The 72,089-nt window shown below is 34.2% G+C and overlaps 2 protein-coding genes across 3 annotated transcripts in view; one reads left to right on the top strand and one right to left on the bottom strand.

Annotated features, from left to right (window-relative positions):
* The first annotated feature begins 25,307 nt into the window (after positions 1 to 25,307).
* On the top strand, positions 25,308 to 49,602 carry LOC126978804 (hemicentin-1-like). Its single transcript, XM_050827885.1, has 17 exons — positions 25,308 to 25,492; positions 26,433 to 26,665; positions 30,179 to 30,298; positions 30,389 to 30,475; positions 31,982 to 32,110; positions 32,529 to 32,694; positions 32,831 to 33,006; positions 33,777 to 33,849; positions 35,436 to 35,596; positions 36,921 to 37,092; positions 37,913 to 38,161; positions 39,589 to 39,661; positions 41,913 to 42,121; positions 44,671 to 44,848; positions 46,790 to 46,884; positions 47,643 to 47,796; positions 49,324 to 49,602. Exons 1-17 carry the CDS (start codon positions 25,390 to 25,392, stop codon positions 49,457 to 49,459), a joined length of 2,514 nt encoding a protein of 837 aa, XP_050683842.1. The 5' UTR covers positions 25,308 to 25,389; the 3' UTR covers positions 49,460 to 49,602.
* Positions 49,603 to 64,603: 15,001 nt separating this feature from the next.
* Positions 64,604 to 72,089, bottom strand: part of LOC126978806 (hemicentin-1-like) — a 15,024-nt gene continuing 7,538 nt past the window's right edge. For both annotated transcript variants that reach the window (XM_050827887.1, XM_050827888.1), the window contains 5 exons: positions 71,379 to 71,539; positions 70,252 to 70,423; positions 68,940 to 69,188; positions 67,219 to 67,372; positions 64,604 to 65,616 (listed from right to left, as the gene is read on the bottom strand). In XM_050827887.1, the coding sequence (XP_050683844.1) occupies positions 65,481 to 65,616; positions 67,219 to 67,372; positions 68,940 to 69,188; positions 70,252 to 70,423; positions 71,379 to 71,539 (872 nt within the window). In that variant the 3' untranslated portion in view covers positions 64,604 to 65,480. The remainder of the gene's footprint in view (positions 65,617 to 67,218; positions 67,373 to 68,939; positions 69,189 to 70,251; positions 70,424 to 71,378; positions 71,540 to 72,089) is intronic.

The raw sequence follows: 72,089 nt of genomic DNA, 5'->3' as shown, positions 1-72,089 counted from the left end.
CTCCAGTTATTACCATGCACAACGAGTGCGGTGTCATCTGCACACACATATTTGCTGCTGTATGGTAATGTTTACTTTGCACAGATCGTTGACAAATTGCTTGAATGGAAGAGAAGAATTGGCTAGCGTAAAGTGTATTTTTAAATATTAAAATTTTCAAATTAATAGGTTTATTTTTATCAATTATCTTAAATAAGAGATCACCTGTGTTCATTAATAACTTCTTAATGCTAAAATAGTTATCATAAAGTAGATAAAGAAGGTAACTTGAATTTGTTGATTCTATTTTTAGAAACGTGATAAGTGTGTGGTGCAATTGTTAACAAAAATTAGAGTTATAAAGAGATATTTGTGTGAGTTTCTGATATTTGTGCAAGGAGTGTGTTTTACATGGTTTGTTGATGATAAAATAATAGATTTTTCTTAACATAGCACCGTATAACAGCAACGATCGTACGGGATTAATACTAAGTCATAGTTTTTGATCATGTCCGCGTCGGCACTGCTCAGATTTTATCAGAATTTGTGTGAGCCGTTGATCCTTACGAAGAAATATATGATTGTATAGTGGGAAATATTATAAAATAGTGTTAATAAATATGCTCACTAACACAGAAGAGAAAGAGAATCAACCGACTCCCGAGTTGCAAAAATCCATTAATAAATAAAATTTATAAGAGTGGCGGACACTCCTCTCAGATAGACTTTTTTCTATTGCGACGTAAACATCTAGGAAATTACAAAGTCTGCAAGGGGACCGGGAGAATCTCTCACCGTTCAGCATAGATAAGTCACAGTGCACAAGCTTAAAATTTATCAGCCGTAGACGTAAAGTTGGCAGTACAGCAAATAAAAAAATAACAAAGCTCCAGGGCCAGATGAAATACCAGCAAGTCTGGAAGTAGCTGAGAAATGATGGCAGCGATTGGATGAATTTGGCTACAACAACTATTTAACAAGCTGAATCGTGACGTAATAGCTATCTCATACCATTTTGCAAGGGGAAGGGAGATGTTAGAGAATATATATGTAACTATAATGCCATAAAACTAATTTCACACACACTAAAATTTGGAAAAGAGTGAAACGTAAGATTTGTGTTAGAGAAAAGATCCCCAAATGATATTCAAACGGATCGGATACTTCTCGAAAAGGCCAAATTTAATAAAACTTATCTACATATGGTTTTTATAGACCTTTAAAAGGCATTTGATAATGTCCCACGTGATCTCATCTAGGATTCACTGAAGCAACTACTAGTGCCAGAACATTACATTTATCTCAAAAAGTCATATACAAATCTGTACCACTCAGGTCCTGAGGCCAGCAGAAATAGGCTAAGCGCTTAAACTTGAAGTTCAAAATCCAAACAGAGTTCATCAGGAATCTACACTTAGCTCATTGCTTTTCAACACAACTATAGTACTATAGATTATCTTTCGAAGCACTGTCAAAGGGTTTTGCTTTGGAACATTTTGTATGCAGATGATGTGGTTCTGATCTCAGATCGTGTAAACGAGCTCCAGAATAAATTCACATGATGGTCGTGATTACAGTAAGTAATTGCATCCAACAAATACAATGATTTATTAACTATAACAGGTCCACCTGGCATCACAAGCAGCACCCGTTCACGAGTTGACGCATGGACGAGCCACCGTTTTCTTTGCACATATTTGAGAGAAAGAGACGATCCGGCACACGATGCCGCCGCAAGCAACGCCACTTCAGTGAGCATGAAGAACCATGTTATAGCTAACCTATTACCTACTCTACACATGATACCTTCAAAATGAATGAATACAAAGCAAGCCCGCTTTAACCTTTGATCTATTTATCCTAATAAAAGAATTAAAAGTTATTATTATTAAAAGTACTTAACGTTACTGTTAAAAATTCTTTTTAATAAATCCATATAAACAAATTTTTTTCCTGACTTGTGGAATATAGCAAGCATAGTTTCTATATACAAAAAGGCCCATAGAGATAAAATTTAAAACTATCGTCCATTTTCAATATTTATAAATATTTTCATTTTTCTGTGTTTTGGTCTGAAGGGCGCCGTAGCTAATGAAATTACTGTGCGCAGTTGTAGTGCCGCTCAGAATTTTTGGGGTATTTCAAGAATCCTGAGCGGCACTGCATTGTAATATGCAGGGCGTATCAATTACCATCAGCTGAACGTCCTGATCGTCTCGTCCCTTATTTTCATAAAAAAAATCCATAATTTTTGTACGATAAATTTTATCATCAAGATATAATAACAGACTTTTAAAATGTAGCAGCCTACATTAAACCTACTTCACTTTACAAACAACATAAGTAATTATATAGATAATGATAGTGAAATTGACACTATTTTCACTGATTTTAGTAGAACATTCGATAGAGTAAACCATGAGATACTATTAATTATTTTGAAACATTAATATGGATTTCGTGGCAATTTTTTGAATTGGTTGAAATTCATTAAATTATTTAAACTGCTAATGGCAATACTTTGTACAGATCGTAATAAACAAGTAACGGATCACATTTTCATTTAGTGGACTGTATAGAGAATAACGGTAAAAACAATCATGTAACAAGAAACAGTAGTAGTATTATTTTGTGATTCACTCTACTGTTTCGGCAATTATTTTTAATTATGAATGTTAATTTCACAGAAATATTTTCAGTTATTTAAATATCCGACGATCCCTATCTGCTGTTGAGTTAGACCGTTGAATCTTAAATCTGTTGCTGTATCATCTATATATATAAAAATGAATTGCTGTTCTTTAGTCTCGCTAAAACTCGAGAACGGCTGGACCGATTTGGCTAATTTTGGTCTTGAATTATTTGTGGAAGTACAGGGAAGGTTTAAAAGGTAAATAAATAGGAAAATGCTAGGAATAAAATAAAAACAACAAATTTTTTTTTCCTTTGGTGCGTACCCCGTCGAATTTATTGACGCAACGGTTTGACAGTTATGCTGTGAAACAATTTCATTACAACAACAGGGTGCATTTTTACGAAGCAATTCTTGATGTTATGAAATATTATTGACAAATTCATAAAAAAACATTATTTTATTTATTATACACAGAACAATCTTCTTAATCTTTAATATATATAAATCTCGTGTCACAATGTTTGTCCTCAATGGACTCCTAAACTAATGAACGGATTTCAATGGGGATTACTTCATGGAGTGCAGTTTAGTCCAACTTAAGAGATAGGATAGTTTTTATTTCGATTTGGGACCCATATTTTTTTTTATTTCCAATATTTGTTTTGTTTGGACATATTTTCTGTGAGAGTATTTTTGACGCGCGGTTTGACAGTTCTGCTGTGAAACAATTTCATTATAACAACAAGGAGCATATTACTATGTTATAATGAAAAATTATTGACAAATTCATCAAAAACGGTATTTTATTTATTATGTACAGAACAACGTCTGTCTGGTCAGCTAGTATAGGTATATAAATTACGTGTCACGTTGTTTGTCCGCGATGGACTCCGAAACTAACGAACGGATTTAAATGGGGATTACTTCATGGAGTGCAGTTTAGTCCAACTTGAGAGATAGGATAGTTTTTACTCCGACTTAGGACCCATAATTATTATTATTTTCTTTATTTGTTTTGTATGGACATATTTTCTGTGAGAGAATTTATTGACGCACGGTTTGACATTTCTGTTGTGAAACAATTTCATTATAACAACAAGGAGCATATGTTACGAAATAATTCTTATTGATGCTATGAAAAATTATTGACAAATACATTTAAAACAGTATTTTATTAGCTGACCCAGCAAACGTTCTATCGCAATACAATGTAATAAAAAAAAACAATAATTAAAAATATGGGCTATAAAAAATTGACGACGACCGATTCTCAGACCTACCAAATATATCGTACTTAAAATTTATCGTACATAAAGTCTATACTTTTAATAAAGTTGTAGGGATCAAATTTATATACAAAGAAAAAAAAAACATTAAAACCGATTCAGGGGATGTAAGAAAAGAAATAGAACAAGACCCGATTTTTTGAAGTTTTTTGTATCTCTGTCTTTTTTTTGTACGGGCTTATCTCTGAAACTATTGGAGCGATTGAATTGTAATTTTGTATGATAATACTTTTGATCCCGGAAAATTAAAGAACTCCCGTGGGACACTTAAAAACCTCTACTTACTTAAATAGCGTAGTACACAACAACTTATGCGCATTATTTTTAAAATTGGGCACCTTATATTGTTGGTCAATAACTTAGATACTTTTCATCTTGGAAAATTAAAGGGTTCCCGTGGGACAGTAAATAACCTTTACTTACTTATATAGCGTTGTACACAACAACTTATGCACATTATTTTATAACATTTGGCATGTGAATACCTTATATTTCCGGTCACCATATTACATACTTTACAGCCAGAAAAATTAAAGAGTTCCCATGGGTGAGTTAATAACTATTGTTACTTATACAGCGTAGTACACTACAACTAATGCACCAAATTTAGTAAAATTTTCCGTGTTGATACCTTAAATTGCCGGTCAACACTTTAAGTTCTAAAAATTCCAGAATATTAAAGAGTTCCCGTGGAATAGTTAAAAACTAAAGTAACTTGTATTGCTTAGTGCACAAAAACTTATGCACATAACTTAATAAAATTTGGCCTTTTGATAATTATAGTGCCGGTCTACATCTTGGATAACTTTCATCCGTAAAATTAACGATTTCCCGTGGGAAATATAATAAACTATAGTTTCAAAAAATTATTATTACAGATATTTAAATAATAATTACAGATTTTCAAAAAATTATGTTTCTGTATTTTTTTGAAGAATTAGTGATTTATTTTCATCTCTAAATATAAGGTCTATATTAAATCTAAATCCAAGATGGCGCCTATGAAATTTACCAACTTCTCTTCATGGGTGTCATTTTCATGGGTTTCGGGGTCAACTTGAATAACGAATATCGGGTCAAATTCGAAATCCAAGATGGCGCCTATGAATTTTACCAACTTCTCTTCATGGGTGTCATTTTCATGGTTTTCGGGGTCAACAATAACGAATATCGGGTCAAATCGAAATCCATGATGGCGCCTACGAAATCTACAAAATTTTCTTCATGGGTGTCATTTTACATCGCCAAAATTAGAATTCTTTCATAAACTTAAATAATATTATAAAAGGCCACATGCTAAATTAATTCTTCATTCCTGGTGTCCTCAGGGGGAAGCACTACTACGTCCAAAGCACCAGACAACACAAAAAATGGCGTGCGTACAAAGTACTCATGTTAGAAGTGAAACTTAATTGTGAAAACCAATTTTTAAATCTCGTTTATATTAATAATTATTACTCATTAAACATGCACGATACAAAGCTAGTAGGGAAGAACTTCTACATACTCGCGGCCGCGCGCTAAACCTGCATGATACAACGCTAGTAGTGAAATTGTTTTACTTCATAGCGGTACCGTCTGCTTCATGCTACATTTGAATTTTCTCACTCTATCTCAGTCAGACTCAATCTCCCTCCCCTCTTCTTGGATAAAAACGTCCTTTATTTTCGTGACACTTTATTCCGTTTCATCCGTAATAATTTTACCCTCATGCGGGCAAAGAAGTTTCACTTCAAAAATGATCTTAAATTCGTTCTCTGCACCCTCGATAACCTCGGATACGATACCATATTGCTGAAATCATAATTTTGCGCGGCGGCCATCTTGGGTTTCAAAAATGATCCCAAAATCGTTTTCTGCACCCTCGATAACCATATTGCTGAAATCATAATTTTTCGCGGCAGCCATCTTAAATTTAAAAAAAAACTGCGTTTACTGCACACGACGCTATGCGACAGAATTGCCATCTAATGTTCTAATATTTAGTTAAATACAAATATAAATATATTAATAGTAGTTACTAAACGAATACATCAAACAATTATCAAAAATACATAGGTATTAAAAAAAAACAAAATTCAAACTTGCTAAAGTATCAGATTCATTTGATTCCCGCAATTAACTTTAAGTTCATGTATGTGTTGAGCGGTGTTAGTGTAGTGGTGCGATTCGATACCTCTCTGTTTTGAGAACGCGGCCTTAAATCAATTGTGTGTGACGGACGTCATTTCCACCTGAGGCAAAGAGTGAGAGCGACAAGTCATTTAGGTCAGACATATTAAATAGGGACATCGATACATACTAAACTGATTCTTACATTCCTGTGAAAATCTCAGCCCTACCTTCTGGCTTTCTGCAGGTGGAGTGGTTATTAATTTAAAACGCCTGCAGTTCCTCTTAATTTGCATTTTCAATGACTATCAACAAATCGCAGGGCAACCCTAAAATAACCATGCAAACATTTAGGCATGCCACGTATCTCCTACGTGACTTGCTCACGCGTTTTTAAATCGCAAAATCTTCATAAATATGCAAATGCATATAAACATGCTGACTGAAATAAATAGTTTAACATAATTTAAGTGGTTATAGGAATATATTGCAGTAACCACCTATAACTTTTCATTACTATCAACCATCATACTCGTATATATACATCGGTACCTATCTTACTTACAAACTATAGCGCTTATAATAACTATTGGTGACATAATAAAAATTCTTAGTACAAACACAATATAGTTGTTCGAACACTTATAACTGGAGAACGGCTGGAATGATTTTCATGATTTTTAATTTGTTGGATTTGCCTCTGTCCCGAATCGCAGAATAATATAAAATCATTGAAAAATTTACGAAAAAAGAAAATAATTTGTTTCATTTAAAACAATTTTCACAATTTTCTAGAGGGTAATCTTTTTTTATTGATGTATTACCCCAAAAAATGAAAATGCTTTTTCATAGTATTGACGACCTGTATGTATTTATGTATGTTTGTATGTATGTTTATAAGAATTTATGTATGTTTAAGTAAGTATATTGTATTAAATATATCATTGTCTTGTAACCCATAACACTGGCTATATATGCTTAACTTGGGGCAAGATTACTCTAACCTCTAACCTATAACCGTAGAGAAGAATATTTTGAGAAAAATATTAATGCCCTATCATAGGGCATTAATATTTCATCACCTATAGAATATTTTTCTCAAAATATTCTATAATGCCCTCAGCTAAGGGTTGTTGGAACAAGATCGCAAGAGGGATGGATACAGTACTGGCACAAGTGATTGAAAAGATGGTTGGATCAGGACCTGCAGATTTAGAGGGATCTAATATAAATAGAAGATTTGTTATCATACGAACATCCATATTAAATATTGAGTTGGATCCTCAATAATGGGTACCACTTTCCGCCCGGCCACACTCCGGCAACACTCCTGTAATTCCTCTTGTGTTGCTATAGAATGTGGGCGGCGGTGATCACTTAACATCAGGTGACCCGGTGCGCTCGTTTATCGTTCTCATTCTTAAAAAACACTTATAAAAATGATCTATTATGCGAACATTTGAAATATAAAAAACAACTTGTTTTGATTGTATGCAAATGAAAATACAAGCAATACTAATCCACAGAAGTATAGTAAAATTAATTATATATTAAAAACGGGAAATATTCAAAACAGTGGGTATCAAAAATATTTTGTTATGGTAGAACAGCATACTGTTGTTAAATCATAATTTAACGACATAATATTTTGTTTGATCTTACGTACAGTGACAATGATGCACGCGGGTGAATATTTAGGCAAATAAGTTAGTGACAGCACCGTGACAGATTGCTCTTTGTTCCAACGACGTAGTTATTCAATGTTTAAGTATTCATGATCATTAAAATTTTGAACTTTTGACCTAATTTTACAGAACGGTCAAGGTCAAGTGCAATTAAAAACGGCACCGATTTCATTAATTTCTGTGTCGTCAGCAAATGGGATAGCAAGTACACATTTGCAGCTATATTTATTGAATGCTAGCTGCTGCCCGCGACGTCGTCCACGTACATCTTTCAAAACACCAAAATAACAATTCCTGCATCTAGCGTGATAAAAATAGCCTGTTTGTTGTCCCGATCTCTTATTATTTAATCATGCAAAATAAGAACTCTATTTTTTAGCATGGACATTCAGACAGACATTCTATAAAATAACTTTTGGGCTTCCGTATTGATTGTGGAAGAGAGTTTTCTTTAAAAAACATTTAGTGTACAGTTTTTACCATTTTTACGATTCTATTTTATGTATAAAATAATCGTTCAGGATAATTTCGATAGTGGATTAAAAAACTGTAAATTGAGATGTGTTCAATTTTTATTCTTACATCCCCTGAATCAGTTTTGAGCATTATTATTCTTTGTACAGAAATTTGAAACGACGTAGTTTTTTAATGTTCAAGTATTCATGATCATTAAAATTTTGAACTTTTCACCTAATTCTATAGAACGTTCAAGGTCAAGTTCAATTAAAAAAGTGCTCGTTTGTAGCTATATTTATTTAATACTAGCTGCTGCCCGCGGCGTCGTCCGCATACATGCTATAAAGCACCATAAATACTATCCCTGCATCTGGCGTGATAAAAGTAGCCTATATGTAGTCCCGATCTCTTATTATTTATTCTTGCAAAATAAGAAATCTATTTTGTAGTTTTTACGTTTAGCGAAGACATCCAGACAGACATTCTATAAAATACCTTTTTGGCTTCCGTATTGATTGTGGAAGGGAGTTTTCTTTAAAATATATTTAATATTATATTATAAGATATGATATTTAATCAACCATGACAATATAACATAAAAGAGTGTGTTTACTAGAAGAGTCCATACTTGACAGGAGTATAATAATACAATGGTTCCTAGGGGGACAACTCGTAACTGAATAATAGAAACACAACGCAGAGCTGCTCGAGTTATCGTAGATCACCTGGCGTTGTGAAATGACGTCACTTTTAGTGTGTCTTCTACCGCATCTATCACATAGTAAACGGTCGCAGGTATATTGTCAAAGCCATGATAAAATATAATTTCACTAATGAAATTATAACCAAACGGTACATTGTCAATGGACTTTATTGAAGTAAAACTTCTTTAAGGGTGACTTGGGGGTAACTCAGAATATTTTATACCATACAGAATATATTATACCGGAAGTACTAATGTTACTTTCGTCAGAAAAAAGGCAATTGAATCAATTTTTAACCATTATAATTTAATGGTTTAAAAAATTTTAAATTTCTAGTTGCTCAGTAATATTTTCTGAAAAATCTTCAAGTGTATTTGTTCATTTATGACTACTTTGCAATAAATAATAAATAAAAGTTCTCAGTCTGACGTTTGTGACATTCGTTAAATTTTCTTGGCAAAAGGTCTTAGCCCATAGAGCCATATTCATTAATATTCAATAACAACTTTATATTGATGTTTCTGTTAATTATTCCTAAAGTTAATTATAGTTAAGTTTTACTTCAATCGCGCGTAAAGATTACACGCACACACTTTTTTTCTTACAATTAAATGGCCTGATTATAGCGACATAGTAGTCCCAGTAGAAAAACTTCACGTGATATATCTTTACAGTTTATATTTTAACGTGATATATATAATAATTATTGAACAACACTTTATCACTGCACAGTTAATTCATCTATAAGTCACCTCGCGCCCCGTCAGCATCCGGGCGCGCAGGGGATCTTCGGGGCTAATTTGGCCCCTGTATCAAGTGTCTTTCGCTGGGCATGAATATGCCCAGGTCAACGGTAATTAAATACTGAGCAAGATCTTTATATACCCTACGCCATTCCCTCTCCTCTCCTCACCCCTCTCCTCTCCTCGCCTCACATTACACACCTACACTAGCCCCACCTCTCAGTCACCCGCTCTTCACTTCACTTTACTCGTTACAGTCTCGGCCATCCTGAAACAATTACATCGCAACAATTTCACAACGCTATTGCTTTCACTACAATTTCGTACGCTACGACAAGCTCGTAGTGAATCTGCAGGCACTACTCCAGAAAACTGTTTTATATCCTCGCATTCCTTTAAAACTTCGTATTTCATATCTGTCTTATCTATATATCTCATATTCCTATTTCATAGATACATCCATATTTTGTAAGCGATCTGATGCTATCTTAAGCTTCTCAATACCGTCTAAATTTGGAGGCAGTCTACTTCTTGACCATACATACTTTTGTTAAAATTTCTAGTACATTATAATATTAAAATTTATTCGAATGGCTTATTTATTCATGTATGAATGAGCAAAAGGATCCTTCAGCGGGCACGTTTGATAGGCACTGGCCTGATGTGTCATACCGCTTGATGTAAGTATATAAGGTATACTTCAGCAAAGGAGACTGCAGATGAACAGAATCAATTAGATCATCATGGAGGACGGTCCAAGCTCTCCAAAAAGAATTAAATACTCGAGTGATATGGAGAGTGTGGTAATCATCGGCGACAGCAGTAGTGACTCTTTTGACAATCTAGTGAGTAAATTCTCTATTTTAAATCTTAATTATTTTATTTTACATAAAATATAAAAAAAAATCAATCGGAATCACGAAAGTTAGTAAGTTAGTAACAAGTGGTATGACACAATGTAGATATTTTGTTGAAGTAATAGCGTCAGTTTTTAATCTTATATCTTTAAACGACCAATTCTTATATAATCTGAATCTCAGAAACGGCTCCAACGATTTTCATAGAATTTAATATACAGGGGATTTTGGGAGCGATAAATCGATCTAGCTAGGTTTCAATATTATTAAATGTAGTTTTATCCGTGTTTTATGAGAAACATGTACAGTAACATTAGAATACAAAGGTAAATTTCGCCACTATAATAGCTCAGATCAAGACATTTGATGATACGAAAAGCAGAAGACTCCGGTTCGAATCCAGATAACCTATTAGTTTTTCGTTTTGTTCAACTTTTGACACACACATTCTTAAAAATCCGAGCAAGGCTCGGTCGTCCGGATATTATTTGTAAAGGACGATATAAACTAATATTAATATATTTATAGTCTTAGTTTTTTTTAATTTATTTTTATTTCTAATATAGATGCAAATTTCGTGATAAGCGCGTGGTTGTGAAGTGTACAGTTTGGGCTTATTACAGTTTAGCAGTGATAAAAAGTTAAATTTCAAATAATGGTTCATATTAAAAAAAGTGGTGGTGCCGCGGGACACCAGGTAGGAACGAAGTTCCTTCGGCTTATGTAGAATCGACACAATTTGTAAAAAAAAATTGTGTTCAATTTCATGTAGGTTTTCTTGATTTTTCTCTTAAATATTGTAGATAAATTTTTATTTAAGTACAGGAAATTATTTAGGAAATTCAGTATTTTAGGAAATAATAATAAATTACGTAAAATAAAAAAAAAATCGTAATCCAGATTATCAATTAAAATAACAAAATATGTCTCTTTATTTTTGTTTGACAACATAAAATTACAGAGAAATAGAAATAATTACAAGAGAAAGGTATTATACACTACTCGCTTGTGTATACGACTGTCGCGCCTGCGCACGTCTCATTTAACGGTTTTATTCCACGGACTTTTTCTTACGGTTTTACTATCACATTTTTTTCAGTTCGGTCCCGCAGCAAAATCCCTATCTCCTCCAAGCCTGCCGTAAGGAACTTCGTTCCAAATACATAAATTTCATCACAATTATTAATCTATATCTTTGACGTTTTTGACATTCAAGCGTTCGAATTTAAAGAAAAAAAAGGCGAGGTTAAATACTTTGTAAATAAGGACTAATTTACATTCGGTCAATCAAGTAACATTTATATACATTCAGTGACAAAAGTATCGGGAATGTATAATTCGTTTTTCATTTTGGCGCGGAGTTTGAGTTGCATCTGTCATTCAGATAAATAAATATACAGTGCTGTTTTTAGTGAGAGCATATCTAGTGTATACTGTGAATTTCATGATTGACAAAAACACGGAACAAAGAGTGAATTTTCATGTTCGAAGAGACTGACAATGTTAAAGAAGGCTTACGGTGCGATTGTGATGTCGCTCGGCTAGTCCCAAAAGATTTGTACTCTCGATTTGAAGAGTCGCTGATGTTAGAACGAGTCGATTCCGGCCTAATATTCACGAAACATATTATTATAGAGAGCTGGTCCCAATTTTTGGCTAGGTATTTGAGGTACCTGAAAACTTGTTCCATACCTCTCCTATTATACTCCAACTCGGAGCTGCAGACCTAGCTGGTGAGTAGTAGTGCTACATCAACCCCTAAAGTATTAAAAATATTTTTTCCAAATATATGTTTGAGGCATTATACAATTCTTATATATTGTAGTTTTGTGTTTAAAGAATAATAGAAAAAATAAGCCAGATATTTAGTCAGGGTTTTTACATTGCCAGACGCGTGCAAAAATATTTGGAAAGTAAAATACCCATAAAAATGTATTTAAGGCAACTTGAAATTTTAATATTATTTTTAATGAATATATAATATTCTCAAAAATACAGATCATTTTGGTGAGACTTTCTAACTGCCAGGTGATCTATCAATTAATGTATAGGCACAGTATAGGTGCGATTTATTAGAGCTATATAGGCACGCCGTAGTTGATATTGTTTTTGATCAATAATTCTTTCCATCTATAAAAGATTATCATCGTACGCAAAGAAATGAACTATTGATTTCAATATTATTGGTCCCAGCCAAACTAGGCCGACAGATTTCATTGGAGAATAAAAAAATAAAAAACATTAAATTTAAGCAGAGTTTCGAGAATTTCTTAATTGAATATTGGGCTACAGATAAAGTCGTATCATTTATTGGTTAGACATTTATAAAGTTAATCTATGATTCTTCTTATTCATACCTGTAATAAACACGAAGAATCTGATACAAAGGTCTACCAGGTGTGTAAGTTCGATACATATGCAAAGACAAACGTTCAACTTAAAACTTCAGTTATAGACGTCTTAATAGTCAAGCTTGGTAACATGGATCATGTTTAGAGCGATGAGCTTAAAATTTTTATTGAATTAAATATACAAAAAAAAACTACTGATAATAAAATAAATATTTGTACACCCATAACATAAAATTTAATAAAATGTTTCCAATTTAATTTTGCTCAAAAACTTCTTGACTATATTATAGTGAAATAATCTAACCGAAATTAAATGTTCTATACTTTTTTAATTTATTGCGTAAAGAATTTAATGATATTTTTAAAGAAAAAAGGTGTGTATCAACAATCAATCGAAATTCGGTGACTGAGCTACAGTAATCATTCGTAGGAGTAGAACGCCTCTTTATGAACATTGAACTCTATGAGATGATGGAATTTGAGCAACGGTCCAATATTCAAAGAAAATGTGCGTAACTATTCAAAAATATTTAAACAAGTTTGTGAAGAGGCAAAACGTATCACAATACTCGCGACCAGATTGTTTCTTCAAATAATAAACTAAAAACGAGTTGGGTAATAATTAAAAGGGAAACAGGAAAAAATAAAAACAATTACTAACTATTTTAAAAAAGATGGAGTCGTTATGGAAAATAGTAGGAATAATCACCTAATAATAATTATACATATTAAGATTGTTTAATATACCTATATCATAATATAAATTACGTGTCACGTTGTTTGTCCGCGATGGACTCCTAAACCAATGAACGGATTTTAATGGGGATTACTCCATGGAGTGCAGTTTGGTCCAACTTGAGGGATAGGATAGTTTTTATTTCGATTTGGGACCCATAATTATTTTTATTTCCAATTACGAGATTTTTACGAAATCATTCTTGATGTTTTAAAATATTATTGGGAAATTCCTATAAAACAGTATTTATTATTTTTTTATTATCTACAGAACAACGTCTGTCGGGTCTACTAGTATGTATATATACATATATATATAATTTTTTGTATTAGTAGCATTACTTTTTGTTTATATAGAATCCACTGTAATTGCATTATATAGAACCATTTGTGGGCTTTGATTTGTGAGCATTAATTTTATCACGGTTTGAATGGCATTGCTTGCGGTGGCGCGTGTGACGGGTCGTCTCCTTCTCTCAAATATGTGCGAAGGGAACGATGGCTGATCCATTCGTAAAATCGTGAACGGGTGCTGCTTGTGGTGTTAGGTAGATGTGTTATAGTTAAATCATTGTATTTGTTGGATGCAATTACTTACAGTTATCACTACAATCATGTTCACTAAGCATCCTTATACTAGCAATGAGTTCAAGGACTAAAGGTTTATATAATTTATATTATTAAAACCCGACTCATATATATTGGATGCAGCACCTTACAAACTAATTTGTTATGTATATTAAAGCCATTGTGAAATACTCTATTTGATTGGAATGAGTGGCCGTTGAGTTTTTTATATGTTCTTCTCGCGAGCTCAACTTTTTACGAACATATTATGGTAAATTCAGTAATATATAAAAGAAATATTTATAGTTACTTTTCAAAAGTATAAGAACTCTAAAAGGTACATCAATGTAACAAAAATACACATGGAATTGGGTTAATCCTTACGTACGAGTGTACCTGGTTTTCATGCATTAACAGGATGCGATAACAATCCAAAAAATTTTCAAAGAGGCAAGATAAGACCATTGGGAGGCTGCTTTGCACAGGATGCCGGCTAGATTATGGGTACCACAACGGCGCCTATTTCTGTCGTGAAACAGTAATGTGTAAGCATTACTGTGTTTCAGTCTGAAGGGCGCCGTAGCTAGTGAAATTAATATGAAAATGAGACTTAACATCTTATGCCTCAGGGTGACGAGCGCAGTTGCAGTGCCGCTCAGAATTTTTGGGTTTTTCAAGAATCCTGAGTGGTACTGCATTGTAATGGGCAGGGCGTATCAATCACCATCAGTTGAACGTCCTGCTTGTCTCGTCCCTTATTGTCATAAAAAAATCATTTCTACTCCGAGATGTCTACTAGAAACCTCATAGCTATTGTAAGTCCCGTGACCCGTCGCAAGCAAGAATGCATACAGCTGTCGATAAACGTTCTTTCTCACCTACGCTTGCTATCGGCCTTCATATCCTATATAAATCGTCTGGCTTATTTTTTCTTATATTTTTTAAACAGAAAACTAAAACATATTTAAAGTACCTACATATTGCCTCTAACATATTTTTGGAAAAAAAAAATTTTAAACTTTAGAAGTTCATTTAGCTCCGCTACTCACCAGCCAGGTCTGTTGCTCAGAGTAAGGTAAATAATAAGAGAGGTATAGAACAAGTTTTCAGCTTGTCTCAAATACCTTCCCAAAAATTGGTGTCAGCTTTCAGACCAATCGTAATCCTTATTCAGCCGAGTCTTTTCTGTTTCCTAACCTCTATTACCACTTCGTGGCGTCCGTTTTCATTTCGTAGAAGTTAGACAGGAGAATTTGCTACGAGAACCAAACTTAATTCCGGAAAAACCATTTTAATAATTATTGACTTATTTTTTGGCGTACTCATTTGTGTAGGAGCATACTTTGAAGGCGATAAAATAAACTTGAATGAATAACTAACATTTCGTGTTTTATTTATCTTTTCCCGTACTTTAATTACAGAGTGGAATTATATAATATACAAATAATTAAGTTCGAATCATAACAATTTTGAATATATGAGTAAGTGTTTATCACAACTTGCAAAAAATGACTCCCCAATCTGTGCAATACATATTTTTAAGTATACCTCATCCATTATACATATGAATAAAATTTAAATGCGTGTCCGTGATATCAACTCAACAGCTATTTACTGAATGCATTTAAATGTTTTTGTTTAAGGGCGTTAAAGCAATCTGCATCGATGCCCTTTCGCCTGTAACTTGCAGTTAGCGTTATATAATTTTATTTATCACTTTATCTACACCCATGCTGTAAATCCTCCACTAAAGATTCTGAAACAGTTAGCTTATTGCCAACATTAAAACACCCAATGTTCTAATAACCATTACATCATCCAAACGAGTGTTGTAATGTTGTACTGAATTTCATAACATACACATACATAACATGTACAAACATACACTCCTATTTTTTTTTCAATCCCTTCATGCTTAGAGAGTTTTCCACCTTCGCACGACACGCCACAAGTTAGGATATCATCCCCACCATCTGGATTTGTGGCGGTCCTCCACAGTGCGATTTTCAAGGAGCTTTCTTCGTCGTACTACAAAGATATGGAATGAGCTTCCTTGTGCGGTGTTTCCGGGACGAAACGACATGGGTACCTTCAAAGAAAAGCGCATTCACCTTCCTTAAAGGCCGGCAACGCTCTTGTGATTTCTCTGGTGTTGCAAGAGAATGTGGTTGGCGGTGATCACTTAACACCAGGTTACCCGTACGTTCGTTTGTCCTCCTATTCCATAAAAAAAGACAGCCACATTCTCATTGCTCGATGCGTGGTATCTGTATGAATTTAAAAAAAATAAACATTTTCGTTTACGCCCGTTACACACTACCAGAAATAAATGGATTTATTCGAAGTTTAGAAAAGTAACAAAGTTTAGTTTAATGTTAAAAAATAAGCGTTGATCTCAAAAGTGCCTTGTCTTAGTTACTTTGTGTCATATATTTTCTAAAATGTTGATTATTTATAATTTACTTTATAAGTATATTGTAAAACTAAGAAAAATAAGGGCATTTTCCAATCCATTTGTTGTTTCAATCAAAAGAAGGAATACAACACCGACACAGACACGCACACACCGCCTTCGCAGGCGTAGGCGCGGTCAACCACCGCAAACCACTGGCACTCGTCGCTCTGACGACGTCCAGCGGCCCGCACCCTAGATACACCACACATTGTTTTGATACCCAACGAGACGTTAGTCCTCGTCCTGTAATCGCTTCACTACACTCACTCACACACGGACTGACTGACGGACGGACATACACCACTTACACAATCACAAACAGACACAAACACAAACATACATGCACACAAACATTTACACTACGTACATACATACAATCATAAACACATACATACACACTTACATACATTACACAAAACATCACCACACTCGCCGGCGAGTGTGTTCTTATCACCTTTTCATCTTTCATCTTCATTTCATCTTCATTTTAATTCTCTCTCCTTCCCACAAGCACACAGCCGGTCTGAGGTTCGAGTCTCCTTAGGAGACGCCCCGCGAATGTTGTTGCGTAGTCTTTGCGGCCTCCACGGCCCACGTCCTACTTCGCTGTGAAAGCCAGGGCTGTTAACAGCACAGAGGAGGTTTTAGTCGGTATGGGGTGTCCGCTTACGCGGACACTCGAATCCGACATATTACGCCCCGTTCCGGGGTGTAAATACGTTACCGTATTTCCTCCTCTCAAAAAAAAAAAAAAGAAGGAATATACAGGTTATTTCCATTTTAAAAAAGCCCATTAAAGTAGGCCACGCTTGAATTCGAGCAAAAAAGGGGCGCGTGGACTGTAGTGTTATACAAAGTCAGATTTAAGGGTCAAGTTGCCGACATGACCAACCCGGGCGTAGTCGTAGGTCGCCTCTCGTAAATGAGATAAATTCACAATACCATCCGTCATCATCATCACCATTATCATCATTGATGTTGTGTTGTGATGTATTTTATAGGTTGCGAGTCCATCAACATCAGTAGTAGCGACAGCTGGTTCTACGCTAGTTTTTACGCCACCTTCTACGCCGCAACAAGACTACCCAAGGCGAACGCTTCTTATGCAGAAAAGTGGAGGCAGATATGGGTTCACCTATCAAAGCTACGGATTACTCATCAAGCAGGTCTTTATTAAATATATATCTTTTCTTAATGCTTTTTCATGTGGGTATTCCTGAACATTCTATTCTGCAATTGACTATGACAGAGAAGAGTTAATTGGAGTAAATTAGCATTGGCTGCACCTTCATGTACGCCAGGCTTTAATGTTCAATGATCATATTAACAAACAAACAATGCCATGATTTAGGTCCAAGCTGATGAAGTAGCGGGCACAGCTAATACCGCCATCGCGCTAAGCTCGACTGGCGGTTTAACGATATACAGTTTCTTAGAAGAATTAATGATATTACATTGTGTTGGAACCACAAAATTTATGAAATGACTGTGTTGGACCAGGTTACGACTTTAAGTTAAAATATTCCATTTCTATTTCCTTACGTTATATACTTCAAATTAGTTGTAGAAATAATTGATTAGATTGTTAACAATCTGAACAATACTCTGTGATAATTTTGTTTTCACACAGGCATTAGAGGTAAATATCCTGACATTCGTGCATCGCGTTGAAGTAGGGAGCCCCGCGGAGTCAGTCGGCTTGAAGGAAGGTGACGAGATCGTCGCCATTAATGGCATGAGCATGGAGCACGCTACCCACAGCACTTTATTGCGCGTCCTCCGTGAGGCAGAGTTTCCGATGTTTATGGATGTGACCTCCGAAAACTCTGTCATAGACGAAGATCATATGATCAACCAAACCTACGTTTCCCGACGTGTAGGAGAAACTTTGCAGGAGTTATTTGCACTTGAAAAAAAAAGAATTCTGGAGTTTATCCGACATACTCGCTGTACAACGTCGTCGTATTCGTCCTCGTAAATGGTCCCTTCTCGTATCCGACATTGAAAAATGAAGAGAACGGAAGCTCGTACAGCCTTAAGCCAGGATATTTAGATACTTATGTTAAAATTGCCTCAACCCCAATCAGAGTAAATAAAATGTTGGCCTCAAGTTAACAGTAAACTACTTATGAATAGAAGAGAGCCCCTGAATTAATGTTATGTAACTAACAAAAACTCAAAGCAGCTCCAGAAAATAATAAAAAACCTCATCTAAGTAACAGTCCCACTGAGTGTATTTAATCATCTAATAAACAATGTTATGCAACATTTATTCTATATTTTGTAATACAGCAAAAGCTATCGGTGGCTATGAATTTTGTTACGGATCTCGGACACTCATGTCTTTTAAGACTGCCGACTGAATGTTCAGTGAAGAGCCGATGGCGCGCCAATAACCACAGTCCACTAAAAACACAGAAATAAACAGTCATGAGAATCGTGTGTCAGTACAGAGATACACTTAGGACTTTTCTACTTCGAGACTTTTCTTTAGAGATACGCCTAACTCCACACCTCCCCACTTATCCACTGACTTTGTAGCCTTATTTTATGTTGCAATAATAAAATTCGGAAACAGTTTGATTATTTAAAATATTTTTTCGAAATCCAATTATAAATGTCAGATCAACATAAATAACCATAAGCTGTCGCGTGGAAACAATATCATGAACCATTGTATGACTCTATACTTAGAGCTTAAAGTAAAATAAAAATTATATGTAATTTTAGAAGTTAGTTAAGTTTTGTAGAATTATTCTACTTTATTAGTTTTTACTTAATGGTCTATGGGTTTTTAATAATTTCTCTTTTTAAAATTAGTGTAGCAGGTTTATAGATTTAATTTTGTCTTGGCAATGAGTTTCTTGCTACTTCTTCTCATTAGCTCAACCCTTTACGAAGTAGCGGTAGATTCAATAGGAAAAACATTTTTTTGACATTCATGTATCATTTCCGTGACTTACTTTTTAACACTAGTTTGGTTTTATTGGTTTCATTTATTTCTTTGTACTTTTGGGCTGTATGTTGTTTTAATATACGATTTTCTTTTTAAAAATTATTTTCGTTTACGTTTCAATAAAAATTTTAAGAGTATAAAATTAATGTTTTTTATTAACTCTCAATGGTAATAATTATTAAGTATCGAGATGAATATTGGCTGAATTATTGACAAAGTAATTTGAGAAGCAGTACAGCAGGTGATCTTTCTAGGTTCGTTCGGGCCACGTTGCTAGTGTAAAATTAATTATCAAAGTCAAATAAACATTTTTTTAACTAGACTTACACTGAGCGCTTTTAAATCTAAATTTTGTAATTCATTGTTCGAACAGCATGTGACAAGAACATACAAGATATTTATTCATTCATTCTTTTAAATAAATTAGAGTATTTTACACTAGCTGTTATATACATACATAACAAATTAGTTTGTAAGATGCTGTATCCAATATAACAGGCGGCTTTTGTAAAGGGCAAAGGAACCCACCAGCTAATTCTAAACACCAACTGGTCGAAAAGGCCTTCGATTAGGGCTACGATACGGCCTATTATAAACTACAGTAAAGCCTTTGACTGTATTGTACGATCGGACCTAAGAAAGGTACTTAGTGAACTGGGAGTACCTAAACATCTCGTTGCCCTCATCCTCTCTCTATACCTGGACAATGAAGGAATAGTAAAGGTTGAGAACTGCATATCAGAGCTTTTTACTTTCGGTAAAGGGGTAAGACAGAGATGCACCCTGTCTCCAATTCTAAGAGTCTGAGAGTACGTAATCAGGCGGGCATGTGAAGGTTTGGAGGGTGAGTCACAATAGTTAGTACTAAAATAACAAACCTTCGCTAAGCAGATAACACCCTACTCCTTACTTCAAGTGAAACCGAGATGGTGAACCTCCTGGCCCGGACTGAGAACACCAGTTGGGTCTAATAATTAATCATAGCAAAACCAAAGTAATGATAGTGGATCCTACCAATAGCCTTAAACTAACTGGATAGCTGAACCTTGACATCGAGAGCGACTTCGTCTACCTAGGGTCGAACATTAATAACACAGGATCATCCGAAAAAGAGATATGGAGACGTAAATTGATGGCCAATAATGCAGTGTCCCAGTTGCATAAGATATGGAGTAACATCACGCGAAAAACTAAAACCAAATTGGTGACTGCTGGTTTTTTCCATATTAATTTATGGTGCGGAGATCTGGACACTGAAAAAGGCCGACAGAGACCGAATAGACGCATTTGAAATGTGGAGCTGAAGAAAAATGCTACAGATTCAATGGATCGCCTTTCGCACCAACGTTTCTATTCTGAGAGAGCAGAGAGTAAATTCAATACGATGCGATGGCAAACCACGCTCCTCACCAGTGCTACAATAAGGCGTCGCCCTTCAGACCGAAATTACCACCAAATTGAACCATGAGTATTTGATTTGGCTCCACGACAAAACGATTTTGTTCAATCACATATTTTATTCCTTAAAACAACACAGCAATTGTTTTTAAGAGTTTGAAAGCACTCCTTTAAACTACATTGCAAGAAGGAATTCCTTGCTTTACTCATCTCGCAAAAATCTTAATGTACTTATGATATTTTGAAGAACATAAATTATATGCTCGTTATTAAGTACGTGATATAAATATTTCATACATAAAACTATATTCAATGTTTAAACAATAAAGTTCTCTAGATTTTCTATTCAACTATATCGATTTTATTTGTAAGTGATGTGTACTCTTTAATTTAAAATGTAATTAAAATTATCTCAACTAGTAATCAAAATTAATTATTTTCGTGTTTTTTTCAGTACAGATTCAACCTTTCTTTTCAACCAACCATTTCTTTTGTTCCATTTCCAAATTCAACTTTTCTTAACCCATTACTTAAAATTGGAATAACAATCAACTCAAAACAAGTGACGGTGATTCTGAATGACTGAGTCTGTAAAGAATTGTTTTCTAATTGTTCGTCTATTTTTATCAACACATGCACTAAGGTTTCTTTGTTAAATGTTTCTATACACATAATATCATTTTTTTTCAATAAACATTCGAATCTCTCACTTTTAAATAACTATATTATAAAATGTTATTGTAAAGATAATAAGTAATATAATAATAATAATAAGGAGGCGGTTCTATCCGAATCCGACTATATTTTTTTTGTTTGTTACCTCAGGACTTTGAATTGAGAGAACCAATTTTGATGATAATTTTTTGTTTGAAAGCTGGTGCTTTCCTTTGCAATTACAGTTTTGGCAATAGCATCCATCAGATAACAGTCTGGTAAGAGTTTGAAATTTGCATTAAGTATCTGAGCGATAAATGGAGGAATAACTCAATGTCACTCCCACGGATTTCGATTATCCAGTTTTGATTGGAAAGGATTTACTTTAAGGGTAGTTTGATGAGAGTTTGGTGAGGTTCTGACTATGGGATCCAAGACAAAAAAACAAACAGAACTCTTCAATTCTTAGGAGCAAATTAACGATTCTAGGCCGAATCTTACATACGCTATCCGGATATTTGAGTCACCTACTGTAACGTCGTTATGGTCAAGAAATTGTTGTAGTCGAATATGATGATCAATGGAACTCTTTAACGACTTACAAATTTAGTAGGTCTATACATATTTGGACAAATTAATTAGTGTATTTCAGATTAACTAAAAATAAAAAATAATAATAAGAAAAAAAACAAGCGACTTCAAAAAAGTATAAAAAATTCGTATTTTTATATTCCGATTATTGTATTGAATGCAGGTTTGTTAGCTATTAACCTAAAAAATATATGATGTACATTACCATGCAAACTTCCACCGAAAATTGGTATGAACGAGATCTAGTAAGTAGTTTTTTTTTGAATACGTTATAAATCTTTACAACGAATTACAAGAACTTTTATATGATGTTACTTGCTGCTATCTAATCTTAATCTTTCATGGGCAATTCCGACCCGCACTAGGCCGCTTCTTTTTTTAATTTAAACAGTGTATCTCACAAGTAATACATAGTATATTAAGTTAGATTGCTTAGTGCGATGGCCAGGTCAATCTATTTATTTAAATAGATCATCAAAATCATCATAAAAATAGATCATCATTTAAATAGTTATCATCAATTAAAACATTAAAACTATCACACAAGTAACTTTATAATAATAAAAACTTCATTGTGCGGTATTTCCAGGTCGATACGACATTGGTACCTTCAAAACGTGCGTACACATTTGTATGTCCGGTAACTCTCCTGTGATTACTCTTAAGAGAATGTGGGTGGCGGTGATCACTTAACATTACGCTCGTTTATCCTTCTCTTTCAAGAAAAATATGAGAACGATCGACACAAAATGAATGTTTATAAAACCAAGAGAGAATGTACTTTACCTCCCTATATTCACGCAAACAACAACGAAATAACTCAGAACGTTATCTCCAGGATAGGCGGGTCACTAGAGTGACAAAGTTTGCTGACTTTTTTATCGCTAATCCTTAGCAACAAAACAAAGTTACAGTATCAATTATTAATTTGTTGAGACTGGCAGATTTCACATAATTTTTGTATCTTAAACAATTTACATTACATTTATTTATTTATTTAAAGCATCACAAAATCCACAGAACTTAAATTAGGTTATAATAATACTATTTTGTAGAACTTACATCTAATAAAGGATTTACAAATTACAATTAAACAACAATTTACATGCACAGAGTATGATCAGAATAATTTGAAAGTAAACACCACACGCTAATTTCACTATTACGTTAAAAACATCAGTCAAATGAAACCAGAAAAAACAAATAAAAATGCACACGCAATTTTAAAACACAAATAATAAAGTAAAAGGTAAGGTACCTTTATAGTATTCGTTTAATGCAGACTTTTGCCCCAACTGGAGATGGGCAGCTGGTCTTATTATTTCAGATGGAGGCTAATCTGCGTCTCCTTTCTCGCGTTGTTTGTCCGCGATGGACTCCTAAACTAATGAACAGATTTTAATGGGGCTTACTCCATGGAGTGCAGTTTGGTCCAACTTGAGAAATAGGATAGTTTTTATTTGAATTTTGGAGCCATAATTATTCTTATTTTCAATATTTATTTTGTATGGACATATTTTCTATGAGAGAATTTAATGACGCACAGTTTGACAGTTCCGCTGTGAAACAATTTCATTATAACAACAAATAGCATTTTTTACAATTTAATTCTTGATGTTTTGAAATATTATTGACAAATTCCTATAAAACAGTATTTATTTTATAATCTACAGGACAACGTCTGTCGGGGCAGCTAGTATTACGTATTTCTCAACTGAGCCTGCCATACCCCACATACGACGACCCATGTAGTAGTATATCAGTGGTAAGTGACCCTACTGATTGAGCTAGATGTCCCGGGTTCGAATCCCGGCAAGTGCAAACATTTATATTATGATGAGTATTGATGTTTGTTATGTTTTTTTTTATTAAATATTATTGTCCTGTACCCATAGTACAAGCTATATGCCTAGTTTGGGGCAAGATAATTCGTGTAAAGTGTTCATATAAGTTTTCCCCGCTTATAATTAAAGCAAGTAATTAGAAATCTTAAACTTTCGTGGTTATTCACGACTAAAGTCTCGTTAAGCGATTGATTATCCTACTGCGAACTGAACAGTCCGTGATGTTCAGTTCTTTTCACTGTGACGTTTTTTTATGAAAATAAGGCATGAGACGAGCAGGACATTCAGCTGATGGTAATTGATACGCCCTGCCCATTACACTGCAGTGCCGCTCAGGATTCTTGAAAAAGCCCCAAAAATTCTGAGCGTCACTACAATAGCGCTCGTCACCTTGAGACATAAGATGTTAAATCTCATTTGCCTAGTAATTGTACTTCTAGCATTATACCTTGGTACTGCTAATCTTTCTCTATTCAACAAATTTGCACTATCGATACCACCATTTCTAAAATGATGCGTACAAAAAGGCTAGCATAGTGCCTCAATTTGATTTACGGTAAGTGTTTGATTGTTGCATCTACCGTACTCATTTTTTTTACTAGCTTCGTGTAAGGCATTTAATATTTGACGTTTGAGTATTTTTTAGTTTTTGCATATAATGTTATAGATATATATTGTAAATTAACTTGAAAATATGAATTTGTTATACCCGATCTGTTTTTCTAAGGAGCACCCTTAGAGTTTGTTGCTTGTTCTTCTCTAAGGATATCTGCCTTCCGAACGAGCTGTATTAAAAATGACATAATTCAAATGTAATGTTATTTACCTATGAAATAAAAATTTGTGATTGATTGATCGATCAAAAAAACAAATATCAATTAAATCTCTAGGATTCGATAGAGAGATTTACATAATTTTAGATGATCGTTATTGTTTTAGCTTGTTTTGGTACATTATGTTTGTAGGCCAAGTGCCGCAAAAAATTCTTTTGCGCTCATTCTATCCTACATAATATATATAGTCCAATGTTCTGGAAAGCTCCAGGCAATAATTATCGAGATGAAAATACCACGAACGCAAAACAACAGATATTGAAACAAACAGTAATAAATATTGATAAATTAATGACATATTATTCTAATCAATCATGCGGTGGATATCAGTTGGTGTATTTCTGTTTAATTAGTTTCCATACATTGTTGCAATGTAAGAGATAGGGTATATATTGCACATCTCATTCGAGGGCTTTCATTAGCTAGATAGCAACCGACTAAAGTTCACAATGTCCAGATTACTGTTTATATTTCTGTTTTTAACAATCAATGCTGTGCACGTGCTCAGCAAAAAAAGTTTTGTTTTTGTTGTGGATACTACGATATCCATGACAGACGAGATTTCAATAATAAAATCCAACATCAATGCTACGGTTGATTCAATTAAAGACTACGATGTAGAATTCATCTTGCTTCCATTTGGAGACCCTGGTAAGTACTATATTTGATATATATATTCTTATAAATATTGAATGAGCTTTTTGTTAAGTTATTTAATTAAATTATTGCCATATTCGTAAGGAAAACGTAAATTCATTTGCTTTAAGTAAAATTCAATTATGTTGCCAATAAGTTACAAAAGTAATGACAATACAGATACTTAGTGTCGGTAAGTCAATATTTTTTTATGGAGAAATATGCATGTTTATTATTAGCGTGACTTCTGTTCTATTTTGGCATTACAAACAGTGTCGTGAATTAAATTATATTTTTATAGTTTGTATTAATGCATGTCTATTATCAACCAGAATCACCCATGGCCTGATGCCAACACGTACGACACGACACTAACATAAATAACATCTCCTGTATTTGTGACGTTGCACAAGAGTGCGCTCCTCAAGGAATTTTTTGTCTAAGTACAACCATACTAGGGATTTAAACTTGTTGTGCACCTTTTTTAAGTACCCAGGTAAATACGACTTGGAAAATAAATGCGGGATAGGTTATAAATCGATTTATATCCAACTTTAATTCGAACGTAATAATTAATACACTTTTGCCATGGTAGTCAATCGACTTATACGAAAGTACTATTCGAGAAGGTCTCGATTATATAAAATATTTCAAATGTATAATAAGTCGTCGCTGGCCAGTATCGTCAATCTATTTAACAGACAAACAAAAGAATATATTTATCTATATATATAATGTCATTGTTTGATCGTATCGACATGAAACTAACACCATTCGATGGAAAATGTATGCTAGATGGTTATGGCTATTTTCGAATTCCAACGTTCCTTCAATAATTTATTTACTTTAAGATTCGGAACGGCCAGTATACCTAAATAACTGAACGTTCATTTGCATAATAAAAGTGATGGTAATTGTTTATGTGATTATAATTATTATTTTAAATACTGAACAGATATCGGGCCACCAATTAATGAAACAGCCAGCGGTTTTATTGATATGGTCCATTTAATTGAAGAAAATGGAGGAAATGATTGTCCTGAAGAGTCACTTGGAGCTATTAAAATGGCTTTAGAATGGAGTCAACCGAATTCCTACATCTACGTCTTTACCGATGCTAGACCCAGAACTAAAGATATCGACCAAATCAACACAATCACAAATTTGTGCGAAACTCAAAAAAGTCAGGTAAGTTTTTAAGCCTGCATTTTTCGAGAAATGTACCTTGCCATAATTTCATATGAATATAAAAAAGTTTGGAATTAGCTAATAGGCGCGAAGCGCGGTGTGGCAGCTTGGCACTTCGGGAGATAAGCTGTACTAGTACTTCGTAAAGTGATGGGCTCAGGGTCTTTTAGTTTCATTGTTTTCTTACTGGCTTAGTACTACTAGTAGACCATCGCGGAAGCGTTTGAATATTGCTATATAGCGTACGTAGACCTTTGATGTGTGATAAAAAATAGAGAAAAAAAATACTTTGATGAAACTCATTGGAAAAAGAAGAAAATATAACAAAAATGAAAGGAACAAAAAAATACGGGCGATCTGAGGTCGGGAAGAGAAAAAGGGGGAAAAGATAAAAATAACAAACCTAAAACATGATTTTTGAAATTTTTTACATAATTTTTAAGCTTTGTTTTCACAAATTTTCATGAGTGTAAAAAAGTTGTGGATCATTTTATTATAAACATCTTTGCTATTTAATTTTTTTCACAGGATTTGCAGTTTCGCCGGAATTCGATATTAACCGTTTTTTACCCCCCCCCCCCCTTTTTCCACTCCCCGACATCAGATCACTTGTAATTTATGTTCTTGTATCTAGTATTCCAGTATTTAAACTCTCAATACGCTTGGTAAAATTCAAAATATTATATTTATTTCTTTCTAAAATACTCTCCTTTACATTTTAAACATTTTTTAAAACATTAGGACCACGGATCTGAAGGCATCGTGATTTCTACGTGCTAATTGAAGAAACCGCTCATAAAATCTTTTCGACTCAATTCCATTTTGCGTACGTAGAACTTTGATGTGTGATAAAAAATAAACAATTTCCCGCCAATTGTTTTTTTTTGTTACTAAGAAGGTTGCAACCTTTCAAAAAATATAATATTCAAAATTCAAAGAGTTTCGATTAGCTACATGTGAAAAACTTTTAGTGTGCCCAATGTACCAACCACGCTATGTTACTTGCGTATAATTTTGCTAATAATGAAACCATACAGAACTCAAACTGAATTATTAAACTATCGTATTGGTGTAGGCCGTGTTAATTTGTAGCAACTACATCTTACATTTTGCAAGAGACATTCTTTTCCAACCATTATTTTTAATGGTTATAGAGTAACAGCACTTCGAGGGCAGGACTGAGTGGATTGCGTCAACCGAATGTTATATTCGAACAACGGCGTTAATGTGAACATTAGCACCTGGGGTCTACTCTCTTTGTCGATAATGACCCTGGTCTATTTTGTTTTCGGACACGTCAAAGTTCTTCGGGACTATAGATAATATTCGTGAACAAATGGTGAACGATTGAAATAAATGTTATTTGGATCCGACTAATATGAAGAGTACAATTTCATGCCAACCATGGGTCGTAAGTAATGACCACCAAAAATATCTGTATTATAAACGCAATGTAAACATGTCAAATTAGTACTTCAGATTTTTTATTTGAAATCTTTAAAAAGTTTTCTAAAAAGAGTTCTCAATTACGCTAATATATTATCTTTTAAGGTGCTTTTAACACACCTCGCAATCGCGGTATCGCGAATCGCGGTACTCGTTCTATCAGAAAGTTTCAAGTAAATATAGGTTATATTCTTATTTGTTTTTTTCCCTAAAAATATTGCCGCTACATATAACCATACTCTTAAAGGTACATCTTTTCAAATACACATACGATGATGAAGCTATACCTTTTAATTTATATGACTAAGTAAATCCATTTAGTTAGCTGTAAGCTTTTTGTTATAATAAAATAAAATTAAATATTAACTATGTTCTTTTACTAATAACAAAAATGAAATTATTTTAAATTTCACTAAATATAGGAATACCACTACTGTTAGCAAGGAATAAGTAAGATAAAGTTCTACCTTTATCCTTTCTAACAATTGTACTAATGCCGCTCATGCCCTTTGACCTGCCTGTAACGCTTGAGGTGAAGAAGCAGCTGCTTAAGAGGGAACCCGCCTGCTTCTTTCAGATTGGAGTTCAGACAGTGGGAACTCGGTAATATCAATACCACCCCTTATACATTACTTATGTAAAACACAGCAGGCTTTAATTTATTTCAGTTTCCTACACACTCTAAGTCGGGTATTTTACTAATATTAAATTGTTTGCGCAAGCGGTGCCGGTTCCTTCTACGTCCTAAATGTTCTTCACGTAGAGCAGCCTCTATTAAAACCATTCCTTTAGCAATTTCAAGCAAATTTGCAACAAAATCAACACAAACGAAAGCCAAAAGGTTTCGTCAAGTTGACGTTAAAATTCCGAACAAACAAATGTCATATTCAAAATTTCGTTCGCAACGTAAATGAATTAGAGTAGGTTTAGAAATATATAATATAATAGAAATCGTCAAACAATGAAGTTTGGGACGAAACTTCGAAACGAATGGAAACTTCCAATCGAAACTTCGTTTTTCGTTGAACAAGAGTAGACCTACTGGATCTTAGAGCGTCATGTATCTCTAAAGCATTCCACCATTTAAAAAGCTTGTGATCCTTATTCGGCTATTATTCTTGTGGAATTTTGCGCGTTAAACGACCGATTGTCAATCAAATCAAATCAAAATCAGTTTATTCACGTAGGTCACGGAAATGACACTTATGAATGTCAAAAAAATAAAAATAAATCTTATTGAATCTACCGCTACTTCGTAAAGGGTTGAGCTAATGAGAAGAAGTAGCAAGAAACTCATTGCCACTCTTTTATATCAAGATTTACATTTAAATACATCGATTTAAAAATCATTTCAAATTACAATATAATATGTAAAATGATGCAACAGACACACTCAAACGTAAAATAGTCAATGTCTTACACGAGTAAGTCAAAAAAGTAAATGTAAATTAATACGGCCATCCACTTCTATGGAAAAAGTTTCAGATATATACAATATCAGACACTATGGCGATGCAAAGCGCTAGATGAAATAAGTCTATGGAGCTAATTCACATTTTGTGGCAAAACTAGATTAATTCCTAGCAGTTATTATAATTAGTGGCGTGGTCTTCTTGAGGACTAGCGATGATTATGTGTATTTTTCTTATGGAGGACAAACGAGGTCACCCGATGGTATGTGATCACCGCAGCCCATACTCTCTTGTAATAAATACCATGGGAATTACAAGAGCGTTGCCGACCTTTAAAAGCGTTGATTAAACGTACATATGAATTCGAAAACCATAAAAATGCATTGGTTCATGGCGTGCGGGGATCGAACCGGGGTCTTAGCGGTGAGATACAATTATACAACCTATTGTGACACCAACGCCTCTGCATGGTTAGTATTCACTTAAATACTAGTTAATTGAATTTATTGCTTGTCGTGGTAAGTGAGTCTATCTATAAATATAAACTTGTCTGCAGGTACAATTTTTTAAATCCATTACTTTTTTATCCTAACTAACTTCTGCAAATGAGAAGTCAAGTTACAGATTTTATTTTTAATTTTGATTGTCTTTCAAGGTGCTCATATTTTTAACTGGAAAATGTTCGCCGACAGAGACAATAGATGCTGTTTACTATGATGTAGCAAAAAATTGTAGGGGTTCAGTGGTGTTCTACGATCTCGGAAGTTTGCGTTATGTAAGTAGTTATTGAAGATGAGTTGTTTTGTAAATTAAATATTATAAAACATATTTGTTTAATATAACTAATATTACGATGGTATTTCAGGCATTTAAATACATTAAGGAAACCGTGAAAACACAGTGGAATCAGGTAGACGCTCAATACGATTTCTTAAGGGAAAAAAATATTTCAGTAAGTTTACTTTTAATAATTTTATTTTTAAATTGTATTGTAATACATTCATTTCAAACCATGGCTTTCATTCAACTCATATTCACTTTCATTCCATTCTTTCCCAGTGGCTAATTAAAACTTGTTAGCATGAAGTTCCTTTACGGATAATGATAAAATAACATATTAGCTTACAGAAGACACTTCACTTCGACACCAGATACTTTACCAGTGGAGGCTCCTTTGCACAGGATGCCCGCTAGGTTATGGGTACCACAACGGTGCCTATTTCTGCCGTGAAGCAGTAATGTGTAAACATTACTGTGACTTACATTTATTGCATTACTTGAAGGGCTCCGTAGCTAGTGAAATTACTGGGCAAATGAGACTTAACATCTTATGTCTCAAGGTGACGAGGGAATTGTTGTGCCGCTCAGAATTTTTGGGTTTTTCAAGAATCCTGAGCGGCATTACAATGTAATGGGCAGGGCATATCAATATCAATTTACCTCAGCTGAACGACATGCTCTTCTTGTCTCTTTTTCATAAAAAAGATAAGAATCATTTGTCGGGCACATTAACTCTCTTTCAAAACTATATACATACCAAACATATTATGTTGGACGCCTCCAACGTACATTGCTATGAAGACGACAGTACTGGTGACGTACGTATACACGGGCCATGCAGATCTCTCTCGGGAAATCGTCGATCAGTGTCGAGAGATACTTGTGTCCAATATCAAGTCCTCTATTGATAAGGCGAAATATGAACCTTGTTCATTTCACCCCCAGAAGAACCAGAACAAGTTTCCATATTTACCACGAAAAAGATCTTCAGGTTCAAACTCGTCCATCACCGCTCTTCGACAACAATTCTCTTAAAGCCTCACGTAGTATCGGTCTTTGAATCAGTCACCTGGAAGGCAAAGCTAAATTGGCTTCGAAGAAGCTGGGCGTCATAAGTATAGCAAGGCAAGATTCATGCCGGACCACATTCTAGCGCTCCACAAAGCGCAGGTCTGGCCACATATGGAGTATTGCTATCATCTTGAACATCCACGGCATCACGAACTAACCCGAGAGTTGAACGTAAAATGGTAACATTAAATGAATGCAAGGGTAGAACTACTTAACTCTAACCATAAACAAATAGCAAAAAAAAATTATTCACCTAAATATTTAAATCTTCCATAATATCTTTTCGGCTTGAACCTTATCAGCAACAGAGTCCATTAGTTCAATAATACAGGTGTATTCAATTTTGAATAATCATTCGGGTCGATTTCCGTCAAAAGTTGAAGAAATTAAAAAAAACTAAATATGCAGTTATTGGTAGCTTATCAATCCTCCAACTCCTTTCACGACTTTTCTCTAAGTTTCCTCTTTCCGACTTGGCCATGACCGCCCTTATCAATAAACCCGCCTGTTTAATGTTTTTGTTTGACAAATTATTTATACCTCTGTTTTTATATAGCTAAATAACATTTGATATTAACAAAACTGACTGTAATATGTTTTTTCACAGTTTGCTGTTGATATGTATACCACGGATATGATGATTAGCATAGCTGGAGAACATCCAGACATAGAAATAATAAATCATTTTGGAGAAAAGGTGGATGTTCAGCGAATCATCAACACTAGTACTGCATGTGTATGTATAGAACATATTGTAATTTTTTCTTTTAGGATTGCGTATAAAATAGATTGAAATGACATGGGCGTGGAGTTAACAGAACAAGCACGCAAAACCATATAATAGCATCTTACATTTAATTTTTTTGTGATAAAATTATTAAATAGTGTTTCGACTTTTGTAATATTTAAAGAATGTATGCAACAATCTTATAATATATTAAGACCTGCTTAATCAGCAGGTCACAATAGTATGAGAAATGAGGAAAAATAACAAAGAAAACACGATTCAAAAGGTCATTTACGATTTTACATCATTTTTCTCTCCACAATTAACAAATAAAAATATTATTATAATATGACAAACATATTCAAGTTCCCACACCTTAAGGACACATTATATAATTATTTTCTTAACTTGAGCCTGTCTGTTCCAGGTGGTAATAATGCAACAACTAACCGAAGGTGAATACAAAGCAGCAGTTACAGGAGGCGACTTTGGTATGGTGACGATATATACCCGTCGAACAATACACGTAGAATTTGGTTTTTCATCAAAAATACCAAGAAGCTTAGATGAGACATCAAAGGCACCGATACCAGGTATGTTGAGTACACTTAAATAATTATTAAATATAAAAAATTTAAGAAAACAAGAATATTTATTTTATAAATCAAACATGCCTCCTAGTAACTACTAATGTGTATAAAATTATTAACATATTTTGTTTTATTGCAGGAATAAAATGTTACATTTTGGTAATATTGGATGCTAACTTGGAATTGACTTCAATAAAACTTCAGATAGCTAAAACTGGAGAGGAGATACATTTGCAGTACCAGGCGTTGGATGAAACCCGAGGATATTATATTGCCAATAATATCTTTGAGCATGGGAAGACCTTTAAACTATCTGTAAGTACAATCAACATTCCAGAAATATAACAATATATATTTGGTAATAGAGTGAACCAGGTTCAGCAAGTTGAAGTACGCACGTACGGTGACGTCAAGCTGACGACTGACATAGCCAATGAGCGTAGGCGAGTTCCGAGTCCTTTTGTAATAATAGCATTGTGCAAATTCCTCCTTCAATTAGCTGGTCTATAATTACCGAGTGAACATGGCAACTTTCCCTTTTCCCGTAAGAGTTTTCTTGAATTTAATACACTCACATCATCGAAAATACACACTAAGGCCTACCTCAATACATAAAAAAAAACTCTATGAAAGGCTTTTAATACCTTCTAAAATAGCCAACACGATCTTCTTTTGATTTGAGTTTCATTAAAAACCAATCTAGGTCTTTTACAATGTACTTGTAGGCGTCTATATATCAATATAAACGTCTTGTTTTAGTTGTCATCATCTTCATTACATTGTATAGTAAACTGGCGTAATGTTAAGTTATATATACGTAAATGAAATGTTAGAAAATAATATCTATTAATCCCTAGTTCTCTAAGAATAATTAAGCTTGGACATCATTTGTACGCCTATTACTTTTCGACAAATCAAATCGCCAAGTCGCTCGCTTAAGAACCTCAAAAACGTACACTTAAAAACTGTAATATTTTCATGTGTAATTTTAAGCAATTACTTTATAAAATTTATATTATTGTCATATTGTAATTGTTAAAATTTATGTAATAGTTTGCATGAATGTAATATTATATGTGTTTTAGATAACTGCGAGACACAAAGAAAACAATTCGGTTATAGAAGGTGTTACTCCACCAGTGAAGCCTCAAGAACCAGGTTATCTTAAAACTTTATCTTTCAATTTATATAGATAACCTTCGTTTAACTGTATCTATATATATGTAAATTATTGATATTATTATAATTTTTAACTAACTTTACAGGGAGGGATTCTTTCATCGTTTCTCCCAGAAATAAATTCTTGTCTATGTCTTAATGTGTATCATCAACACGCTAGACGATACTATAATCTATAATAAGACATTATATTGACGTCACGTATCAATATAATATTTCTGTATTTATCATAGTTATAATGTACAATATGTTATCTTATTGTCTCTATAGTAAATGTATTTCTATTCTATTCTAATAGACATCACTTCACACTATACTATACTATAGTAGTTGCGCATGCGCAGAGGGAGGCTCACTTCACGGTATCGGAAAATTATGTCGCTGTATTGTATTGTTTATAAAATTCTTCTGTCTCATAATTTTCTGTGTAACGCGGCATTATTATCAATATATCAAAATTTAATATCATCCCCTTCGTAAAAGTATATTTGGGTTTTTGTTAACTTTGTATGGAATCCAACCTTTCGGGCTAGTCTTGTACGATAAGTTTAGGGTTTACTATTTCTGTTTTATAAAAAAAACCCTGCATTAGTTTGACGGATATTAGCTTGAAGTGGTCACATTAACTTACTTTGAAGTTATTTAGCAATTATCACTGCACCAAAACTTCCCTTTTTAATTTTGTTATATAAGAGGAAGCAAACAGCAAAGTTGCTCACACTAATGAGAAGTATAAGCCTTTTTCCTAAGGACATCTATAATATGGGTTTCCTCTGGGTCAAGAGATGCTTTGCTAATCTCTGAGTTAGAAGGTCCCTAAATCGTATCGGTTCAATCATCCTGCAGCTACAGATGAATCTACGAACGGTTGATAGCGCGACATCGACGCGAACACATTTTGAATTGAGTCCGGGAATGAAATTCAGAGAGATTCTACACATCTACGCAACACTTCCAAAAAGTGTTCAATGGCTTGATCGTGGTTGTTGAAGCTGTTCTTCGTCATGTTGCGTCATATTAATGACTTTTAAAAAATTGTTTCTTGCCTCTTCCTATAATACCTAGGTTTGAATTTCATTTCCCCTTTACAGGTAGGTAACGATATGGACCCCTATTTACCATCATCCTACAATATCCTACATATATGTCTTTTTCCAGTTGTAAAGTCTGTAAAGTGCTTTCATGCAGGTTATTTCAGACTACGTTCTCTCCATCTTATCATTTTTGGAAGCAAGCAAAATCATTATTTGGGATGAAGGCAGAATGGCCCAACACACTCATCGCAGGCACTCAATCGAACTATGAACGATCTGCTTAGTGACTGTGTAATGCTATATTTTGGAGTAAAACAATAAATTCATATAGCATCGCAAAGTTCACAGACTGAAAATTAATCATAATGCGGTAGGGAGCTGGTCGGGTCAGCAAGAGATATCAATCAGCTATTAGATAAAATTAGATTGATTCACAATCACCACTGATCTAATTAGATAGATAAAACAATTCAAATGTTTACAAATAATATCCTAAATTAGTAGTAGATAAAAGTTTCATATATTTTGTAGGTATGTTAACAGAATGGATGAAGCCGGAAGTACAAATCATTGGTCCAGAAATGAATTGGGCTGAATTCGGAGACAGTACCACCTTTGCGTGCAAGGTCACAGCTTTTCCAAAGCCGCGTATTATTTGGGAAGACGACATTGGCAATACTCTTCCTTCTCAAGTAAGTAAATGGTTATAGGAATACGCACGATTTCAGTTTGCAACTCGCGTCTTGACGTTACATTAATACTTGTAAATACAGAACAGGTAAAAGTGATTTTAAATATAAATAGCATAAATGAAGTCATCCGCAGGGCATTTGCCGCTCTTAATATACCAGCTGTTTAAGAGCCAAATGGTATTACCCGCCGCGATGGCAAGCATCCTGATGGAATGACGCTGGTGGCTTGGGCACGGGGAAGGGCGCTGGTGTGGGACGCTACTTGCGTCGACACTCTGGCTCCTTCTCATGTCCAAGTTACGTCAGTTGGTGCTGGGGCTGCTGCTTCGACTGCCGAAGACAGCAAGCGTCGCAAATATGTTGGTCTCAGTGAGTCATACATCTTTGTGCCGTTTGGTGTCGAGACACTTGGCCCGTGGGGCCAGAGGCGCGGAGAATGTTCAAAATACTATCTTCGCGCCTCAATAAGGCTACTGGAAACCCAAGTGCTGGCAGCTATTTCGGTCAACGGATCAGCCTTGCTATCCAACGGGGTAATGCTGCCAGTATTCTTGGTACGCTTCCACGTAATGATAGTTTTAATTTTATGTAGTCGTAGTATTGTAAATATAGTTATAAGATTTGTTTTGATTAAATAATGACCTTTATTTTAATAGCATAATATATATGGCAAGATAATTTGTGTCAAAATGTGCCAACATTATTATTATTATTCTTATGACTTAACTAACGATAACCTCAAAAACGTTATACAATAACTACGCCATGTTCTTCACATATTCAACAATTCAACTCACCCTCTGACCTACGTGCTCCTAAAGCTGCATTACATAATTTAGTTCAAAAACTTCTCATTTATTAGATACCTTACTCACGTCGTAATACTAAACATATTGGGGATATATACTATATGACTAGCCTTCGCCTGCGGTCTCAACCACGTGTTTAATTGAGTTAAAAATAGTCTATGCTCTTTTTCATGCTTCAGACTAGCTTTATCAATACTCTATTTCTTCACAAACGTGTCACCTCTAGCAAGCTCTGCGCACCCGCGACTCACTAATAATAAATGCTTCATTAATTAGGTTAATAATTAATTATTCGTCCAAAGAAGTGTGTGTTAAAACATTCATAATATGCATTAAATACTAAAAGCGAAAATTGTATAAAATGGAGAGTTTTAGTGATCTGGGGGGCGATTCACTACTGAATTCTATTTACTTAACATAACTTCGTGAATCATTGTTATATTTTGAATGTAAAATATTTTGAAATTTCAAAATACAATTTAAAATGTTCTTTATAATTTTTATTTTTATTTCAGTGTGTACTTGTAGAGATCCCATCTGTTTACCTGACCTATGCCAATGTTGCGAATGCTACGAGGAATGCCAACATAACCTGCATGGCGGAGAATGCTATGGGTGCCGATGCAATTTCACTTAAACTGTTTGTTAACAGAACGAATACCTTTAACGTTTTGAAATCGCCTTCAGGTATGTTCATTGATTTGTTTGTTACCAGCTGTTACCAGTGCTACCATATTAATTGATGTTCCAATGATGCCACATGCATATCATCATCATCATTTCAGCCAGAAGATGTCCACTGCTGGACGAAGGCCTTCCCCAAAGACCATGACGATCGGTCGTGCAGTGCCCTCATTCAACCTGCTCCGGCGATCTTCACCAGATCGTCGGTCCATCTTGAGGGGAAGGGGGGGGGCTACCAACACTACGTATTCCGATACGTGGTCGCCATTCGAGGACTTTACTGCCCCAACGGGCATTTGTTCGTCTGCCCTGCCCACTTCCACTTCAGTTACGCAACCATCTGGGCTTTGTCGGTAACTTTGGTTCTCCTACGGATCTCCTCATTCCTGATTCGATCTCGCCGGAGACAGGCATATATAAACGATTATACCAACGACGATTTATTATATTAATGGTCGTTGAGGTAGCATTCGTAAGAAACGTTTCTTCGTTTTTGCTCCTTCTTGCCTTATAAATCCGACTACTTCGAAAAGGTCTTTTCATTTTTCGAGTAAATATATCACCTTTGATACTCACAAATAATGCGGCTTTCTATTGGTAACATATTTTCAAATATGTACCAATAGAAAGCCGCGTTTTATTTGTGTGTTATTTTTATTCATAGTTAGTTAAGATTAGTATATTCATTCTAAATACCTTCTCCCATATCTAACAATTATACTAAAAAGAATTTCAAGTACATCTGAAAGTATCAGAGAAAGCGTGCCTAAACAAACGAAACTAAATGAAACTGTCAGTCTTATAATATTATAATAAATTTCAGATATTACAGTTGGGTACGGGGAGGAAGGAAAGTTATACTGTGAGGTAGACGCATATCCGACAGCGGAAATAACTTGGCTACATAACAATACCGCAGTTGTAGAAAATGATAATATCATGTTTGAGCCAGAAGAACATACGTTGGTGATACGGAATATGGATATTGAGAGCACAGGCGAATATATTTGTAAAATTGAAAACGAGGTTGAATCAAGATCACTTGGTGCGTCAGTGTTTATAACAGGATTAGGTACGTATAATGCAATTTTTTTTTCATGACAATAATAAGTAGCGTTAAAGATGCAGTGCCATGTTATATGATGCTCGTAGTTCTAATACCGGGTTCTCTGGTAACTAACAATGGCAAATTATGGGCAACAAACAAAAGAAAGAACAGTACGTATGTATCGAGGGCCAGTAAAAGAAACGGGAACCCCTTCGTTGAAATTCGTTCATTCAGGATGAAAGTTTTATATTATGAAACACATAGCTTTAATGACTCTCATCTCAGAGTCAATGAAGCTATGAAAAAAATTAGCCCAAAAGTCGTCAGTTAAAGATCAAAGACGATTAAAGTAAATACTAAACCAGCTAAATTTGATATACTATAATGAAATAAACGAAATGTTTAATCAATGTATTTATGAATAACATTATACTGATACCATACAAGTAATTGGTCACTTGGTGGTAACTGAACAGCCGAACAAAATTTCTGGCAAAAACTGAATGTCTCCTACATTACGTAGTACTCGTTTTTTTTAAGTATATATATTCACACGAAAATAAAATTGAATTCCTAATTTTGATTGTTCATTAATGTAAGTTCCTTCAAAATGAAACTGTAAATCAATGATGGGTTGTTAATGTTTGTGTCTAATTATATTTCAACTGCCGTCTCCGACCTTCACAATACACACATCCTCACATTTTGGGTTTGGTATTCATTAACCGTGGGGTTAGAAGGAAAATTTTACCACATGCAACAAACTATAGTAAATAATAATTTGAATATATAATATAATATACATTCGATTACGCCGTATCTAATCAAATAGTTGTAAGGGATAATTATATAAATTAATATTTGGAGTTATATTTCGGATGATTAACATTATATAATTTCGACATTACGTAAAATTTTAGTAATAATGATGTAATTCATAATTCCAGGTATTTTAATTCTTTCAAAAGTATTATTTTTAAATATGCGTTTTTCAAGTCAAGGATGAATAAATTGGCATAAAATAAATACGCACATGGCGACTTATTAACACTTTTACAGGTGGTCTGCCTGCATCATTAGATATTTCACATAAAAATAATATTTTTTTGAATACTTTTCACATCTATATGCGGTATAGTTATGTCCAATAAAAGATCGTGATCTATTCCAGTTAAGGTTGGCTAAGTTTAAAGTTGAATGCACCAATGATGAGCAGTCGAGTATCGAGCAGAGATACTCTTATTATTACATCTAGTGTCGTAATAGTTTAACTTATCCTAGTTTAGCTAAAATTCCCACTTTCTAAAGTTAACTAAAATTCTATGAAAAATAATACAACAACAAAAGCTTTCTGAAAGCACCGTGATGCTAAAATTACCGAGACAATTGTTTTATAAATTGCTCTTTAATATATTCTAGAAATAAAAAGTGATATTTTTTTATGCCAACAGAAATGCCTGAAGTAAATGTAGAAAGTTCAGAAGTGCTTCTACAGCCTGGTGATTTTACTGAACAACAATGCAGGTAAAAAAACATGTATACGAAAAGTAATAATCTATATATATAAAAATGAATTGCTGTTCGTTATTCTCGCTAAAACTCGAGAACGGCTGGACTAATTTGGCTAATTTTGGTCTTGAATTATTTGTGGAAGTCTAGAGAAGGTTTAAAAGGTGAATTAATATGAAAATGTTCGGAATAAAAAAAAACAACAACAATTTTGTCTTTCCTTTGATGTGTCGTTCAGAAATCAAATTGAAATAATAGTTTAAAATGAATAACTAATTAGAATATTAATTGTATCTTTCTAACTTTCTCAGGAAGTAAGAAACAAACTTAATTTTAACTATAGTTGGTAGAATAACTACAGATGTTAACTATGATGGCAATACAACGTTTGCTGGGTCAGCTAGTAATAGAGTTAAAAAAATAACAGAGTGAGCCACTGAGAGAGAAGTCCTGACTCCTTGTAATGTTGTCCTGTCATTTAAAATCATATATTAATGAAGATTATATTCAAATGATCTTCATTATATTGGCCGTCGTTAAGAACGAGTCTACTCTAGAATATATAATATAAGAATGAAGAAACTCACTTGCCAGTATTTCAAATTTCGTTAAAGTTATTGGTATGGTTACAAAGAACATTATTATAACTCACACCTTAATTTCAACATTATTCACTACTCGTATCAAAAAACTACTCAATTGTTTTTGCCTGGTCTGAAAGTTGTTAAGCGAAAGAGAAGAGGATATAATATGAATGAATAAATGAAGACAAGAGTAAGAAGAAGTACCTTTATCTGACTTGAGTTAGCCGTCGTTGTTTCTATGTGGACAAAGCCATACAGGCATGGTATACGTGATCACCTCGACATTGCAACCTTACGTGCCTATTCTTATATCTCTTTCTGTGACTGCGAGTGTGAAGGAAGTGACCACTTGAGAGTCCAGTACTGACTGCCTAGTGTCCCTGTACAATTGGACCTCCTTTATTTGTTGCTAGCCGGGGTAACGTCACTCACCGCTTATTGCTCTCATCTGAACATCTGACGTAATATTATGTTATATGTCTGATATAGTTTAAAAATACTACGTAAGTAGCCATCCCCACACTGTGGTAATACTTTCAGGTGCTATAATAATAATGTAATACATTTCTTTTAGTATCTCACTTTATTATTATAGGGACTCTCCGTTTGTTTATAGTTATTTATGCAACTGTTGTGTAATAAGGGGTATTAAAACACGAATGTGGATTTATTTCACGAGGCGAAGCCGAGTGCCAAAATAGTATCACATGAGTGTTTTAATACCTAATTATCAACAGTTTCATACAAGACTTTATCTACACCCAGAATATGAATCCTCTAAAAGATCCTGAAACAGTAAGCTTACTGCTAACATTTAAACAGCAAGTGCTAGTAGCAACCTAATATCATACATTACTACAAATAAACTAAGTACTTATTAATGAAAGAATTATTTATTTTAGTAGTAATTTACATTTTGTATAGTGCAATAATTTAAATTCTCTTGAATATTATGTTCTTTTGCAGCGTTTAAAATACATCGTTCTTTTTTTGTTAACAAAACAATATAAATATCGAAGAAAAATGGCGGGGATTCGAATAACCTACTTTTTTTTTACGGCGCGCGACGTTCTGGTAGTGTGGAACGCGCGTAAACGTAAATGTTCTTTTTTTTTAAATTCATACAGATACCACGCATCGAGCAATAAGAATGTGGCTGTTTGTTAAAACTCTTTGAGCATGAAGGGATAGAAAAAAAAATAGGAGTGTTGTTATGAAATTCAGTACAACATTACAACACTCGATTGGATGATGTAATGGTTATTAGAACAGTGGGTGTTTTAATGTTGGCAATAAGCTTACTGTTTCAGAATCTTTAATAGAGGATTTAAAGTATGGGTAGATAAATATTAATAATGTAGGTACATTTACTGATCGTTAGGTTTTCTGTCTTTTTTGTGAAGGTAACACCTTGAAAAAACCTTGCTGTGTACTACGTTGTGCACAACTCATAAAATAAAATACAGCCTCCAAATGGGTCAAATTCAGATTAAAAAATCGTTATAAAACATCAAAGCATCTGTAGCATTATTTGGTCACGTTAAGTTTAAATTTCGTTTAAAAATCGCATTGCTATGCACATAATCCATTGACTATGCAATGTGAAAATGGCGATTGTTTGCTGTTTACGTCTTTGGACGATCTGTTTATTCCATAAAATCCATAAATTCATATTGTTCCAGTATAACAAAAGGCTTACCATTACCTATAGTTAGCTGGAAGTATAAATTGTCAGATGGATATGAGTACATTGATATACCTGAAGGAGTCTACGTGAAAGATGGCACACTTAAGATTTCTTCAGCGGAAACGTTTCATGGTGGGGTGTACGTCTGTGAAGCCGAAAATATATTGGGAACAGACATGGACCAGATAACCGTCAAAGTTCAATGTAAGAATAATATTATTATTTATTTTCTTATGCAGTTACCATCGTTACATGTTTAGTATATATAGTCTAAAATTCTCATGTCGCGGTGTTTGTAGGTAAACTCCTTCGAAACAGCTTGACCGATTTTCATGAAATTTTGAGTGCATATTGAGTAGGTCTGAGAATCGGAAACATCTATTTCTCATCCCCCTAAATGTTAAGGGTGGTCCACGCCATATTTTTTAAATTTCTTTGACATATCTTTATAATATTTGTTTTATCAAATTTTCACCCATCTACGATCAACAGTTACTTTTGTATCGCTATTTTAATATCGGCAATAGGTTTGCTGGGTCAGTTAGTATATATATAAAATTTAAAAAATTATAAAATTAAAATATGTCACTCGATTAGATCATAACGCATGTTGCAAATCGAATGAGTTCAATAATTTCATATAAAGAGGTTGCCATTTTTATGTAGTAAAAAGCACTTTGTGCCACCCGGGTAAAAAATCCGATCCCCTACTCGGAAGTACCGAGGCATCGGTCACACCTCTTGCCAAACAGTAGACCATTGATTCAACATTAAAGTATTGTTTTAATTAGTGCTAAACTAAACTCAAAGCAAGTATATACATTATTGTTCCAAATACCCGACACCCCTTGCTTCCAGGCGTCAATAATGAAATGCGACGATGAGTCACTTATAATTATTGACGACTGAATAATGACAATATCTTTATGTATTAGATGTCAGATTGGATTTGTGCTTAGTTAAATAACATATAAATAATGTTATATCAAAATATTTTGATATGAAAATAAGGGCAGGTTTTCATTTGATGGAAATTGATACGCCTTGCCCATTACAATGCAGTTCCACTCAGGATTCTTGAAAAACCCAAAAATTCTGAGCGGCACTACAATTGCGCTCGTTAGCTTGAGACATAAGATGTTAAGTCTCATTTGCCCAGTAATTTCACTAGTTATGGCGCCCTTCAGAGTGAAACACACTAATGTTTACAAATTACTGCTTCATGTTAGAAATAGGTGCCGTTGTGATACCCATAAACTAGCAGCCATCCTGTGCAAAGGAGCCTCCCACTGGTGAATGTCAATGACGTTCTAGAGACATATTATCATTTGTATAATTCTGTAATTCTTTTGCACTTCAGAGTGTCAATAGCATGTAACTTTGCTTTGAATTTTTTAACCGACTTAAAAACAGAAAAAGGTTGTCAAGGTCTAACCTAAAAATATGTAAAATGTATGAATAAAAAAATATGTGATTATTTTTTTTTCAAGCGTTATCCCTCACTTTTGGGATTGATTAAATTAAACTTGTAACCAAAATTTATGAACGATGCGAGAGTCGAACCCGCGACCTCTCGGTTTCCGTCCGAGCTCTTATGTGAAATGAGTGTGCTTTATATGTGAAATGTAATATCTAATACAATAAACGCGTTCCATACTTCAATTTGAAAAAATAATGTTTTAATGTAGTAACCAAATTTATGGCCACACTAGTTATACTGTTAATTTCGAAGAACGGACTTCTTAAATGTGGCACAGAATTTATTACATAATATTAGTACATTCCATTAACAAAATAATATGAAGAGTTGTATCGTTTAAAGTATCATCAAACGTATTCGATAGAGGATGAACAAGTCATCAAACAAAAAATCGGGTGGTTGCGTGGTGTTAGAAGTAAAAAGACTGCGGGGACTCTTTTGCGTATCATCAAATAACATTTGAAGCTTGGTGCTTGCTGATCTTCAATATGCACCACAAACACTAACGACCATTCTCAATATCTCCGGTTGTAGCCTACTTGAGATACTAATCGTAACTCTCGTTGACTTTTCTGTCCCAATAAACTTATCTACGGTATCTCATCTTATCCGTACACGCTGTTAATGGGAGTACGTATAGCTTACCAGCGATAGAAGTTTGTATATAAATTGCAATTCACGCGTCCAAATATAAGGTGATAAGAATGACTTATAGGTTTATAGGCACGGGCTTAGATTACTGACAGCTAATTACTGACAGTAGAAGGTTGTAATTTATCTCTATTTGTACATAGTAAATCAATTCCTACAGTTAAATTCAATTCCTTAAGTTTTGACATTTGAGCACTCCGACAATCAAAATGACAAAGTATACACTTATAGCTTTATAAGTAATCAGAAAGTGCAACGTGGTCAACATTCTTCGCCACTTAAGGTTCGTTAAAGTTAAAGCGGTACAGATATGAGCCAAAGATGTAGATGGTATTCCTATTGAAACCTCTTAGAATGTAATATGATTTTTAAATTTACTTTGGATTTTCCAGCAAGCCTTTTATTCTGTTATAATTTCAAAGGAAAACAGCAATTCCTTACAACTAGATAAGGCAATAGACGAAATGACGTCAAGTGATTTCGTCTTTGGGCTATATTTACCGGCGGTGTCATGTAACGTTACGCGAATTGGTACATATTATGGACCTGTGGAACGCTAAGACCGACTGACCGGAAGCCTGTCTCTTGATAATATAGATACGTAATATTATTCACATTGCAGTTGCTCCAAGAATTAAAAACAAGGACGAATCCATGGTAGTTCGTAGAGGAGATGCAGTGACGCTAGCATGCAACGTGGAGGCTTTTCCCAAAGCGCAAGTACATTGGGAAATGCAACAAGATGATGTCATCATCGCTCTAGACTCTTCACACAAAACCGATGAGAGTCACACACACACGTAAGTAGACCACGCGCAACGTAAGGAACCACCAACGAATCACTCCAAAATTTATTTATTTAGGCAGAACTACAAAGAGTAATCAATGAATTTAACAATATTTTGATCTTTTACACTAATGTGTTGCTAATTATGCGCATCTCTTAATGACGCACAATCTACGTCTAAAGCGTTTAGTGAGTATGTTTAATCTTGCTGACAAAAGTAATTTATGAATCCTGGAGTTACCTCGTGCGTTAGAACACGAATCTCGTCAGTGTCAAAATCGATATAAAGTGAAACTGGGATGCACCAAATATGAATTTCAAATGAATGTTAAAAATATGATAAATTATAATTTCATACTATTACTATGTGATAGAGGAGCATATAAATAACATTAGATATTATGAGATTTAGAGATTTTTTCATTTATTATATAATAAATATAATACAATATAAAAATACCCTCAAATTGATGGATGTTAGACGCTAAATGGCCCTTCAGCCTCTGGATGATGTCATTGACTCGCGATATACGCCGCCATATGACAGATTATATGAAGGCGGCCACAGAACGTTACAAAGGCTACAAAGTATTCGCACGAGATTTGTGTTTTGGGTAGAGACAACTGACGAAGCTGAAGACCGGTGACGACAGGGTCGTTTCGTCTAAACCCTGAAGTTTTGAGAGAGTTGAAAAGTTCTACAAACAGTTATACATGACTGTACGAGTATATGTTACCAACAAGGCTTAAGACCCAAGAGCCAAATTAATTCGACACTATACCGAAGATCTCAGGCGTAGGAGATTAGTATGGCCCTATAACAGCTTAAAAACAACAAGGTGCCGGGTGATGATGGAATTGACGAGCTTCTAAAAGCTGGTGGTACTCGTGTGCTTAAGATCCTCCAGATGCTACTCAATACTCCTCCTCGAGGGCAAAACGCCGCAAACATGGTGGTGTTGTTCTTGTAAAAGGGCGAAAAAACGCTTTTGAAGAACTTTTGACCCATATCACTTCTGAGCCCTCAGCTTAAAAAATCAGCTTAAAAGCTGTTTTCTAAGGTTATCACAAAATGTCTCGTGCGCAGGTTCGACGACTTACAGCCTCCCAAACAAGTCACATTCCAAAAAGGCTTTAGCACCATAGACCACAAACATACCACATGAATACATCACTCACCTTCGCTTCGCAGCTTTGCAGCTCAGATGGGTAACGTTCGAATGTCTGTAAAATCTTCTCGTTCAAAATACCACAGTGTCTGAAGACGAAGGTAGTCAACCAGCTCGACGGACAGATGGCCGTTGGGGCAGTAAAGTCCTCGATGGCGACCGTCGGTCCCCCCAAGGTGGACTGACGCTCTGGTCAAGATTGCCGAAATAGATTGGATGAGAGCAGCGCAGGACCGATCGTCTCGTGGAGATCTTTGGGGGAGGCCTTTGTCCAGCAGTGGACGTCTTCCGGCTGAAATGACTATGATGATATTATAAAATTTCACAATCTCATCTTGTATTATTAAATAGTATCCTCCATCGTACGGACGGAAGGACAACGTTGACAAAGCAATAGGTAGTTAGATAACATTACATGTGTACCTTTGTTCATCTCTCGGAAATCAATAATAACTTTAGAATTCCTTATTTATTCTAAGCTATGCATACACTATACTGAATTAAAATTATTAATATAAAAAAGGATATTACGCAAGCGCAAAACGACAGCTCTTTTAAGCATGTTGCAGCTAGCACTCCTGCTAGCTGAAGTCGGTATGGGCAGTTTCTTTGCTTACCTTTATTGCCCTTAGATCTAGACGGCTTTGTTGAAAACACCTTTCTGAAGTATCCATACACTGTGTTCATTCTTCTTTTTAGATAAGGATTGAAATGTCCTTGGCCACGGGACATTGGGCGTCAAAATAATTTTGCTATTTACTGATTATATAAGCCGTTTTTTTCAGTTTTGTAGCTAGAGCTAACGATTCTGGAACGTACTATTGCATCGCTGAAAACAGTATGGGTAAAGCTGTTAGAACGGTGAACGTTACCGTGATGGGTGAGTTAAATATTTTATTTTATTACATTGCATATCTATATATGTACTACGATTATAAGAAAACATAATATGTCGTATTGATAATGACTGATGTCTAATAATGACGATATGCAATGCTACACCTACTTACCTATATAAATGCAACTGGACAAGCTGTTCCATATGTTTGACAGCAATTTTTTTGTGCCAATTTGAAGCGCCACTTGCGAGCGTCCAGAGAACTAATTTTGACGTATAATACAAATGGCTACGACGGCACGTACAATACTCTGAAGTATTTTAGCATTTTGAATTAATATCGTTCGTTTTCCATGTTATTTTAACTTCAAGAATCAACGTTATAATGTACACAATTTTATTTTGTTTATTGTTTTCCGCCATCTATCGATGTTTGCTGAGGTTGCATCACTAGTTTTAGGACCGCAGACTGGCCAACAGTGCCAAAATGGCGAATATCAATCAGACACAAAATCACTTTAACAGCCGCCAGACCAGTGGTATATGGTAAAGGTTTTATACATACATACACCACATGTTACACTTTTTTTTCGGTATAGATAATAATGCAAAGCGTGTTTGTACTCATCATAATAAAGCAGATTAAAAGACCGCATGAATCTTATACCTACCTTAAAGCCATATTACTCCAATCAATTTCCTATTGTTGGAAAAAAACTCGGCGGTGTTCAGATGGTTCGTGGACAAGTATATCAACCATTTCATAAGAATATATATGAATTTATTGATATTTTTTTTAGTTTCGCCGTACATTAAACCCCCACTTATTAAGAATATCACGCAGCCTATGGGAACAGATGTGAACTTTGAGTGCTACGTTGCACGAGGAAGTCCAGTACCGTCATCAAGGTGGGAGTTCATGTCTCCTAATGGCAATATTACTCTTTTGGCTACGTAAGTATTGAATTTGTATTAAAAATCTAGTATCACCTAGTTCTAGTAACATAAAACTTCCCTAAATGCCTCGTCAACCATCGGACGGATTGCCAATTTCGCGGCCATCTTATTAAGAATAAAGCCAAAGGTTTCGAAGAAACAGAAGATCTCCGATAGGTCGAAACACTGCTTCATGCTAACCCACATTTTAGCTGTCTCCCACTCAGAGTCCTCTCGCACCCAGTCGTCAGAATGTATGTTGATCATTGTGTCCATTAGTTGTTAATTATTATATACATGTGATATGTTTCTTAAACATTTATCATCGCGGAATTTTAACAAAGTAATTATATTACACATTATTAAAATATATATCGTGAGTACCCGTCATAATAATTACTAAATAGATGATATTGACATCGACTAGATCACTCGACGTTGTGTAGAGACTTCGCAAAATTGTGTATCGTCTACCGCATGTACCGCGGGAAGTATTCCGAAGAGTTGTTTAACCTGAGTCGCAAACTAGTATATCATCCTCATCATAATTTAATGTCTGGCGTTTCCGAAGTACCTAAGTGTGGGATTTCAAGGAGCTTTCTTCCACGTACAACCAAATTTTGGAATGAGCTTTCTTGTTTCGATACTGAGCTTAGAGCGGTATTTCCAGGACTAAGGCTGACTGCTACTCTGCTGTGATTCATCTGGTGTTGCAGGAGAATATGGGTGGGGGTGACCACTTAATATCACAAATATTTTTTTATAGAAGACGATGCTTCCAAAAGAAGTTTTGTGATTGTTGGTTGGGAGGTATAAGGTATAAGATTACCCTATACTTCATAATTTTCAAGAAATTAATAAAAAATAGTTAGTTTTTTGCTCACTCACTAGAGCGACCACCATCACCCTCCACACTCTGTGCTCCATGTACAAAGTAACGTCTCTCTCGGTATTTTGCCTAAGTTTTCCGAGTAAAGGTCAGATCATCTCCTAGTAATCTGTTCCATAGTAACTTTCTTGTCAGGAGAAATTTCTAGGTTGCTAATACTCGTCATGCGTTAGTATTTGCAAACTTAACAGTAAACCATTCATATTTTTTTATATTTAAAATCAATGATTTTATAACTTTAATAAGTTTATGAAAAGAGAATGGCTTTATTTTCTTCCTATATTTCCATTTCACTGATATTTATAATTTGAATAATTATTTATACTTGAACGATTATTGCATCTGTCTCTATATAATAAACGTTTGACGATACGCCACTGTGACTCAACTGTTACGCATATCTTAATGTTATTTATTCATTTTTTATTTGGGCTTAGAAACTTTTATAAAATTTATGGAAAATATGCATCATCCTTTATTAATAATGGTATCTTTATAATCAGGTCACTCATCCTCATCACATCTCATCCTGATTATTGTCAGAAATACGAAGAGATAAAATTTGTAATAATACAATTACTTAACTGGGGAAGTTTTTTTTTTATATTATAGTGGTATAGTGCAAATGCTAATTTTTATTTAACACTTTTTTTCAGTGGTCATTCGATTGGTCCTCTTAATTATATTCTCAAAAATATATCCAAAAGAGACGAGGGAATATACAGGTGCACCGCTGACAACATGCTGGCTGTGGACACAATACGTATTGCTCTTAAAATCATACAAAATTGAAAGATATTGATTATGTAACCAACCCCCTATGTTATTTTACTTCAATTATTATAGTCGTTGGAGTCTCGTGTAAGCATTGTAGCGCCTACGAGTATATTTAGAGACTCCTTTATGATATCCTTAATATAAGTATATGTAACCAACCCCATGTTATTTTACCCTATGTATTGCTTTTTTTGTTTTTGATAACCAATTATTATAATTCCTATCACCAAATCTCACCCTCCGTCACAAACGTAATCCTCACCATCTGGATGTGATGCGTTTTCCACAGGATTTCAAGGACCTTCCTGTCACATAGAGATAAAGTTGTGGAGATTAAAATCTAGTTACGCGGAGTTAGGTTAGGACTTCACTGTTTTTGAAAGTACCAAAGGTTTATTGTAAAAGTGTATGGCGTTAACAACGTTGATCAATTTATTTTTTTCAGGCGTTTTTCATTGCACTAATCGCCAGTGGTTGCTGAAGTACCAAAATACCAACAAATCATGATTATCGAAACCATACCAATCCAAAATACAACCATTTATCCAAATCCTTTTTCGCTAGTAGATGTATGTATAATCAACAATCGCGAGTGCATAAATCAAATCTCATTAAATTAAAATCTTAAATCATTAAAACGTCTAGATAGACTATGATAGCTGTGGAACCGTCGAAAAATTTAGGTTAAAACTAACCTCTATTTGAAACAATGCACGCACACTAGCACAAATTGTCATGTCGAGTCTAAGACGTAGCTTGCCATGCACACTAAATTAATATTCCTGTCCTGTTTTTATCGGTTGTCTAACAGCAAGAGACTCTATCTAGACGTATAAATTATCTAAGCCTATATGATGAAAGGCGAGTAATAAGAATATAGTTTGTTGTCGAATCAAGTTTAATGAAGTGTACATTTAAGTCTCTCAAGCGTAAAGATTTTCCCGACATTTACGTCACAGCACATTTCAATAGGTGCTTTAGCATTGACTTAACTATAAAACACCTATTATATTATCCTATTATTTTTAAAAGAGTGCAAGACAGGACATAATATTTCAGAGAATGGCACAGGCACCATTTATTATCTCTTATCTGTAATCTCAAACAAAAACACAAAAATGACTTATCGCAAAGGATGCTCTAGAGTACTAGCCACACGTTACACCAATAAATTTAGGTTTTAATAAACTTTATTCTTATTAAAACGTATGTCACTTTTATGCGAAATTACAATTTATCACTAAACTATTAGGTTATTTTTTACACATAGTGCAATACAATGTTAAGTTAATGTTGTGAAAAGTGTTAACTTCAGCAAAGACATAAAACATCCCACTCACAAAAATAACTGCTAAAATATTACATAATAATTTTTTTCTTTGGAATAGGAGGACAAACGAGCGTACGGGTCACCGGCGGTGGTGGTGGACGGCGTTTAAATTGGAGTGAATTCCTCTTATGTTACAAAAGTCCACATTAAGCGTGGAGCGGGGTGCCCTGGTGTTTGCTGCCCTATTTGTCCTTTGACATGCGCGGTACTGTGCCCTCCTAGAATACGAGGGGCAGCCCGAGCGAGAATGCTCGGGGAGGAATTGTCCGGCTCTGGTAGAGCCGGTACCCTCCTGGGGTAATATGTCTTTTAGGACTGGAACTTTTTTCATTATCTTATTGGGGGAATGGTCTCCGGTCCTCGACACTAATCTATGTGAAACATAGCGGCACTAGGCCGCTACTTCACCCTGGTATTCTGTGCGAGTGTGGTAAGTAATCCGCACGAGTCTGGCCCGATTGTGCTGACGTCATAAGACGGCAACGTGACTCTCCCACTTTTAAAAAGCCCGTAGTCGCCTCTTACGACACCCTTGGGCCTGGGACTCCCCTATTCTCTCACGCCCCGGGGAAGCACAGGGCAAATTATTCGGTACTTATATCATACTTTATTGAGGACTCGCTTGGGCATTTCTTAGTTCCCTACTCTCGGAAATACTAAATTCCCAAATATTAACATCTTGGGTCCCTCAAAGCAAATTGTTTTTTTTTCAATGGTTAGTTCCAGCTGACTAGTCATTACGAATCTATTTAAAGAAAGGTGTGTTAGTATGAATTATCTGTTTAAAATCTTATAAATGAGTTAACAGGTAGTGTATTTGTATAATGATGCCCTTCATAATTATTGTTTCTATGAAGATTTTTGTACAAATATACATATTTTTATTTCACATAACATAACACATTAATATTTTTTACATAAAATATTACAACAACACTTGGAAAACGTTATGAAGCTACATCAGTTCGTAAAGAGGCTTTGACATGGGGAGAAGAACTGGTAAGAAACTCTCAGCGCATCTTTTAAATAATATAACAACTTAGCTAATTTATAGGAGTTTATACAAAGCTTGTGCAGAAGAAGAATTTAAAGTTGTTGTAATCTGAACAGGAATATTAGAAAAAAAATATTAAGAGCGATATTCCTACTATTTATGATGACCACTCAGAGAAACCATAAAGAAATTTTATTTGTTTTATTTACCTATTTCCCAATTCATTATTGCCCATGAGGTTTCATTGTCATGATTATAAATGTATTCTGTTCTTTTGAACACTTATATAAAAAAAAATCTATAAAAATGTATGTATACCTTGAAATAAAAACTAAAAAAAGGAAATTAAAGTTGGTTGCGCCGACACACTAAGCGCGAGCTTACGAAAATTTGTGCGTCTGTTTTGAAAAGCCTCGAATTTAGAACCAATTTCATAAATAACTATGGAGTATTGGCACAAAATACTGAAATATGTTTTACGATAGTTTTTAAAGTAAAGAAGAGATATTTCAACATATTCGAAAATACATAACCAATAAAAATAAAAAGACAAAAGAAAAGTTCGAAAGGATGGTTCAAAGTGCATTTTAGTCGTGACTAATTTGAGATGACGCTATTACAAATAGATGTTGTATATAGAAATACTATACGTATTGATTTAGTAGTTATTAATATTATAAGCTTGCATGCCTAATGGGTAAGATTAGAATAAAAGCATCTATTAATTGTAAAGCAACAACACCACGTTACCTTGTTTATCTTGAAAATAAAAATAATAATAAACATATTGGTAAGCTTTGTATTGATAAAGATTTGATTAAAAAAATTCCATACAACAATTTACATTTTCGCAAATATTTCTCAATCCCACATATAACGGAAAAGTTATACGATTACCGTTGTATGTGACTTTGTCATCAGGTGTGACACAGCAAGAATTACTTATCATTGTAACACACCATCTGATTAACGTTGACAGCACGATCTAAAAAAAGGCAGTGAAAATCTTGTACAAAACACTGAGTATCTCGCACCTTCTCTTCTCTCGGAGAGTTTGAGAGTTTACTCTATTTGTTTTCGAAGCGGTGATAGCACAGAATATAAAATACTAGTATGATTTCATTGGCATCAAAATAATTTCTCAAGAAATTAATAGTAGAAAAATAGATGACTTTTAAGGCATTCGAGGCGATTGATATTTGTTTAATTTAATTTAATTTAATTTAATTTAGGTACAAAAACGATTACAAAGTAAAACATGTGTAATATAAAATAAAAATAAAGATCTTATCACTATAAAATGGTTAATCTAATTATTGCACACAGCGTTATATTATTTACAATCACATTGAAAATATGTAAGTACAACTAATATTTGAGTTCTATGGTACAGTGCTTCTTAATTGTTAATTTAAAATTATATAAACTTTGATTAAATATGTCAATTTCACAATTTTTAATACAATTTAACTCGTTATATAATTGGCACATACGATGAAATGGATTATTATATGCGACATTGTTGTAACAGTGCGGTATTGCAAAAATTGTAGGCATACGAGTGGCTTGCTTGCGAGTAATAAAGTGAACATCAGTCAATAAATCATTGCTAAAAGTCCCATGCACAATCCTGTGTAGGATAGCCATGTCAGCAATTTCTCGCCTGCATTTAAGAGTTTAAAATTTAAAATATACCAAGCGGTCCTCATACTCAGGTATGGCTCGTCTCAATCCCATTCTTATACATAATTTTCTAATGAATCGCTTTTGAACTGTTTCTATACTATCTTTGTCAGCTTTGTAAATGGGTGCCCAGACTGAGGAACAGTACTCAAGTTGCTGTCTTACTAGTGAGGTGTAAAGTATCTTTAGCGAATCTATGTGCTTGAATGGTTTTGATGTGCGCATCATAAATCCTAGCATCCTACTTGCTTTTTTCACTATGGTTTCATAATGATGTTTAAAACTTAATGATAAATCGAACCACACACCTAAATCACGTAGAACACCAGCCCTGACTAAATTGGTACCATCTATGGAATAGTTAAAATTTATTGTATTCCTTTTTTTTGTGAAGCTAATACATTGACATTTTTTTATATTTACTGACATGTCGTTACTTTTACACCATTCATTTAAAGTATTAACGTTATCCTGAAGTAAATAGCAATCTTCAATTCAATTGATATCTGGGTGTATAATTTAATATCATCAGCATAAGCTAAACATTTACATGTCATTTTATCAAGAAGGTCATTGATGAAGATCAAATATAGCAGGGGTCCTAAATTTGAGCCCTGAGGGACCCCGGAAGTGGGTTCAAATGGAATAGATTCAAAACCATACAATGCAACAATCTGGGAACGATTCATGAGATAACTATGTAACCAACAAAGAAGATTACCATTAAAACCTAAGTGTTCTAGCTTGTTTAAGAGAATAAAATGATTGACCCGTTCAAAAGCTTTAGAAAAATCAATATACACTGAATCCACTTGGGATTTACTATTAAAAGATTGACATAAGTAATTTGAATATGTTAACAGATTGGATGCAGTAGACTTACCACTGACAAAGCCATGTTGAACCGGATTGAGTCTATGCTTGAAATGATTATAGAGTGAATTATATACTATACTCTCAAATATTTTGGCAAAACAGTTTAATATACTAATAGGCCGGTAGTTTGTTGCGTCAGTTTTGTCACCTGCTTTATGTATGGGAGTGATTTTAGCAATTTTCCATAGTTCAGGAAAAACCCCTTCACTTAGTGATTTGTTTATAATAATTGTCAAAGGTACTTTCAGAGACGACGCACACATCTTAATAAATATTGGTGGTATCATATCTGGTCCACTACCTTTGTTAATGTCGATTTTGTTGATGTGCTTATATACTTCATATTCAGAAAATTAAATTGAACATATTGAGTAACTGGAACTTGGAAAATCTGGATTATACGCTGTAGTTGAGTTATTGGATTTGTAAACAGATGAGAAGTATTCAGCAAAAAGATTCGATTTATCATTTCCAGAGCTAGCAGTTTTATTCAAATATCTAATTGACTTAGGCAGATCATTGGTAATACGCTTAGATTTGGTATATCGCCAAAATGCTTTCACATTATTTTTAAGACTGCACTCTATATTACATATATAAGACCGGAAACATTGGTTCATCAATAATTTTGAGCGACCCCTTAGCAGAGCATACTGATCATAGTCGCGAGGGTTGTTGTAGGCTTTAAATCGATGATGATATTTACTTTGGTCTTTTAAAGTCTTAATTAGTGGTTTGGAAAACCATGTAGGATGTCGAGTACTTTTACGTGATCCAGAAGGCGTATTCTTATTAATTATATCCCAGAGATTGTTATAGAAAAAATCTACGAAATCATTGCATTGTAATGAATCAGCACTGAACCAATCAATGTCACCTATTTCTGTGATACATTTCGCGTAGTCAGTTTTTCTAAAATTTAACATAGGAAATAGTGTGTTCTCTCTTAAGTGCTTGGATAAATCTATAGTAAAATCAATTGGTGGATGAAATTTATCTTCTGGTCTGCTTATAGGAACAGTTCGAGACACATTAATTACATTCAGATCTGTAAGTATTAATTCAAGAACATTATTACAGCAATTTGTAATTTTATTATATTGCATTAAGTTAGTTTTGTTCATAAAATCATTGAGGAAATGAAACCTATCGTTGTTCTTGAGAGCAATGTTCGTGTGATAGCTTTGCCATATAGTATCGGGTATATTGAAATCACCCATGATGATAGTTTTAATAGTAGGTGATGATGAAACTATTTGAGTACATTTGTTTAAGAATTGTTTAAATACAGCAATTGGAATATATGCAGGTATGTCAACCACGCAAAGATTAATAATAAAACTATTTATACGGAGACGCACCCACAGATCTTCAAGATCAGTTTCGTTAACGTTTAAAAGTTCGTAGTTTATATGTTTTGATAAAGCAATTAGCACTCCACCTCCATGATCTTTGTTATGCTTTTTCAAGAAATTGGAATCCCTATCAAGCCTTATTACTCGATATCTAGCATCAAAAATTTATTTATGAAGAAAATACAGCATCAGTTAGCCATGTCTCACATAAACATATTACATCAAAGTCAGTACATAATATAGTGTTAAAAATATCTACACATTTAGTATTCATACCTCTAATATTTTGCAAATAGACTTTCAGACCCATAGTTGGTCGTAAGATGAACTAAAAGAACCTTGACATAAAAAATAAACTAATATTCTTAAACTATTTTATCTAAAGATTAGGAAGATTTAATGAGGATATAGCGGGAATTTTCGTCCTTTCTTACATAGATGTGACCATCGCGAATCCACACAAACTTATATTTACTCTCCTTTGCCTTCAGCCGAGCAGCAGCGTGGAGAGACTTGTTCGCAGGTGACAGATGTTCAGCAACATATATAGGCGATCTATCTCCACCAATGCCCACGACGTTCGTGTTGAGTTTATTAGAGGGATTCGATTTATTATACCGAGACACGGCAGAGAGAAATTCATCACGGCGCCTAGGGCTCGTCAATTTAGCGACGATTGTTCGCGGTTTCTTGTTGTCTTAATTAATTTTGGCAACTCTGGTAACTTTCATAACATCGTAATCTTCGAGCTCTAATGATACAGTGGTTGCAATCTGCTTTATTATGCCTACCAAATTTTCAGATTTGGACTCATTAACACCGTGTATCTCAATATTACATTCCCTCAACTGCTGTTCTAAAAAACTTACTGTCTCATTTAGTCTACTGATTTCCGCAATATTTTTATTAATAAGCTCATCATGACGTTGACTGTCAAGCACTAACTTTTCCACTTTGATGCTGAAATCATCATACTTTTCACTCAGAAATGTAACAGAGCTTTGAAGTTCTTTCAGCCGCCCTTCCAAAGGCGATATTACTGTCGTCATTTGAGCTATAATCATCTGTGGTAGTTCCTTCTTCATAGCTTGGACTATCTCATTTTTAAGTGTGGTCAATTGAGCATCGGAAATAAATTGTGATAATACGACGGCTTCATTATTAGTTTCACTAATAAACGACGGACTGCCACTATCTTGCGCTATCTTAATGGGTGTACTTGAATTATCACCACCGCGCTTGGCTTTAGCAGAGCAATCTGGGCATAACCATCCCTCTACAATTCTCGACTGGGGCAAGGTTTTGTTACTATTATAGTTCACGCAGGTTTGATGGAAGCAGTTTTTACACTTGGGGCATTTTACGCACGGTTTAGTACGTCTTATTTCATCATTACACCCTGCACAGATCATAGACATATCTGTTCGCACAGACTGCGCCTTGTGTACACTGTGTTTTGAAAGTAACATCTAAGTACTATATATTATAATATGTACAAGCAGAGCTGTTATAGAGGAATACGTATATAAAGCGGCGTCGTATATCATTCTTTTTCACTCACACCCTATATCTTTTTATACTCACACGCGGACGGCCACGTGTATCAAAAATCAATTGTAGAATTGAGGCTCTTGCTCACCGTCTGCTGAACAGCGGTATTGCGTATTACAATTCGTTGCACAATCTGTCAAGTAATCAAGAGATTCAGTGGGCAGAATTAACCAACATTTAATACCAAATTAATAAATATACGGTATTTGGTTATGACCACTCTACGGAAGTGAAGGCTTCATAAAGGCGAAAGTTTACAGTCAATAATATAATTCTAATAAATTATTACGATTATTATAACTGTTTGCTCACTAACTGATCGCGTTCTCTTAATTGACTTTTTAGAAGTTATGGTAGCTTTGAAAAATGATAAACAATAATTTATGGATATAGATATGTATTTTAATTTGAAACACAATTTTCATTTCAATTACATGCTTTTCTAAAGCTTACAGACGACTAATTTGTGGTAAGCCCAGAAGGTTTCTTTGAAGATTTTTGTAGAAATAGATATTTTTATTTACTGTGATAATCTAATATATAAAATTTCTGATGTCGCGGTGTTTGTAGTTATACTCCTTCGATACGGCTTGACCGATTCTCATGAAATTTTGAGTGCATGTTGGGTAGGTCTGAGAATCGGACATCTATTTTTCGTCCCTCTAAATGTCAAGGGTGGTCCACGGCAAATTTTTATTTTTATTTTTTTGACTTTTTTTTTAAACAACTTCAAATTTTCACCGATCACGATCAACAGTTACTTTTATATCGCGATTTTAATATCGGCAATACAACGTTTGCTGGATCAGCTAGTAACATATATAATAATAACACTTGGAAAACGTCACGAAACTACATCAGTTCGTAAAGATACTTTGACATGGGGAGAAGAACTGATAAGAAACTCCAACCCCATCTTTTTAAATCGTATAACAATCTAGCTAATTAGTATAAGATTATTTTACGATAAGAGATTAGGATAAGAGAACCTCTTAATTATATATAAGTCAACAACACCAAGTTAAGTTATTAATCCTCAAAATGAAAATGGTTTCATTTGATTTTAGTTAAAAAAAATAAACAAATAAAATAAATAAATAACAAATTGGAAAGCTTTGCATTGATGAAGAGTTGATAATGCTTTGAAAAGATCTGATGAAAGAAATTCCCATTGAACGTTTTTATATTTTTGCAAATCTTTCTCAGTCACACACATAACGGAAATGTTATACACTAACAATATACCAGCTGTTTTAGAGCCAAAGCGTCCTGATGGAATGACGCTGGTGGCTTGGGCACGGGGATGGGCGCTGGTATTGGACGCGACTCCTCATGTCCAAGTTACAATTGGTGCTAGGGCTGCTGCTTCGAATGCCGAAGACAGCGAGTTTATCATTATTTTTCACTCACACCCTATAGCTATTTATAATCACACGCGGACGGCCACGTGCATCAAAAATCAATGTAGAATTGAGGCTCTTGCTAACCGTCTGCTGAACAGCGGTATTGCGTATTATAATTCGTTCCACAATCTGTCAATTAATCAAGACATTCATTGGGCAGAATTAACCAACATTTGCTATTAAATTAATAAAAAATACGGTAATTGGTTATGACCACTCTACGGAAGTGAAGGCTTCATAAAGGCGAAAGTTTACAGTCAATAATATAATTCTAAAAAATTATTACGTTTATAATTACTGTTTGCTCTAACTGATCGGACTCTTTTAATATACTTTTTAGAAGTTATGGTAGCTTTGAAAAATTATAAACAATTTATGGATATAAATATGTATTTTAATTTGAAATACAATTTTCATTTCAGTCACATGCTTTTCTAAAGCTTACAGACTAATTTGTGGGCTTACTGAAACTTTATGGACTGGCCATTTGTAAAACAATTATTTAAAAAACAATCACGATATTAAGAAATGAAGACCTACTTCCAAAAGTGGGTAATAACTTGGTTTAGGTGATTGTGAAGCTTCTTCTCGTTGCTCAGTGTATTCCTGATTCAGCGAATTTAGGACGTGATCATCTATGTGACATCGTCGTGAAGGTCACCCGGCATATAAAAGGCAATTATTTTTTCACAATTGATTCCATTCGAATTCTTTTTGATGTAACTTCAAACACTACCACCGTTTCGGAAACAAGTTGCGCTTTGAGAGAGAAGAAACGGCGCAAGTAGCTCTCCCAGCATTCTTTTTTACGCTCTTTATAATAAAATATACAATATTTTACTGTCTTTGCTATTACTTTAAAATGATCACAATCTAGTTCCAGGCTGTCCCATCACTTAGATATTTAGCTGTGGAGTAATAGGATTTATAACGGAGCCATTTCTTAATAAAACATTTAAATTTATTTATAGATAATGCCTGAACAGTGGCTGGGACTTTATCATAAAAGTGTATACCCTTAAAGATATTATGTATCTTATGCAGCCTACTAGAATTAATTTCAAGCAATCAATTTACATCATTTATTAAAATATATATACTACTACTAAATACAATTCGTCCATTAATACAATATTTTAAAACTACTTTAAAATTCATAAATTCGAAATATTTTATTTTATTTGCCAGTACTTTTTATTACGTAAGCCGTTGTTTCTAAGTAATTGAATACATATAAAACCTCTTTTGTTTAAGATTTCTATAGTTGAACAGAAATGTTTTGGGTTACCATTCGTTTTGCAACCAACTTTGCAAACAACTTTATATAAACCCGAAGTTTTGTAAGAGTGTTGTTCATGTATTTTAAAACAAATTCTTTATTTTGAATTGACATTTTCGTTTAATAGTGCTTCATTTATACTGAAGATAATAATACTAGAACTGGTAACAAGCAAATCTTTTATTTCTAGTATTATAATAATTAAAATCACTATTTAGAACAAGATAGTGACTTGATTTCGGTGAACGAATATTAAATTTTGGTAATTAATGTACTCTCAATAAACAGTCATAATATTTGTTACCAAGGTAAGATCATGGATAGCTTTGCAGAGCAAACATTATATTAATGTCAGCAGCATGACACCACAGAAAAATGCCATACGTCATGTTGAAAATAACTGAAGTACACTAATCTAGTCTTAGAAACATTCGTGTACTCTTTAATCTCTTCAGGGCGTATGGAGCAGAGCTGAGTCTAGCTACTAGTTGTACTGGAGAAGACCGTAGTGTCAACAAGTTTTTAACTCAATTATAAGTACGTTTGTTTTAACCTTAGCCGTGTTTGGTGTAATGAACCGTTAATACTTACATACAAAGACCATATAAAAGAACTTGATTTAGAGACTTTGGAAGTTATTAAGGATCTTGGTGTGACTTTCGATATAAAAATGATTTTTCTTCCCCATTTAAAAAACATAGTAAAACTTGCTTCTAAAATTCTCGGGTTTGTTAGACATAACACAAGAAATTTTAAAAGCTTAAAATTAAAAAAGCTCCTTTATTTCAGTCTAGTTAGGAGTATCTTAGAGTATGGTTCAGTTGTCTGGCGTTCTCACTATGCTACGCACATCCTAAGACTGGAAAGTATTCGGAATTTCTGTGGCATGTGGCTTTTAGTGCCGGTAAAGCCAAGAAAATTTCTTCTTACAAAGAAAGGCTGGCCATCTTTAAAATGACCACTTTGGATGAACGTAGAGATCTTCTGGATCTTCTGTTTACTCATAAACTATTGAACGGCTTTATCGACTACCCCGAATTGGTAAATAAATTTAGTCTAAGAGTCCACTTCATCCTCCACCACGTCGAACGTTCTTAGGTACCAATTCCCCAGTCCTACGGTTATGTAAAATTTTAAATTCTTATAGCGTAGCTGATATTGACATATTTGCTGATTCCAGCATCATTGGTAATCTTTAATGATGTTATAATTGAACAGTTAACGTTACTGTGTATAACTATGAAACCTACTCATTTATTAATTTAAAAAAGATCTTTAATTCGTATCTTATTCTATATAATACCTAAAAATAATTATTTCTGTGCATGCTGTGTTTATTTGTAAGTAATCACTATTTATAGTTGCTAGTTTTTAGTTCTAATTTTTATATTTGTGTGTATTATTGTGAGTGATTGTAAATAAACCTAATAAATAAATAAATATTTGTTTTTTTACTGTTTAAGTTAAGATTATTCGTCTCAAACCAACCCATTATCTTTCAGAGTGCATTATTCAACTCATCATCAATATCTGCACGTCGCTTTACTTTAAAAATAAATGAAATATGATTAGCAATCAATACGGGCCTATTATCTATCACAAAAGGTAAATTAGTTAATATATAATGCATCATAAGATACATAACAGGTCCCAGTCGCTGTTCAGGCAGTATCTATAAATAAGTTTAAATGTTTTATTAAAAAAATGGCTCTCTAGTAAATCTTACTACTTCACAGCTGAATATCGAAGTAATCAGATAGCCTGGGACCAGATTTTGATAATTTTATAGCGACCAATGACAGTACAATACTGTATATTTTATTATAAAGAGCGTAAAAAAGAATGCTGGGAGAGCTACTTGCGCCGTTTCTTCTCTCTCAAAGCGCAACTTGTTTCCGAAACGGCGGTAGTGTTTGAAGTTATTCGAAAGGAATCAATTGTGAAAAAATAATTGCCTTTTATATGCCGGGTTCACGACGTTGTCACTTAGATGATCACGTCCTAAATTCGCTGAATCAGGAATACACTGAGCAACGAGAAGAAGCTTCACAATCACCCAAACCAAATTGTTACCTACTTTTGGAAGTAGGTCTTCATTTCTTAATATCGCGATTGTTTTTTAAATAATTGTTTTACAAATGGCCAGTCTATAAACTTTCAGTAAGCCCACAAATTAGTCTGTAAGCTTTAGAAAAGCATGTGACTGAAATGAAAATTGTATTTCAAATTAAAATACATATTTATATCCATAAATTGTTTATAATTTTTCAAAGCTACCATAACTTCTAAAAAGTATATTAAAAGAGTCCGATCAGTTAGAGCAAACAGTAATTATAAACGTAATAATTTTTTAGAATTATATTATTTACTGTAAACTTTCGCCTTTATGAAGCCTTCACTTCCGTAGAGTGGTCATAACCAATTACCGTATTTTTTATTAATTTAATAGCAAATGTTGGTTAATTCTGCCCAATGAATGTCTTGATTAATTGACAGATTGTGGAACGAATTATAATACGCAATACCGCTGTTCAGCAGACGGTTAGCAAGAGCCTCAATTCTACATTGATTTTTGATGCACGTGGCCGTCCGCGTGTGATTATAAATAGCTATAGGGTGTGAGTGAAAAATAATGATAAACTCGCTGTCTTCGGCATTCGAAGCAGCAGCCCCAGCACCAATTGACGTAACTTGGACATGAGGAGGAGCCAGAGTGTCGACGCAAGTCGCGTCCAATACCAGCGCCCTTCCCCGTGCCCAAGCCAACAGCGTCATTACATCAGGACGCTTGCCAGCGCGGCGGGTAATACCATTTGGCTCTAAAACAGCAGGTATATTGTAATTGTATAACATTTCCGTTATGTGTGTGACTGAGAAAGATTTGCAAAAATATAAAAACGTTCAATGGGAATTTCTTTCAACAGATCTTTTCAAAGCATTATCATCTCTTCATCAATACAAAGCTTTCCAATTTGTTATTTTTTTTTTACTTAAAATCAAATGAAACCATTTTCATTTTGAGGATTAATAACTTAACTTGGTGTTGTTGACTTATATATAATTAAGAGGTTCTCTTATCCTAAAATAATCTTATACTAAGTAGCTAGATTGTTATACGATTTAAAAGATGGGGTTGGAGTTTCTTATCAGTTCTTCTCCCCATGACAAAGTATCTTTACGAACCGATGTAGTTTCGTGACGTTTTCCAAGTGTTATTATTATATATGTTACTAGCTGATCCAGCAAACGTTGTATTGCCGATATTAAAATCGCGATATAAAAGTAACTGTTGATCGTGATCGGTGAAAATTTTAAGTTGTATGTATTTTTTAATGTTGACTCATAATCAAACAAATTTAAAAAAAAAGTCAAAAAAATATAAAAAAAATATGGCGTGGACCACCCTTATCATTTAGGGGGATGAAAAATAGATGTTGTCCGATTCTCAGACCTACCCAATATGCACTCAAAATTTCATCAGAATCGGTCAAGCCGTTTCGAAGGAGTTTAACTACAAACACCGCGACATGAGAATTTTATATAAAAGATTGTCACTCCCTATACACAAAAATCTTCAAAGAAACAATAATTATGAAGAGCATAATTTTACACATATACTTCTTGTTTACTCATTCATAAGATTTTAAACAGAAAATTCTAACTATGTGTTAGTTTGAATTTCCCTTATTTAAATAGAGACAGTCACTTTGAGTAGTCAACAGCTAGAACTAACCACTGTAAAAAGACAATTTGCTTTGAGGGACGCAAGATGTCAATATTTAAGATTTTCCTATTACCGAGGGTAGGGAATAATTAATAATCCCCAATAAAGTATAATTTAAGTACCGAATTATTATGTAATATTTTAGCCGTTTTTTTTGTGTGGGATGTTTTATGTCTTTGCTGAAGTTAACACTTTTCACAATATTAACTTAACATTGTATTGCACTATGTGTAAAAAATAACCTAATCGTTTATTGATAAATTGTAATTTCGCATAAAAGTGTCATATGTTTTAATAAGAAAAAAAATATTTAAACCGAAATTTATTGGTGTATCGTGTGATCTAGTACTCTAGTGCATCCTTTGCGAAAAGTAAACACCGCCGCCCACATTCTCTTGCAACACCAGAGGAATCACAGGAGCATTGCCGGACTTTAAGGAAGGTGTGCGTGCTTATTTAAAGGTACACAAGTGGTATCGTCCCGGAAACACCGCACAAGGAAGCTCATTCCACAGCTTTGTTGTTCGTGGTAGAAAGCTCTTGAAAACCACACCGTGGAGGGCCGCCACACATCACATCAGATGGTGGGGATTATATCCTAACTTGTGGCGTGTCGTGCGAAGGTGGAATTCGGCGGCAAGGATCAGGTTAAAGATCTCTTCGGAACACTCCCCGTGATAAATGCGGTAGAAGACACACAATGAAGCGAAATCTCTACGCAACGCCAAGTGATCCTTGTGATGTGATCATCACTGTCCTTACACTGTCACAATAGTCTTTAGTACTTTCAAAAACGGTGAAGACCCAACCTAACACCGCGTTACTTATTTTATTCCCCACAACTTTATCTATATATGACAGGGAGTTCCTTGAAATCTTCTTGAAACCTTCTCTTGAAAAATGAAGGTGAGATTCGGTGATAGGAATTATAATTACTGGTTGTCAAAAATAAAAAAACAATACGTTGATATATATAATTTTATTAGAAAATCGAAACGGTTGATACATATCATCTTATATTAAGGATGACATAAAGGAGTCTCTAAATATAGACGCTACAATGCTTAAAACGAGGCTCCAATCGAGTAGAAGACTATAATTGAAGTATAAATTTGGTAAGGAAAGTTACATTTCGTATGAAAACAAGACTTTAAGATATTACTTATATGTAAAATAATGTAATGGTTGGTTATACAATTTTATATTAACGATAACATAAAGGAGTCTCTTAATATAAAACGAGGCTCCAATTAAGCAAACGAGAATAATTATTGATGTACAGTCAGCGTCAAAAAGATATTGACATCCATTGTATTGAAAAACATGGTAACACCCATCGTTACCATATACATCGATTCACCGAAAGTGACCAAATAAATAGCGTCATATAAAGAAGTCAAATATACCGGGACACAGTAAACGTCATAAACGTAGAAACAAGCAGTGTTCAAAAATATGTTCAAAATATAATCAAATTTTAATCCTATATACTTAATCCGAAAGTTCATTTTCCATAAATGTATCCATATTTTTGAACACTGTGTGTTTCTAAGTTTTTGACGTTTACTGTGTCCCGGTATATTTGACTTCTTTATATGACGCTATTTATTTGGTCACTTTTGGTGAATCGATGTATATGGTAACGATGGGTGTTACGATGTTTTTAAATACGCTATATTTTTGATGCTGCCTGTACATACATTTGGTAAAGGATGTTACATTTTGTATATTATTACATATTTGTGTAACAATCGTCTTTTTTTATTTTTTGTTGATAATTGAATTAAAATAATATAGGGTTGGTTATATAATCAAGGCTTTTATATCTATGTAGCCATCTTTTAATTTTGTATGACTTTAAGAGAAATATGTATTGTGTCCACAGCCAGCATGTTGCCAGCGGTGCAGCTGTATATTCCCTCGTCTCTTTTCGATATATTTTTGAGGTTATAATTAAGAGGACCAATCGAGTTACCACTGAAAAAAATGTATTAAAATAAGACATACATACAAATATCTCATACATTTTTTTTCTAATTTAATTTTTGCACTATACAATATAATAAGTACTTTCCCAGTTAAATAAATGTATTATTATAAAATTTATCTATTAATATTTCTGACAATGATCAGGATAATGGGAGATAGTCTACTGTAGTTACCTAATAGTTATCTACCGAACATGGATAAAGTAAGATATCAGTATTAAGAATTGGGGGCTAAGAGTAATAAAACTTGTCGGACCTCATTATAACGCTACCATTTTATTGAAGGATGATGCATATTTTCCATACAATTTATAAAAGTTTCTAAACCCACATAAAAAGTCAATAATTAAAATATGCGAAATATAATAAAAACGTTATCCATATCAAAGGGTACTAACAATACTCAAACAATTAGGTCACAGTGGCGTATTGTCAAATGTTTCTCATACAGAAGGTTGCAATAATCGTCCAAGTAAAGATAATTATTAAAATTATAAATATCTGTGAAATGGAAATATAAAAAAAATCTCTGAAAAAGTAGTTAAAGTTATAAATTCATTGATTTAATACATAAAAAATTATAAACGGTTTACTGTTAACGTCATTCGTTAGTATTAGCAACCTAGAAATTTCTCCTGACTAGATAGTTAGTTTTGAACGGGTCGTTACTAAGAGTTGATCTGACCTTTACTCGGGAAACTTAAGATGCAAGAGCGAGCGAGACCTACTTGGGACATGGAGCACCCCGGCCGGACGTGTTGAGTGGAAGGGGATGGTGAGGGCCTTATTGAGCGAGAAAAAATAAACTGTTTTCTATTAAGTTCTCGAAAATTATGCATTACCCCATACCATATACCTCCCAAGCCCCAAATACTTTTTTATATAGAAGACCGCTCCAAGCTCAGCAACAAAACGAGAAAGCTCATTTCATAATGTTGTTGTACGAGGAAGAAAGTTCTTTGAAAACCCTCACTTTCTTCGCGAACGCTAGACATTAAATGATAAGAATGATATGCTAGTTTGCGACTCAGGTTAAACAGCTCTTCGGAATACTTCCCGCGGTAAAGGTGGTAGAAGATACACAATTTAGCGAAGTCTCTACACAACGTATAGTCAATATCATCTATTTAGTAATTATTATGACGGGTACTCGCGATAGACATTTTAATGATTTGTAGCTGATATTTCGATCCAATTGCATGAATCGTGGTTGCGGCGGAACTGAACAAATTATTAAGATATAATATATCGTGAGTACCTGTCAATATAATTACTATGTTAAAATTCCGCGATGATAAATGTTTAAGTAACATATAACATGTATATAATTAACAACTAGTGGACACAATGATCAACATACATTCCGACGACTGGGTGCGAGAGGACTCTGAGTGGGAGAGAGCTAGAATGTGGGTTAGCAGGAAGCAGTCTTTCGTTCTACTGATGGCCTTCTGTTTCTTCGTAACCATTTTGGCTTTATCCTTAATAGGATAATAAGATGGCCGCGAATTGGCAATCCATCCGAGAGTGGACGAGGCATTTAGGGAAATGTATACTTACTAGAACTAGGTAATACAAATTCAATACTTACGTAGTCAAAAGAGTAATATTGCCATTAGGAGACATGAACTCCCACCTTGATGACGGTACTGGAGTTCCTCGTTCAACATAGCACTCAAAGTTTACATCTGTTCCCAAAGGCTGCGTGATATTCTTAATAAGTGGAGGTTTAATGTACGGCGAAACTAAAAGAAATATCATGAAATCATATATATTCTTATGAAATGGTGGATATACTTGTCCACGAACCATCTGAACACCGCCGAGATTTCTTCCAACAATAGGAGATTGATTGGAGTAATATGGCTTTAAGGTAGGTATAAGATTCATGCGGTCTTTTAATCTGCTTATTATGATGAGTACAAACACGCTTTGCATTATTATCTATACCGGAAAAAAAGTGTAACAATCCGACGTGCCAACGCAATGCTGATCCTGAGATGACAATATACCATAAACAAGACCAGAGGTGACATCAATATACAACAGATGGCTAAGATATTAAGTTTTGACTCGGGTATTGGACGATGATTGACCAGGAATCAAGGTCAAACAGAAAGAGGTAAAAGACGTTTAATAATAAAACGTCTCACCTGGTCTACAATTAAGCGTATCGTTTTAAATCTCTCGAAATTAGCCGGCTAAAAAGAATTATAAAATAGAACCCATTGCGTCTACACTCTAAACGGAATAATACGTGCATACAGATTAACCGCTAATAACTGTATCCTTCCCTCGAATATATGCGAAGGGAACTAATAGGTGGTCGGGTAACGGGTGCTTCTTGTGGTGCCAGGCCGACCTGTTATAGTTAACAAATCATTGTATTTGTTGGATGCAATTACAATGCAATAATCAAGATCATCGTATTCACGAAGCATCCTTACACAAACAATGAATCCAAGCTCCACAAGTTGATGCGTCCAATATACGATAATTTATATTTAAACTATATCCAAAAGATATCTCCAAATATTAAGTTATTTGATTTAATACGGCATATTTTCAAACCATATTAGCATGAATATTATAATATTATCTATTCAAATTACTATTTACAAAATTACTAGTTTGTTGCATGTGGTAAACTTTTCCTACTAACCGCACGGTTAATGAATACCAAACCCAAAAAGTGAGGATGTGTGTATTGTGAAGGTCGGAGACGGCAGTAGGAATATAATTAGCCACAAACATTAACAACACCATCATTGATTTACAGTTTCATTTTGAAGGAACTTACATTAATGAACAATCAAAATTAGGAATTCTATTTTCTTTTCATGTGAATATGATACTTAAAAAAACGAGTACTATGTAATGTAGGAGACATTCAGTTTTTGCCAGAAATTTTGTTCGGCTGTTCAGTTACCACCAAGTGACCAATTACTTGTAGGGTATCAGTATAATGTTATTTGTAAATACATTGATTAAACACTTCGCGCGTGAATTGGAACTTGTCGTAAGTTACCTCGCAACATCATTATAGTACCTGACTACTTCTGAGCTGTTTTTTTTCATAGCTTCATTGACTCTGAGCTGAGAGTCATTAAAGCTATGTGTTTCATAATAAAGAACTTTCGTTCTACTGGCCGTCGATACATACGTATAGTCTTTTTCTTTTGTTTGTTGCCTTTAATTTCTTATTTTTAGTTACCAAAGGACGCGCTATTAGATCTACGAGCATCACATTACATGGCACTTTTAAAACTACTCGGGTTATGGTCATGAAAAAAAAATAGATTAGTAAATTACCTAATCCTGTTATAACCACTGACGCTCCCAGTGATCTTGATTCAATATTGTTGTTAATCTCACAGATATATTCGCCTGTGCTCTCAATATCCATATTCCGTATCACCAACGCATGGTTTTCCGGCTCAAACTTGATATTATCATTTTCTACAACTGCGGTATTGTTATGTAGCCAAGTTATTTCCGCTCTCGGATGTGCGTCTACCTCACAGTATAACCTTCCTTCCTCCCCGTACTGAACTGTTATATCTGAAATATATATTACATATATAAAATATTATTATAAAGCTCACTGTGTCATTTAGTTTTGTTTGTTTATACTTTATTTTATACTTCCAGATGTACTTGATTTTTTTTTGTATGATAGATATAGATATAGGTATCTAGGATTAATATACCTACTAATCTCAACTAACTATGCCTAAAAATAACACACAAATACTCTTATATAATTTATACGTCTAGACTCTATATAGTCTCTAGCTGACAACTGATCAAAACAGGCCAGGAAAAGTGCCAGTTTAGTGTGCGTGACAAGCCACGTCTTACACTCGCGACTTGTATAATACCGTGTGTCAGTGTGCGTGTATTGCTAAAATAGTTCTAAACTTAATATTTTCGACGTTTCACAGCTGTCAGAGTCTATCTAGACGTATAAATGATCTATTTTAAGCAAATACTAATATTGAAAAGATGTAAGTTTGTGAGGCTGTAGGGGGTAACCTCTGGATCTACTGAACAAATTTTGAAAATTCTGTTACGAATAGAAAGCCTCAAGTATCATAGGCTACATATTTACCCGAAAAAGGAAAATACCTTTTCGTGGTAGTCGGATTTGCAAGGTAAGATGGAGAAAAAACGGTCGAACGGAAACAGTTCTCACGAATGCTACCTTAACGATCATAAATATAATATGATCGTTTAAATATGCTTGTTTCCCTGCGAGATCGAATCAAAAATGAGGAGATCCGTAGGAGAACCAATGTTACCCACATAGCCCAGTTTGTTGGTTTGGACAGATGGCCGTTGGGGCAGTAAAGTCCTCGAATGGCGACCACGTATCGAAATACGTAGTATTGCTAGGCCCCCACTAGATGGACCGACGATCTTGTCAAGATTGACGGAAAAGGTTGGATGAGGGCAGCGCAGGACCGATCGTCATGGCGATCTTTGGGGGAGGCCTTTGTCCAGCAGTGGACGTCTTCCGGCTGAAATGATGATATGCATGTGGCATCATTAGAACAACAATTAATATGGTAACACTGGTATGTGCACTGGTAACAACTAGTAACAAATAAATCAATGAACATACCTGAAGGCGATTTCAAAACCTTAAAGGTATTCGTTCTGTTAACAAACAGTTTAATTGACACTGCATCGGCACCCATAGCATTCTCTGCCGTGCAGGTTATGATGGAATTCCTCGTAGCATTCGCAACATTGGCATAGGTCAGGTAAACAGACGGGATCTCAACAAGTACACACTGAAATAAAAATGAAAAATTATTATAATATAAAATTATAAAGAACATTCTTAATTGTATTTTGATATTTAAAAATATAACAATGATTCATGAATTTATATTATTAAGTCAACAGAATACAGCAATGGGTCGCCCAACAGATCACTATAATAATAATAATAATGATAAAAAAAATTAAAATCATTTATTTCATGCACACCACCCATTTAAATTAATAAGACACGTTATTACAGTATTTAACAAAAATCAATAATAGGCTGTATAGGTCTGAAGCCCAAGCCTAATAACAATGTCGTAAGATTATAAAAAAAAAGCGGCGTCAAACAGGTCTTGTTTTTTCGTGCGTTAATTAATTTCTTAAAATTTGCTAAAATTGTTAAAAATGTCCATGTTATACTACTGTTTTATTTCCTCGCAATCGAAATGAATAGCAGAGTTTATAACTCGTCCACAAAACCTTTTTAAAAATGGTTCGTTTTGTCCACACGTTGTAAAATCTATTATTTTAGTTTATTAACTTCGCTTACATGTACTGCAGTTAAGTGATTTTCGGTAACTAAGGCTTTGCTCTTGGCAGATGCTCAAAATAATTAATGCATATTTTATAATTACTACACATGTATTAAGCAAACCCTTATTCAAGTTTATTCATTTTTCGCTTTAAGTATTTAATGCATAGAATGTTTTAACACACACTTTTTTGGACGAATAATTAATTATTAAGCTAATTAATGATGCATTAATTAGTGAATCGCAAGTGCGCAGCGCGGGCAATTAATTTTGGCACATTTTAACACAAATTATCTTATAATATATATTATGCTTGATATATTTAAAATCACCTTTACCTGTTCTGCGTTTACAAGTATTAATGCAAGTACCATACCCGCCGGAATGACGTCATGACGCGAGTTGCAAACTGAAATCGTGCGGGTTCTTATTACCATTTACTTACTTGAAATGGAAGAGTGTTGCCAATATCGTCTGTCCAAATAATACGCGGCTTAGGAAAACCTGTGACCTTGCAGGCAAAGGTCGTACTATCTCCGAAATCAGCCCAATTCATTTCGTGACCGATGAGTTGTACTACCGGCTTCATCCATGCTGTTGACTTACCTACAAATATGAAACTTTTACATACATATATATGTATGATAAAAGTTATTATATATATATATATTATATTATTTGTAAACATTCTAAACACCCATCCAGCACAGAGCCCCGACCTGATGAGAGGTTTCACTTTTACCAATTGCGATGAGGCAGTGATAGAGTTGAAATAGCACGTAGAAAACATGCCTTCAGATCTGTAGTCCTACTGATTAAAAAAATCGTTCGATCGCATGAAAAAATATTTGAAATGTGAGTATGGAGAAAAATGAGAGTATTTTGAAAAGCAATAAACATAGTATTTTGGTTATAATATGTTGTTTTTTTAAGTTACGAAAAACTTTAAGTGTAACCTGCGTATAACAATAAAAGCAACCGATCATGTGCGTTTTTGTTATTTCTTATTATAGATTATAGTAGACGATACACATTAAGACATAGACAAGAATTTATTTCTGGGAGAAACGGTGAATGAATCCCTCCCTATAAAGTTTTTAAAAATGATATTTATATCATAAATTTGATGTTCTACAAAAGTAATATAATCATTTGA

The sequence above is a fragment of the Leptidea sinapis genome, chromosome Z, assembly GCF_905404315.1.
Source record: "Leptidea sinapis chromosome Z, ilLepSina1.1, whole genome shotgun sequence".
Lineage (NCBI taxonomy): Eukaryota > Metazoa > Arthropoda > Insecta > Lepidoptera > Pieridae > Leptidea > Leptidea sinapis.
This window is presented reverse-complemented; position numbering and strand designations above follow the sequence as displayed.

Bases quoted from the DNA above. Each gene is read 5' to 3' on its own strand.
- LOC126978804 (XM_050827885.1), top strand. From the start codon at position 25,390: ATGACAGACGAGATTTCAATAATAAAATCCAACATCAATGCTACGGTT. The intron at 32,111-32,528 runs GTATGTATAGAA...TGTCTGTTCCAG, and splicing joins TCAACACTAGTACTGCATGT to GTGGTAATAATGCAACAACT. The intron at 33,007-33,776 runs GTAAGTACAATC...TATGTGTTTTAG, and splicing joins GGAAGACCTTTAAACTATCT to ATAACTGCGAGACACAAAGA.